At 46.3% G+C, this 72,089-nt stretch overlaps 2 protein-coding genes and 1 pseudogene across 2 annotated transcripts; 1 reads left to right on the top strand and 2 right to left on the bottom strand.

The window, feature by feature from the left end:
• Positions 1–26,000: 26,000 nt before the first annotated feature.
• On the bottom strand, positions 26,001–27,703 carry LOC120835982 (annotated as a pseudogene).
• Positions 27,704–29,530: 1,827 nt separating this feature from the next.
• Positions 29,531–30,460, bottom strand: LOC120840392 (sulfotransferase ssu-1). Its single transcript, XM_029977096.4, has one exon. The coding sequence runs from the start codon at positions 30,458–30,460 to the stop codon at positions 29,531–29,533; it is 930 nt and encodes a 309-aa protein (XP_029832956.3).
• Positions 30,461–55,551: 25,091 nt separating this feature from the next.
• Positions 55,552–58,734, top strand: LOC115317434 (monocarboxylate transporter 12-B-like). The gene is made up of 3 exons (XM_040223793.1): positions 55,552–55,588; positions 56,917–57,762; positions 58,589–58,734. Exons 1-3 carry the CDS (start codon positions 55,552–55,554, stop codon positions 58,732–58,734), a joined length of 1,029 nt encoding a protein of 342 aa, XP_040079727.1.
• Positions 58,735–72,089: the final 13,355 nt, after the last annotated feature.

The raw sequence follows: 72,089 nt of genomic DNA, 5'->3' as shown, positions 1-72,089 counted from the left end.
TAGTTCCTCAGATTTCCGACAAAACAACATTCTCCCACCGGCTCGCATTTCCCCTCGTCATGATCATTGTTACAAAGTTCATATTCCATTTGCAAGAACTAATCTGTTCAAATACTCCCCGTTCGTACAAGCGGCGACTGAATGGAACGAGTTGGCAAGCGAAATTGCGACGGTCACTGATCATGATACATTTATGTTGTTATTGCGTGAATCTTTGGGTTGAATGAATCATATAGTGCCCTGTATGTTTGTTACTCGCTCGCTGGGTCTGTTGCTTTTTTTCTAGCACGTCGACTGCCTCCAATGATGTGAGTGCGTGTGTGGCTTTTTTGTTATGTAATGTCTTCCCTTCATGGTTCTGTTTAGCGTGACACGATGTCTTCTATTTTTTCTTGTAAAATATTGTATGATTATGTAAAAGTTTATACGACACCCCCTCTATGTAATGCTCCTTTGGAGCCTTTAGAGGTATGTAAATAAATAAATAAAATAAAATATGGCGGAAACATATTAAATTTTGGGGCGGATTCGAGTGATATAACCAAGTTTCCGTAAATGAGCGGGTGCTTATTTTAAGATTGCGCTTTAGAAATCCAAAGGAACGATTAGCGGAAGCAATGGTTAGATCAATGTGGTAGTGCTAGTATAAATCAGAGCGAAATTTCGCACCCAGGTACTTATATGTAGAACTGAGTTCAGCAGTATTGTTATGCAGAAGGTAAGAGGTTGGAATCTGAGAGGATCGTTTAGTAAATGATATGTTTTGTTTTGTTATGGTTGTGGGTCATTAGCCACAAAGAACACCACGGGGTTATCTTGTTTTGATTGGAGAGCTTGGCGATCGGTGTTAGAAGATATGTTGCGGTAGATGACACAGTTGTCAGCAAAGCCCGGACATGAGATGAAACGCAAGTCTGTAGGTCATTATTATATATGAGAAAAGTAATAGACCGAGCACGCTTTCCTGAGTAAGTCCAGATGTTATTTGGACGAAAGAGGGGATTGAATTGTTAGTGGAAGTGAACTGAAATCTAATTGAGAGAAATTAAAGAACATTAGAATGAATGCTAAGCCGTGCAAGTTTTAGTGAAAGTCTGTGATGGGGAACGCAGTCAAAGCCTTTGAGAAGTCGAGGAAAATCCCATCAACTTGAATACCAGCATCAAAAGATCTATGTAAGTTGTGAACGAAACCGGCAAGTTGAGTGTCACATGCGTAACCACTACGAAAACCGTGCTTATACCTAAAGTAATGTTATGGTCCTCTAAATTACGCATTACTTGAGGGTATATGATGTGCTCCAGAAGTTTACGAATAGTGCTGGCTAGTGAGATAGGTCGATAGTTCAGTGAGGAAGAGCGATCGCCACATTTGAAGAGGAAAAATACCTTAGTTATACGACAGTCTTGATTCATTAGGACTGCAGATAAGAACTACGAGAAAATGGCGGTCAGAATCCCAAAAATTCCTTGCGCACTATTTTTAAGTATATAGTTATTTAAATCGATGTGATCTGAGGTAGATGATAATTTAATTTATTTAGTAGAGATAAAATGCCGGCCTCTTCAATGACCATTTCAGACATTGACATATCATTAAGGCTGCTTAAAAAGGTACTACACAGGTTTTATGAGCTACCTCAACTAACTATATTTTCTGACTCCCCGGCCTTTACCTTTTCCGTCATGGTATTTAGTATCACGAAATTCCTATTACTCATTGTGAAATCGGAAGGTGAAAATTAAACAAAAAATGAAAGCCGTTTCCAACTCCCTGTGACGCCGAATTGGGGCGCAGCTCTTGAGGAGGAGGAGGAGGAGGGAAGGGTACTGAGGGGGGGGTATACCCTTCCTCCCTCTTCCTCCCTCGTGATCCTGCCTGCTACTCCTCCTCCCCTCATCCTTCTCCTCCACCCCCTCTTTCTCCTTCACCTGCTCCTCATCCTTACACCTCCTCACCTCGCCTCCTCCTCATCCTCTCTCCTCTTCCTCCTTCGCCACCTCGCTCCTACGGCTGGGGGTTCACGTGACCTGAGGGGTCACGCGACCGGGGGGGGGGGGGGGTCGCGTGACCTCGGGGGTCACGTGACCTTGGGGAGGAGGGTCACGTGACCTGGGGTGTCATGTGACCTGGGGAGGTCACGTGACTTTACGGTTACAGCGACGGCGACGCCGACGCCGCTCAAGCCGAAAACGGGCGCCTAAGAGCTGCGCTCTAAAATCAACATTCAAATATACCCGCACTTTTCAGTGTCGTGACGTCAGTGGCAGGCAGGCTTGCTAGCCGAGCAAGCAATCTAAACAATAGAATATGCCAATCATTTGTCCCGTGCTAGAGCGCAGGTACTGGAGCGAACTTCCAAAGCATTCATTCGATACCATAAAACTGGTTCGAATCAGTTGGGAACAAATTCTACAGTCCAAAGAGTGAGAGCCCCTGCCTTCCTCTGACGTCACTTTTTCGTTGTTGCCAGTAGAAACTTTCAGTTTAAAAAAAACGGTGAGGACCAAAACTGTAAATTCAATAACTTCGCGAAACACAATATTTTGACCTAATATTTGAGATACTCTTTTAGCCATGTCTGGTTGTGTGTTTAGCAAAATTTCAAGAAAATCGGAGACAATGAAAACACCTGTGGAGTACTACTTTAACGTGGGAGATGAAGTACTGTCCTTACAAGTAAACATAAATAAAAATCATTCATTAAGGGGCTGAGCACACTCTGACTGTGGAACTGAAAGGCCGTTGTTATTGATGAGAGCCGCATCAGGATGACTACTTGAATTAACTACGCATCAAAATCGTCGAGGGTCATTTTGTGGCAAAAACGACAAATCATGACGAAAAAAAAAATGTCGGCAAGTGGAGTTAAAAAGGGACTGGTAATAATTGTCACACTTTTTGCATCGGATTCGAGGAACTGATAGTTTGTTCTTATCTGCTAGCCTACACAGACGCTTTTCTTTTCGTTTTTTTTTTTGTTTGTTTAGTCGTCGGGTCGAAGTTGCTGACTAAAGCAACGCGCACTGCTTTTGCACTTTATTGATATTATAAGAATAAACTTGTCAGTTAAATTAATCAAGTTAGTTTTGAACAAGACCTAGTTTTTTTCGAGTGTGCGACACATAAATTCATTCAGAAACTGTTCTGGGAAAAGGGATAATTCGTAGTTAAATCCATAAAAATTTGCGCTGTCGTAAATTCTGCTCCGCTTATTGGTGGTACTTTTGTTAGGCGAACGCACTATGCAAGCGGTAATAACTTCACGATCAGACAGCCCGTCTAGGTGGACTATATCTTAACAGATGTTGGGATTATTGGTTAGAATTAAATCAAGAACATTTGCAGAAGTGTTGAACACCGCGTGAAAAGTGTAATAAGTTCAAATAATGAGAACTCTAGACGACACTAAAGGAAAGCATGGGCCTCTGTTTCAGTGGCCGCAAACGAATAGTGCCCACTGGTTTATGTCAGGGAAATTGAAATCTACAAAATAATTAACTCACATTTAGGGAGTCTATTATAAGCTTCAAAGTCCGATGAAATTTACGCGAAACTATTCTTTCATATCTAGAGAGCGGCACAAAACACCAACAATTACGTCAGCGGGACCACACTTTCAAGAGACAAATACGCATTCGAGGAAAGAGTTGATGTGGATGTGGAAATCAAGGAACTCTTGCCTTAACACAATGAAGACTTCACCACTTTTCCGATTTTACCTACCACGACGAAAATAGTTGTAAACGGACCCATTGACCAAAATGTTATCGTGAACGGTTTCGTTGAGCCGCGTTTCAGTCAGCGCGATCAGTGATGCTGACCATGAATCGATGAGTGAAGGAAAGGCGACACGTTTGGGGGGAATGCTCTTTAATATTGGTATACAAAAAACAGACACTATAAGAGGGAACAACGCTTCTATCGCGACGACAAGGAGCACACTTGAGTCTGACGGATGGGTGGCGTGTATCATGGTGTAGTAGGCCGAGGAACAAGCACAGCGGCATTAGTATCAACGTCCCACATGTGAAGGTCATTGTTTATAAGAAGTTTGTTAAAAGTAACGCGAACGCGGTCACCATCTTTACTTTTTTCAAAACTGCAATCGTTAACGGCGTTTGTCGCGGACGGCCTCAGAAAAGTAAGGCGATATGCTAAATGGTGTATTGTTTAGCTCGAAGCATTGACCCAACACCAATTTCACATCTTTGTCATTAAAAAATTTGGCAATGGTTGGTCGCTCCCTAACGGACGAGAAACCGCCCAGACGGTGAGCTCTGCATGGCGATCGATGGAAGAAACTGTGATGCCGAGCTGGGTTTGAGCGAAACTCGGTCACAAGGTGTTCATAAGACTCCCACCTCTCAGACTCATTCATGTCTGTTAACCCGAAGAAAATAACATTGATCGGCGGGAGCGATTTTCCAAGTCATCGATCTTGTCCTGAAGTTTGGAAATATCTTTTCGGCGTTTACCTAAGCCTGAGGTGGAGGAGTCATTTTCGCCTTAGTTTCCAGCTCTTGAACTCTTTTAGTTCATAATTCTCAGCCATTCTTCAGGGTGATACGATTCGGTAGAAGCTTATTGATAGATTCAAGAACACTTTCATTGCTAATCTCGAGTCGTTGTACCACATTAGACACAAGGTCAAGCTTAGCCTACTGTTCTTTCGTCATTGGCACAGGATTTGCCTCAATATCACCACCAAGCAGAGGGAGACGCAAACGATAAAGCACAGCCACGCGAGCACGTTTCAAGAAATGGAATGGCCACGACACCGCTAGAAAACAAACGTCCTCACGCTATCCGTGGGTATCGTAGGAACTAACCTGTAGAAACATGACGGGTGAGCGAGGCATCGAAATTGCGGTGCCATGGCCCGAAGCATCGGTGAAAAGGGCTTGTTTTTGAGCGGTTGAATCAGCTGACGTAGTAGACCCTTGTTGCTGGTCGACAAATGGCGAAGTGTCCCAACGTGCCGGTGAGCTTGGAAGATGTGGCCAACACAAAGACTGAGTTCCACAGGTGCACAGTCCGGGTGGCCAGACACGTCCACGTGCCATTCAGTCACAGGGGGGTGATCAGCCGTACCGGAGGGACAGCCGATAACATGTCCATTGTAACCAGCATCGGCACGTGTAGAAACATGACGGGTGAGCGAGGCATCAAAACTGCGGTGCCGTGGCCGCAGTTTCGATGCCTCTCTCTTCTTCCTTGGAAGGCCTATCACACATTCTGTGCTTACCAGTCACTGTCAGCATGACTAAGTATGTATATTTGTCTGCTCGTTTTATCAGCGAGCAGTCCTCGCGCACAGATCACGGAGGCGATGGAGCTGAAGCTGGAGTGTGCTCCTGCGGTGCCTGTCGGGGAAGCAATCCAGGCGGTCTGCAGGGCCACAAACAACGATAAGCTGCCACACGACGTCACAATCAGCGTGAGGGCCTCTTCGGTCATGTACAACAATGCTGCGCCCGAAGAGGTCGGATGTACATCGCAGAGACTGAAGATGGCGCCTGGTACTGGTAAGTTTCAGTTACTGCCGCCCACACTCGTGGCGTACTGGCAAAGCGAGTTTGGATAAGTTCGTTGAAGCAACACCGTTTGAGGACAAAGTGAACGTAAGAACATCCTTACATAATTATCTCGATGAAGCATTACAGTAGCCCTTTTTCATGGTTTTCTTAATATTTAGAGTCATCCGGAAGTAGACAATACCACGAGCTGTTTCTGGGCTGCTTTTCGACGGGGGTACTCCGCCAGCGTTCTTCAATGAAATAGTGTCTATGAAAAGACGATACAAAAAAGAGAGAGAATTATGCAATTAAAGCACAGTGCAACTACCGAATAAATTTTCTTGTTTTCATTCAGAAAATGGAGCGACTTTTTTTACAACCATGTTCTCCGCACTAGTTTTTCTTTACCCAGTGGATGAAACCTTACAAATTGTTGTTACATCAAGCCGTTCTAATATCTAGATCTAGGGTCCAATCTGGGCTTTAAAGTTTAATACGCGCGTGGCGCTGATTCAAATAATCGGCGAAAGCATTATATCCGTAAAAAGCTTTACGTTTTTTTTTGTTTTTTTTTTGTTTAACACGCATTACGTTCCTAAAGTGGAGTCCGTCGAGCTGACGATGTTTGCCGACTCATACTTGGGCAAGCTGCGTCCCCAAGGAATGATAAGGATCGACGCCGTGGCCTCCTTCAAGGACGGATTTGCCAGCAATAGGGCGGTGGTGATCGTCGAAATGCCCCCACTCAACGTTGAGGCAAGTTTGCCGTTGGTCACTCTTTGTAGAAGGCCTGCGTATATCATAAACATGCAATGCGTGGATGACCCTTAAAAAGTGTAAACGATTTTGTTTGTTTTTTCTTTGCCAGGAAAATAAACTACGTATCTCCGAACACTCAGCCTCTGGTCAAGGGAATTAAGCCCTAGCGGTTCGGACAAAATTTCGAAGTTCATGAACGAACCGTTATCTTAGCGTACAGCAAATTTGTGTTTAACGGGCCATCATACTACACCTGCGACTGTAGTGCGGAAAAATTAAGAATCTTTCATAACGAACATCCGCGTTTCCCCACCGCTATGTCTGCGCCTGCTGCACGAGTGGTTATTTCGGTGCACGTCAGCGTTTTCCACGTGTTTTTGGCCGCTCTAAAATTGACTGATTTGGGTGTTTTTGATGGCGCTCAGCAAGTTTTTATTTGAAACCCTGTGTGTATTTCTACTAATCAAAATATTTATTTAAGAAATTTTAGTTATTTATTCGGGGTATTTCGAAAATCAGCCGCCTATACATGGGTTGCACGTGACGTCATTCATAAAGCGCACCGATGACCACCAGAAAATAGGGGAAGAGGGGGCTTCCTCTCATCATGATCCTTTATTGTATGTATGTATGTATGTATCTTTTATTTCAGACACAAAAAATGGTCTGGGGGGCTGGGGCAAAAGAAGACGAGTTGTCTTCTGACGAGGCTCCAGCCCCTTTTCTACAGCACTCGGACGAGACACAGGAAAATAAACAGAATAAATATACAAAGATACAGCAATTTTAAAATCCACAACAAACACAACAACACACACAACTGTCAACTTCGTCCTAACTGCAGATCATGAGTTATTTAGTACATATTCTACAATCCTTTGTTTAAAATAGAAAAACGAAATGCGTGCTTGGGCCATTTCTGCTATGTTTGGGTGTTTGTTTAGTAGATCTGGTACGAGATATGTAAGGTGCTGTGTACCGTAATTAGTTCGAACCCTGGGTTTCGTACACTGTGCATTTCTAAGACTGTAATTTGCCGAGGTTTGATTGAAGATATAAAGAAAGGGCGCTTCGTTTTGTCTAGTTTTATTAAAAATAAATATAGAAAATTTGAGAAGCAGGATTTGATCTATATTTAATATTTTATACTTTTGAAATGCTGGGAATGAGTGTTCGTACCTTTTAAGGTTCTCAATAAATCGAACAGCCTTCTTTTGCAAAATAAATAGTTTTTCCTTATTCGTTTGTGTAGTGGTTCCCCATACTAACATACAGTACTGTAAGTGTGAGTAGACCAGCGAATAATATAATTGCAGTTTCACCCTTTTTGGTAGTAATTCTCGGAATTTGTTTAATATTCCTATTGCTCTTGAAATATCAACCCTCATTTTTTCCATGTGTACAGTCCAACTGAGTGTTTCTTCAAACCATACACCAAGAAACTTGTGATATTTAACGCCTTCAATTTTTTCCCCGTCCAAAAAGATGTTCAATGTACGCGAAATAGGTGCCTCCCGGATTCGCACAGGCGTCGCTATTTTCTTCCAGAAGACTATAGATTGTTCTCACAAAAGCAGTTTCCCTCTCCCCCTCTTACATGGTGGTCAAAAGTATACGATGTGACGTCAGTGCAGCCCATGTATATGGTGTCCGCCTAACCGTGTAACTCACCTGCATAAGCCGCATTAATGTACCTTTTACGACTTGGTTTTACATAGGTTTGAATTGAAATTAAACACGCTGTATATGTTCCAAGGGGAATGGATTAAACAGGCGCGTTGGCGTCTTTTTGACCTTTCACAGCATAGACATAAGTAAAGCAGCCTTTGGAAATGTGAGCCAGATCACTGGAGTGGCAGCTCTGATGTTTCTGCGCGTACGTCTTATTTATTTATTTATTCATGGTACCTCAAAGGCCCAATTAAGGGCATTACATGATGTAAGGTACATTCAGGGTAAGTATCAATCAGAACAAAAGAATAGAAACAAAGTCAATAAGAAAAATAAATAAATAAATAAATAAAATAAACCACACCCACACACACGCGCGCTCCGAGGAAAAAAAAATCTTGGATTACAGCGAAAGAAAGCAAATGCAAAGCGAAAGTATGTAGATAAAAGAAAACGGATGTGAAAATGAAGTTATAATGCTAGCATGCGCAACAAGAACCCAAAAAGCAATGATTCAAGCTAAATGCTTACAAATATTAACAATGACAATACAAAAAATTCATTTGACGCAAAAATGACAGAGGAAAAAAGGCAATAGAACAACAAAACAGCAATTTTCAGGATGCAGTGGGGGATCATGGGGGAAAAAAATGATTCGAGAGGGCATTGCGAAACATTTTTTTATCAGATATGTTGACGATGGCTTCGGGAAGACCGTTCCAGTTCTTGATTGCGTTAGGAAGTGCTGAGTTATTAAATGCGGCTGTGGAGCCAAATATCCGCTTGAAGCTTTTGCTGTTATTTTGACGATGAGATACTCTATTCGGTGGTTCTAGAAGTGATGAGCCTGGTTGACCGGGATTAAAATGCAGACGATGTAGCAGACGAAGTAGTGAGATTAGGCGGCGAGTTTCGAGGGGATGAATAGAGTTGTGCTGTTTAATGAGCGAGACGCTAACAAATCGAGAATAAGATGATGATATAAACCGAGCGGCACGGTTTTGGACAGATTCTAGTTGATTAATTAGGTACTTCTGATGGGGGTTCCAAATAGGCGAGGCGTATTCGAGTTCAGGGCGAACGTAAGTATTATAAGCTAGATGACGTAAATTTTTAGGGTGCGGCCTTTAAGTTTCGTTTTAAGTAGCCAAGAGTGCGTAATGAGTCAGCGGAAATTGTGTTAATATGAGTGATCCAGGAGAGATTAGAGGTAAGATGTACACCGAGGTACTTGTAAGAAAGGACAGAGGGGGGGGGGGGGGACAATATTTAATAGATATGTAAAAGACGAGACTGGACGCTTTCTAGTGAAAGAAAGCAGATTACATTTAGAGATGTTAAGTTGCATTTGCCATGTGGTACACCAGTCAAAAATTATATTAATATCATTCTGAAGGACATCATGGTCATGTGAATTGTTAATGTTTCTGTACAACACACAGTCGTCAGAAAAAGGTCGTATGGTAGATGACACAGTGGTTGGAAGATCGTTAATATAGATAGGAAAAAGAAGGGGCCCGAGAACTGTGCCCTGTGGGACTCCAGAGGTCACATCAGTAGTACAAGATCGAAAATCGCCTGTTACGGTAAATTGTTGTCTATTGGTTAAAAAGTTACGGATCCAGGAAAGTGTTAGCGAATCTAAATTAAGAGCGGAGAGTTTAGATATTAGGCGACAGTGGGGAACGCGATCAAATGCCGTTGAAAAATCGAAGAAGATAGCGTCGGTTTGAGAGCCAGAGTCCATATTGGTGTGAATGTCATGGGTGAATTCAAGTAACTGCGTCTCACACGAGTATCTTTTGCGAAATCCATACTGATATTTATAAAAAAAAAAGTTGTTATTTTCAAGATGGGACACGGAATGGGAGAATACTATGTGCTCTTACAATTTTGACACTACACTGGTTAGGGATATGGGGCGATAGTTAGTTACGGAGGATTTTGAGCCAGATTTAAAAATAGGAACGATCTTCCCAAGTTTCCAGTCAGTGGGAATGCAACAAGATTACAATGATTGTTGAAACAGTAGGCACAGTATGCCGGATAAAATGGCACTGGTGTTTATTAAGATCTTTCATCATATGTTGTCGGCACCCGATGACGTAGAGATATCAAGTTTATATATGAGATTATTGATGCCGAGACTTGTGATTACAATGGGGGACATGTATGAATAATCAAGGTCAGTTACAGATGGAATGCTGGATTGGTCTTCCCTAGTAAATATAGATGTGAAGAGTTCGTTAAAGACTGTAGGACAGAGGGCATCACGCACTGGCTTCCCCGCTTCATATGATAAGGTTATTGATAATTGTGATTCCTGTGGTGATATTACTTTCCAAAATTTTTTGGGATTATTTGTTAGAAGAGAGGGCAAGTCGCAACCAAAGTACTTTTGCTTAGCTAGGGCAATGGAAGAATTGTTTTCGCTTTCACATTGAGCATACTTTACCCAGGCCATGGGAGCATTGTAATATTTGGCAAGGCGATAGAGTCTTTTCTTTTTACTGCCTAATGCCTTTATCGTTTTGTTAAACCATGGTTGATTACTGTTAGAGCGAATGTGAACTAGTGGAACAAAATTATCAGTGAGTTGAGATAGTTTAGTTTTCAAAAGGTTCCAATTTTCCTCGACTGTTCTAGTATTAAATCCATCAACGTAAAATTCATAAAAAAGGGAAAGAGCATCGTTTATTGAAGCAAAGTCTTGCAGCCTTTTTGGGCTGTTCCCAGACCTTCCGTTGTGCACCAGCTAGACCCATAACAATGTCCCGGGCGCCGGAATAAAATAATAATTGGGGTTGTGTACATATTTATACAGCGTGTAGTTGGTCAGCCATTTCAAAGTTGCGACGACTCACTCGCTGTCGATGAGCAATTCAGCCAGTGCAGTACGACCGCTAGCTTGGAACCGGTCGCAGGTCCTGCCGCTCAGTACACACTCTGGGCGATTCCAGATAAGACTATACTCTGTTACAGGTAAAGGAAATGAGTACGACAAGTTCGTCCCGCGACGTCCTTCACTTTAGCAAGAGAATGCTGGATACAAGGCGAGAAACTATTCGCCTCCTTTCCAGGATTCGAGAAGAAATTGTCCCGATTTTCTTAACCTACACCACGGCTGGACTGGAAGCGCGCACTCTCTTTCTCTTCTTACGGCATTTGCAATTGGGGCAATCGCCACCTCCCGCCGCAATTCGCGGGGGGCGCTGTCACCTCACCCCTGGTCTACCCTTTGCCGTTTGCACAAAGCGCGTCTGACAGTGTACCTCAACGCTGTCGCAACTTGCGGCCGAGATTTTATAGCCTTTGACACCTGCTCCTTACGTTTAGACCCTCAGCCACTATCTAATGCGCTTCTGATGAGCCCAAAACGGTGAATATTTGACGCACATCTCCGAGATATTCGGGAGTAAAAAGTAATAAGTAGAGACAGCGAATGCAATTGCGGAGAAACTATACTCGTCTTTACCTCCAGGACTTCTGTTGCAACTCAAGAACAGGAGGGCACGGACCCCTTCTACGTGGAGGAACTTTAAATGATAAATAATTCGTACCCTCTCGTCAAATGTAAGCAGGCCCAATCTATCTATTGCCGTGGTCTGCATCATCATTTCATCGACCGCGCATGAAGTCGGTCAGCTGCTCTAGAGGAGCTCCGGACTCTGAGCGAAAATAAAAGTTTTCTCTCTCTCTCTCTGCTCTAGACGAGGGTGTAGTAGTCTGTACAATTTTCGCACAGTGCATATTACAGCCTAATGTGCTTCCTCGAGGGCTTGTGAACATATCCAGCTGATGTTTTGTTTCTGTCCGTGATTGTCTTTGCATGGTTAATCAGAAGTATTCTGAGGAACCGTTGCCTAAACAACAACCTACGAAGCTCGAACACCAGCGCAAAGCAGCTCGAAGGGGCTCTCCGAGCGGGGTGAAGTGGGGTGAGGTGGTTGCGCCCCTGGCGGCAAGCAAGTGAACTGCATACGAAGAAAAAATGCCATTGACTCCCGGGCGATTGCAAAGGCCGTAAGAAGAGAAAGTGAGCACGCGTTTCCAGTCCGGCCGTGCCTGCACAAACACGGAGCAAGCGAAATGAGAAAATACGTCGTTGTGACGTGCGTGTTTACCCGATACGACGATTCCAAGTTTCCAGATTGTTTTTTATGCACACCATAAAACTTCTCATTCGCAAGTGACGATATAAGTCGCGTCACGTAGCTCATTGACCACGAACGTGAATCCAAGTGTTCGTCGACAGATTGATTGTTTGTCGAGTGCGTATATCCGAGTGACGCGGTGCTCTTGTCCAATGCGTGGGCTGGCTTCCGCTGACGCGCTTAGACACCGCGGATGCATCATGGCGAAAAGCCTGAAAGCTTTCGAAGGAAAGAAGGAACGAACAGTCCAATATATTTTCATATTTTTTGTACCGAAAAGCAGACTTTCCTTTCTACCCTCTTGTTTTATGGGCTTTTTTGCCCACTCAATGATACGCGATTATTAAAATCCCTATCTAAAATCATTTATCCCAGCCCCAAAAGTATTTCATTATCCGTTGAAGAAACGCGGGACGTGTCCTATTATGCTCATGTTTCTTGCCTCGTGATTCTTACTTCGACCTTCTTATCGGACAATGCCGCCATGAGATTGGCTGCGGAGGATTACAGATGTACTCGGGACTTGCCGCACCTCGCGTTTTTTTTAAGCTCTTAGTGGCTATATTGCATTACGGCTTCAACCTTGATTCAAGATAGAAGTCCGACAGCAGTAGCTTCGACAGAGAAAAGATGGTGTCAGATTCCTTAACAATCCGCCACTACAAAAAAAAAAAAAGTATTTTACTTTATTTGCAGGTGGATATTTGTTTATAATTATAACCATAGCCTCCTCTATACTGACAAAGCCTGGCATATTGCCACGAGGCGCGGCCGCCGAAAGTGAAAAGGTAAAGCGGCAGACAAGAGGCATGTAACGGGCCCCCCGCTGCGGCGAGACGCCGGACCACACTAGTCCCGAGCGATGGAACGTCCGCTCGTGCTTTTCGCGTTTTTCAGGCTACCGCTTCTTTTCTCGTCGGGTTTAAACATAGAGTTATTACAATAAACACTAGAGGCTCAGCTGGCGCTAGTGTCTACGGGACTTCCGGTTGCAAATTAAAGCAGGCAGCATGCAGTCCACTTTTCCAGTCTTCCTGTGTATTTCTAGGGGAAAACGCGCGTGAATTTTGTCTCGTCGCCGGAAAATAACATGAATAACTTTTGTTATTTTGGTTGTACTGGGTAGTATATACCTTTATTATTATCGTGAAAGTGTAATTGGTTTAGTTACAGTATTTTTCCTTCACCACTGAACGATGCTAACCTTCGCTATATTTCATGCCCAAACCTCTGTTTCATGGCAGGTATGTAGAAACGAGCGACGATTCTAAGCAAACTAACGATCGAAAGGAATGTAGAGTGTGTTCAAAGTTCGCCAGCATTCCGTTGGTGCTTATATATTGCTAATATGCCTGTCCTCTCACTATAAGAAAATGACCCCGTCGTGCATCTTTACGAGTGGGTAAAAAAACGTTCGGAACGTAAAGAATAAAGGACGTGGACTACGAAAAGTGTGTTTTCTAATTATTTCCTATGTTGGGAAGTTTTTATCGCGCACCTGTCCTCTGGCTTCCCCCTATTTGCACAGATTTGGAGCGTGCGGGTGATGATTTGAACACAGAACAAGAATCTTCGCACATATTCATGAGCAGAAAGAATAAAGCAGTACTTATTTAGTGCAAATCAATTTATTTTGATCGTCTGCAAGCACAAGGAGCTACTTACCCAGTGTTACTGCGTAGTTCGTGCCGTCTTTCTTGGTTTTCCACATGTCCTTCGTTCGTTTGGAAAGCGTCGACGCCGTGTTCGCGCTAACAGTGACTGACAGTGCATATATATACACGTACGAAGCGGTTTTAACACCGTTTTTAATGCCGCGAATTTCAAATAAAAATGCTGTAACTGACCAACTATTTCATCTGCGTAACTGAGAAATGTTCCAATGTGCCTAGTACGTACAAATTATTCGTGTTATTTGCTCTTATAATCGAGCGCAGAGAGAAAATGCACTCGCTTTTTCCCATAGATATGCATTACCGAAAGTCAATTTCTGACTGTATGCTGTCTGCTTCAATATGCAACAGCACACTAGCGCCAGCTGAGCCTCCAGCGTTTATTGTAATAACTCTATGGGTTTGAAAACCATATTTCGGGTCCTCGCCGCTGCAAAAGCTGTGCGCTGAATACCAGACTCCCCGAGAAATGCTCTGTGCTACCAAATCCTCGCGCTCCAAATCTGCGACCGGGCACTCTAGGCTTCGTCATCGAACTGCCAGGCTTTGTGAGTACAAAGGAGGCTAGGTTATAACGCGTCATGCCTAAAGGACACGCGGCCATCAACAGTTCCGTTCGGGTATCAAATTTCCACTGAAGAAAGTATTAAATTTAAGCAAAAAAAAGTAACTCGACTGCACCCGTACTTACTGCAAAAATCGTAGTAAAAAGGTTCACCTTTTTTTGAGCATAGCTAATTTCCCCCTTTACGTGTTGAATTAAGATATATACAAGGCGCAAAAAAAAAAAAATTAGATTTAAGTTAAATTACTGATACGTGAGTATTTTAAACGGTAAAAACCAGCATTTCCTTGTTCGACAACAGAGTCTTGTGAGAACAACATTGCACAGCGCATACGTAATGCGCAAAACTTCCTATTTTTTTATTAATGTTACAAGTATAGTATGTTTACTGCAGCCAAGCCACCATTACTAAAATAAGGACTAAATGCAGTGGAGATAAATGAAGAAGTGTTAGGGGTGGTTCTGCCCGTATACGTATGCCTGTGATTCATGTGTACTCGTGTGTAAATTTAACAACTCCTATCACTGACTCAAGCAAATGCGAAGTTATACTCCTTATTTGCAAGGTAACCTGTACGCAAGAGTTACGTCTCATGATCACGACATAATCAAACCACCAAGATATTCTGAGATCGAAAAATATCTAGCGAAAAACGGCGACGACGAAAGAAATGCTATTACAGGTACTGTCAAGAGACAAACCCCTTGGAGCACTAAAGTACAAACTAAGCCTGTTCAACCCCCTCACGGTTCCGCTCACCGATTGCAAGCTGATCGTCGAGCTCCCTGGTTCCACTCAACTTCTGACACAGACTGCTGTCGGGTAAGTACAAATATATTAAGACACACCTCATTGAAATTCGCGTGATGAGGTCGTTGTGTGGCCCTCCGGTACAAGGAAGTTTCGAGGTACAAGCTGCGCCACGTCGTGGCAATTCAGCAACCGCCCAACAGTGTCAACAAGTGTGGAAAGATGTCTGTATGGCTCGCATTTAATCAACTACATTGTGGCTTGTTGCTTTTGTAAGAATGGTGGAGCCGTAAGGCGAGGGGTTGGCTACCGCCTCAAGAGTGCAAGAAACATGACGATAGGAAGATTCTGGAGGTGGCATGACGCCACCAGAGGGAAAGCCGAGGGAGACTTCCGGTTTGGAGGGACACGCCCCTAAGGATGACCAAAAAAAGAAGACGCTGTAGGGCGGAAAGGACAGCTGAATTGGCGACAACAGCTGTTTTGGTCACCCCTGTGGGCGGTCCCACCGATCTCGACTTCCACTGCCGTTTTCACTCGGGATTTTCCCGTTCGGCTGACATAAGCCGGTATGTCGCCTCTTTTTCTTTCTACCACCATGGAGACAGATCACTCGGGCGGCTTTATTATATAGACGTTCCTTTAACAACATACTTTTCAGGTAACGAAGCCGTAGTGCTGAATTCTTGGCGCCAACCTAGTAAAGGCCAACAGGTTGAACATGATTGCTGTTTCACAAGTTTCGCAAGTCACAAAATCTAAAACCAGCATTCTTTCAACTTCTTTTAATCGCACACCAGAAGTTAGCCCACTACTTGATTTCACCTGATTTGCTTTCGATGCTATCTCTCAAGACATTACGGTACGACTTTCTTATGTAGGGGGTGTTGCCCTTTACCAATCCTATCACTGCATAAATGTAGACGACAAAACAGTCACAAAAAATATTTTTTTTCACCGTTACTTGTATTATAAGCTATGAACTTTGCACAGAATACAATTATTGAGGGAAATACAAACTAGGCTTTTAAGAAGAAAAGCCCAGTCCTCATTTCTGAGAATATTAACGTTTGTTGCTTTTTATATAGTCGAACAAAAGTGCACTTTATTATTTTTTTTTTTTCACAGAGTCTGGTTTTGTATGGTTTTGACTACCTTTCTCAAACCACCTCCAACGCCGAAAAAATGTTACGCCACAAAAAAGTGCCCTCTCGCACAGAGCACCAGGTGGTAACTCGTAACAAATAATGCACTCCCCTTTTCATGCGCATCCTATAAATAGCTGTCCACGGAACCACGAGTACCAAATGTAAATCAGTGCCCCTGGCAGATGTGGGCGCCTCATTAATGTGTTCGGTATAGGCGTGTTCGCAGCCTTAGCTTTTGCTTGCCTGGGCATACATTGAAAATTAAAAAAAAAAATGAAAGCCGTTTGCTACTCCCTGTAACGCCGAATTAGAGCGTAGCTCTTGAGGAGGAGGAGAGAAGGGTACCGAGGGTCACGTGTCCTCGGGGGGGGGGGGGGGGGGGGGTCCCGTGACCTTGGGGGGTCACGTGACCTGGGGGGTCACGTGACCTGGGGGAGGGGTCTCGGGGGGGTCACGTGACCTCGGGGGGTCACGTGACCTCGTGGGGGGGGAGTAACGTGACCCGCCCCCCCTCCCCGAGGTCACGGAAGGTACCCGAGGTACTCCCGAGGTCCTCCCGAAGGAATCCGAGGTTCTCCCGAGGTCCTCCCGAAAGAACCCGAGGTCCTCCCGAGGTCCTCCAGAAGGAACCCGAGGTCCTCCGAGGTCCTCCCGAAGGAACCCGAACTTCTCCCGAGGTCTTCCCGAAGGAACGCGAGGTCCTTCGGGAGGGCCTCGAGTACCTCGGGAAAATTTACCCATAATGCACCACGCGGTTACGCCGACGGCGACTGCGACGGCGACGCCGCTCGAGCCCGAAACGGGCGCCTAAGAGCTGCGCTCTAAAAAAACGGATTTATAGAGAGCGCGTCATAAGCCTCGATATTCTAGGCTGAAATTCAACCCAGGAAACGTTTGCGCCTGGAACTTCAGAACGTCCACCATTCTAAGGTAACTCAAAAACTTGTTTCTGCATCTTTGAAGCCTCCTCGCTTAATAATAACAACAGTGCGTGTGTTTAAGCAGAAGGAAGTTAGTCAGCCTCAACGAGCAATTGGTGTCTTCGATATAGACTAGAAATTAGGTCAGTACAGTACGACTGCTAGCCTCGGTTCTTTGCCGCGGAGATCGCATAGTAGTGAAATGCGGCCGCACGCGGGTACCACGCCTGTCTAGATCGGAACGGGCAGGAGTGGGAATAGAGCCTAGGGTGCCCGGGTTCTGCAGCGGGAGCTTTCTCTCCCAATACTGCGACCTGCGGTGCGTTCGCTCGCCCACGACTCCCTCTCGTGTAATGGCGTGAAATGTGCGAAAACGCAGGAACGTTCCTCCTGGACGAGCCTTCGAGAAGACCGGAGTCCTCTTTGTGACGTCGACGGACACGACGGCGATCGTGGCCACCTTTATGTCCAAACAACTGCCCGTTGTCACCGGCATCACGGAATTCTAGCCGACTTCTCCGAGGATCTGGAAGTCGTTTATCTGGCAAAGATGAAAACACTGGCGCTATGAGGTTTTCACCAGGGAGGCGGTGGCGGGAATAAAACTCAGCTGCATGACGCTAACCTCGTTGTTCTTGTGACGTCCACCGATAAGAAAAAATAAAATATTTAGGACTAAGAGACATAAAACGTGGTAAGCGAGCCTCGTAAGAACTGATAGCTTAAGAATTGCAGTGTGTGGCGTGTCCCGAACATCATATTATCGCTCCCCAACTGATGAGAATGCGAAATTATACTATACAATAAAATTATCGAAGAACGAATCGTGAAATAAGAAGCCTGAATGTTGTAAACCACACCCTGTCTTTCTTAACCTGTCAGTAACCGTAGTCCGGGTGGCCGCCCAAACTGCAAGCCGATTGCCGAACTCGCTACAGGGTCTATTAACATTTTTTTTTTGTTATACGATATACAGGGTGATGCAAGGAGAAACCAGGTTCTTTAAATCGACCAAAAAATTCGGTTCCTTAACCTATCGCGCTACGACTTTGTGCAACATTGCCCACAGATGGTGCTTTTTTTTTTTTTTGTTAAATTTGCAAAGTACGGAACTTGAGGAAAACGTAAAGAAAGAAAAAGGCTTAGCTCCTGTGGAAACGCAGCGACGCCACCGGTCTTCAAACAAAACGGTGCCATTTCGCACGGGAGACAAGAGATGGCGCAACGAACGCCACCAACGAACGAGCATACGGCGCAGCTGGCGTCTTTGGAAGACGATCTTTTCGACTCAAAAGCGGCGCGCGTTCCGCAGGCGGCGACAGTCACAGAAAGAAGAACAGGCGCGGTAACAGCAAGGAAATGCAGTTTCTTGTCTGCTAAAGACGCCGGCTCTCGGCGTCGTATGCTCGTTCGTTGGCGGCAGTTGGCGTCGCAACCGCTTGCGCCATCTCTTGTCTCCCGTGCGAAACGGCGCCGTGTTGTTTGAAGACCGGTGGCTTCGCCAAATTTCCATAGGAGCTAAGCCTTTTTCTTTCTTTTTCCTCAGGTAAGTTCGCTCTTTGCCAATTTTACAAAAAAAAAAAAATGCACCGTCTCTGGGCAACGCTGCACAAAGTTGTAGCGCGATAGGTTAAGAAACCGAATTTTGCTGTCTATTTAAAGAGCCTGGCCTCTTCTTGAATCACCCTGCATACTTCGTTTCACCCCAAGTCCAGACGCAGCCGACGCTACTCGCTGATTAGACGAACTAGAGGGAGTGTCCAAAGGGCACCATCACGGTCTTCGTCGTGTTTCTGTACATTTTTCAACATCGCTGAACCAATCACGAGAAGAAAAGGCTTCGTGATTTGCGCTTTAGACGCTGCCTGTTTGGTCCCATTACCTAGTAGAGTAGACAAAGTATAGATAAGAAATATCAAGACTCCTCCGAAGAATAAATTTAAAAAAAATGTAGGTAAACGTAGCTTGTCCACACCTCTGCGGGTGAGAGTCCTCGTGAAAGGCTGTAAGTCTCCTATAGTACTGACAGCTTTAGAACCGCAAGGCGTGTTTTTTTTTTTTTTACTTGGTTCTATGATTTGTTCTTCGCCATTCTTATCGATAAATGCCGCACGCTCATTGGGTACGTAAAGGTAATAAGTTGCTTACAGCTCGCCACGCCCCTGCGTTTATTAAGCTCAGGGAACGCAGAAACCCGCGAAAGCACAATGTTGGCGCTAAGTGTACGTTTCCGGGTAGCCCTGTGTAAACCTCTAGGACACTCTTGGAAAAGGAGCAGGGGGATTTTAATATTTCGAATTCGACGTTCGAAGATCAAACGAAAATACTTAAAAAATTTGAAAGTGTTTCTTAAAATATTTTTCGACCTAAATGCGGCGCTAAATTTTATAAATGTATAATATTCAAATTTTTTCTAATCTGCAGATTTGAGCTTTTTTGTGTGTGTACTTGTGAAATGTAAAAAAAAAATGAAAAAATGGGTGGACGACAGAAGGGTGAAAAGTTGGTCTAGTCGGTAGTTGTTTATCCTAATTTGAAAATGCACAAAAGACAAGGAGCGTAAAGAAACTTCCATCGTATGTGTTTTCTTATTCTGTCCTTGTCTTTCGTGCGTTTTGAAATCAGGATAAATGATGGACAAGCTCTAGAAAAGTTGAAGTGGTTTTCGAATTCAGAACATCTGTGACAGCTTGTGCGTTGGCACCTTAAAGGGGCCCTGCAATCATAATTAAGCGTCTGCATTTTTTTGTTTCTTTTTGCGGTTTCCACATCTCTCTTGAGGTTCGGGCAAGCCAGCGGGCATGGAGAGAATAACTAAATATCAGTGCGTCATATTTTAACCGGACGACACGAAATGCTCCTCCACCTACGGGGGCAACCCGTGGTGCCGAAAGCGCGCGATATGTGAAGTCTTTTGTCCGGGGCTTACTACTGGGCAGAGCTGCTAATAGCTTCTTTTTAGTCGAAATACAAAATATAAGTGGCTTGTACCGTTTCAATTATCTATGAAAGTAGTTTTTGTTCGGTATTTTAGATCAGAAAAGAAACAACTGCAGCTTATAAAGTAAGGAAACAAGAAATGACCCGTCGGCATATCTGGCACCAAGCGGTGGAAAAGGCGGCGCATACTGGAAAGGGGGGGGGGGGGGGGGATCAGGCACCGTCAAGCGGCGAGCGTAGAAAGGTCGCGGATGTACGCGGCGGCGCTGCGGTCGTATACGGGCTCAAGGATCAGACCGGTTTCCAGCGTTGCGAAGGCCGTCGACGAGCAGGCTGGGCTTGCGGCTTGGCCGTTTGGCGGTAGGGCAGCGGAATGTGGCCTCCGTTCTGAGTGGCGCTGCGATCAAAGTGATTTGGTTCCACCTGATGGCTTTCCACATTTTCAGCTGAAACTGAAAGCATGAGCGGAGCCTGTAGCTCGTCCCACTCGTACCTTCCAGTACACTCTAACCCACCGTGACTCTAACTGAGCTAGATTTGAGACGCCATGTTCTCCCAGAAGCGGCGTGCGGCACGTGTCTCGTGCATTTCCACAACAATGGATAGCACAACTTTTCCTAGGATAGAGGGGCTTTATTCCGGGGCTGCCTCCGACGCCACCTATCAATACGCTCGCCAAACGCGGTCCGCATCTCGACTAAGTCGTCTGCGTCGCTGCCCACCGTTTACCCTGGCAAGTTTTCTTGCCCTATTTCTAATTTTAGAAGAAAAAACGGACCTGTGAAATACACCTTTGACGTGAAGATGGCATTGTTACGTGCAGGCGTCTATTTTTACGGTCCCTTTTAGATCGAGCCTGGTGACTTCAGACACCCTATATACCGTGCATTGTCATTGACAGTTTCAAAACTCAGGATGTGACTTGTCATGTCGTAGCTTTTTCCCATTGGAAGGGGAGCGACGATAAGATGCCCGGGATTCCCCACGCCGCTTTGTTTCTTCACCTGTCAGTGACCATACTCCGTCTCGCTCTAATGCCCGTGTCCCACCAGAGTGAAAAACAGAGACAAAAGACAGCGACAAGCCTCAAACCCATGCGGCATGCTCGCGATGGTACCTTTGGCAGGCGTTTAGTCGTTCGGTGCTCGTGAAGTAAGCACGAGCGATTGCTAGCCTGCCAAAGCCACCCTCGCATGCATGATGATCGTGTTTGAGCATAGCCTCCTTTATTCTACAAAGCCTCTCAAATCGCGAAAGACTCTGGTTTGAGGCTTGTCGTTGTCTTTTTTTTTTTTGTATGTCGCTCTAGTGGGACGCGGGCATAAGAGCAACCGCAGCCGACTCAGCAATCTGATGGCGCCAATCAATCAGCGCCAAAAGTACCACGTCACGGCGGTCGTCGCCATTGTGACTTTTCTATCACCGACTAACTAATCACACACTGTAAAATCTGCGTTTTCTTTTGTGTGTGATTGGTTTAGCTGGTGATAGGAAAGGCACATAGACGACGACCGCCGTGACTATGCACTTTTAGCGCTAATTGCTTGGCGCCATCAGATCGTAGTCGGATGCGGTTGGTCTTAAAGTGAAACAAATTGTATAGCTCGCTTAATTGTTGCGAGAAGCATCCGGAAGCCAAGGTATGGGGAACAAACAGCGCACAAAGGACGAGGACAAAACAAAGGAACTCACAATGTACGCAAGCACTGACTTGCAAATGAAAGATAATATGCAAAGAAAGAAGATAAAAGCATCCAAAAGTCTCGAACTACGAGAGCGCAACACAGACACAGCTTGAAAGGCAGAGTACCACTGCATAAAAGGTAAACTATACCCTAGCCACTTTTATACTGACAAAGCCTGGAAGATCGCCACGAGGCGCGGCAGCCGAAAGTGAAAAGGTAGTGCGGAAGACAACGGATGGGAGGAGAGGCATGTAACGGGGCGCCACTACGGTGAGACGCCGAAAGACGCTTCTCCCGAGCGGTGGAATGTCCGCTCGTGAGCCTCGCGTTCTTCGCGTTACCGCTTCTTTTCCCGTCGGGTTTGAAAACCCTGTTTCGGGTCCTGGCCGCTGCAGAAGCTCTACACTGAATCCCTCGCGCTCCCAATCTGCTACCAGGCACTCTATGGCTCCGTTATTGAACTGCCAGGCTCTGTGAGTATAGAGGAGGCTATGGTGAAACAAAAATAATTTCGAATTACAGACAGACAGACAAAGAACTTTATTGAGGTCCTGAGAAGCGCCGCCCTTGGGGCAGCACCGCGGGCCGCTCCCACGTGGGGACGGGGAGGCCAAACCTCACCACCGCATCGTGGGCTCTCTGGACAGCCCGGAGTTGTGGGAGAAGCTCGGAACTCGTGATGGCAGAGCTCCACTCCTCCTCGGTGACTTGATTGGGCCCCCGTAACGAGGGGCACCGCCAGAGCATGTGATCGAAGCTGCTAACCGACCCGCAGTCCGGGCAGGAAGACTTGAAGGTATCCGGAGCAATAATGCTGAAGAAAGCTAAACTGGGATATGATCTAGTCGGCAACATTCTTAGTGTGATTGCCTGAGACCTGGAGAGTTTACCGTGCGGGGGCGGAAAAGTCCGCCTGCCCATTCGATAGTGCGTGGTGACTTCGTTAAAGGTGAATACGATGTCTTTAAATTCCAGGTAGCCACCCTGCAGATCGGCGTCCTTCCCGGCGCGGAGGGTTAGAGCGCGCGCCCGAGAGTTAGCAGTATCGTTGAGGTTGGTAAGGGAATCTTGCTGAGAATCGAGATGTGCCGGAAACCAAGTAATGGTGTGCGGGGAGATAATTTTACTCCCAAGAATTTTAGAGGCTTCGTCGGAAATAGAGTTAGAAGCAAAAGCCCGAACCGCCGATCTAAAGTCTGTGTAGATGTGCGATCTACCATTGTCCAGGAGGGCGAGAGCTATGGCCGCCTGTTCGGCCCTCGAAGGAGTAGAATCTTTGAAGGATGCGGAATTGAGGATCGAACCCTGGTGATCGATGGCAACGGCAGCGAAACTGGCCGAGCAGCCATACTGTGCGGCATCCACGAAGCAGGCCGAGCGAGGTTCGTCCCTAACGTGTCTGAGAAGCGCGACGGCCCTGGCCCTGCGTCGGCCGACATTGTGCTGTGGATGAACGTTACGAGGAAAAGGAGAGGTCCGAATGCTGGCCCTTTGGGCGTCAGAGAGCTGATGTCACCGCTCCGCAACGAACGTGGGGTTGAGGCCGAGTACGGCCAAAATCTTCCTTCTAACCGGCGAAGACGACAGCCGAGCTACCTGGGCAGTTTCCTGTGCTTCGATTATCTCTTCCAGGGTGTTGTGAGCCCCTAGCTGCATGAGTCGCTCGGTGCTGGCCTGCATGGGAATGCCCAGCACCCTCTTTATTCTTTTTCGAATTAGCGTGTCCAACTTCTTCTCGTGACCGTGCCAGCAGTGCATGGCCGCCACGTACGTGATGTGGCTTATGAGGAAGGCGTGAAAGAGCCTCAGGAGGTTGTCTTATCTGAGACCTCCCCGCCTGTTGGAGACTCCGTTGAATAACCTGATCATGCTCTCCGTCTTCGTGGTGATTTTGTTAATCGTTCGACTGTTACAGCCATTCGACTCTATCAGCATGCCAAGCACTCTAGGGACGTCCACCCTGAGAATGGGATTACCGGTACTCGTGCGGATCGTTATGTCTACTTCGGACAGTGGCATCCAGCCCTTCGGTTTGGGCCCCCTCCTCACAGGCCTGTATAGGAGGAGCTCCGATTTGCTCGAGGAGCACTTAAGGCCCGTGTTGGTGAGAAAGTGTTCTGTTTAGTCAAGGGTTTCCTGAAGGGCAGTTTCGACCTCGCCCTCGCTACCGCCGACACACCAGATGGTGATGTCGTCGGCGTAGAGAGTGTGATTGATGCCTTCAACTGTGGAGAGTTGTTTAGATAGCTTGCATATGGCAATGTAGAATAAGGGCGGGGAGATTACCGCACCCTGCGGCGTACCTTTCGGGCCCAGCTCCGCGGGGTCGGACCTAAGATCGCCAATCTTGAGCGTGGCTTTCCTGGATCGTAGAAACGAACAAACTTGTGAAACATGTCGCCCAGTCCGAGCTCCGAAATGGAGTCCAGGATGTGCGCGTGGGTGATGCTGTCGAAGGCTTTTTCTAAATCGAGGCCTAGGATAGCCCTGACATCCCTCGTCTTCCTGTTAAAGATTTGGTGTTTGAGTAGCTTCATTGCGTCCTGCGTAGACAAGGACGGGCGGAAACCAATCATGCACGGGAAGAGATTCTTTCCCTCGATGTGCCTTGAGATGCGGTTGTGTATAACGCACTCTGCCACCTTTCCCACACCGGACGTAAGGGAAATGGGTCTGAGGTTAGCCAGTCCCGGAGGCCGACCTGGCTTGGGGATCAGGACGACCGTCGCCGTCTTCCAGGACTCTGGGACGCATCCCTGCTCCCAAATGCGGTTGATTTCATCAGTGAGAAATTCAATGGAGCCGTCTTCCAAGTTTCGGAGCGCCCTGTTGGAGATGCCATCGGAGCCTGGGGCCGATCTACCGTTGAGGTTCTGGAGAACTTCCCTGACCTCGTTGACGGTGAAAGGCTCGTTGAGCTCCAGGCAGGGGGGGGGGGGGGGGTCTTATAGGACGGGTAATCCGCCGGGCTCGAGGTACCGATAGGTGGGTATTTGTTTGTCAGCACGTCCAAGATGGCGTCTTCCGTCTCGGACTGCCTGGCCTCGTGGAGGACTCTGCTAATAACCCGACTATGATTGGACTCGTTCACCAGGTGCTGAGTTGGACTCGTTCAGCAGGTGCTTGAGTAGATTCCACTTACCGCCGACTCGCATTTGACCATCGACCGAGTTGTACACCTCGTCCCTTTGCTGTCTGGTGAGGGATTGGCAGTGGTCTTCGATGGTTCGGTTGAGCTCCGCAATCTTCTTGCGGAGCCTGCAGTTGAGTCGTTGCCCCTTCCACCGGTCAAAAAACGCCTTTTTTGCCTCCAGAAGGTGTGCGAGGCGGTTGTCCATTATATCGATCTCTAGGTCCGTCTGGACCGTCTTTGTTGCCTATTTGACGTCTCCTTTGAGCTGCGTCGCCCAGCGCTCCAGGTCGATAGACGAGTCCTGAATCAGTGCCCGCTCCTCCCTGCTCTTGCGAAACTGATCCCAGTCCGTGATGGTAAATTCTTTAAGCGGTTTGCTCTTCACGTTTATGCAAGTGGCAAGTATGTTGTGATCCCTGCCTAAAGCTTCGTTTAGATTGTGCCAAGACACAGCCCTGACGTTCTTTACAAAGATCAAATCCGGCGTGGTGTCCCTCAAACATGAGTTGCCGATCCTGGTAGGGAACGCGGGGTCGGTGACGAGCGTGAGGTCGTGATTTGCCGCCACCTGCCAGAGGTCGTCTCCCTTGCGCGTTGCTCGCGAGTAACCCCACGCTCGGTGCGGGGCGTTAAGTCGCCGGCAACGATGAGAGGGGAACCACCGGCTTTACCAGCTGCCCTGTTAAAGAGCGGTGCGAACCTCTGCTTTAGATCCTTAGGTGAGATGTAGATGTGGAGTATAAAGATGCTACATTTAAGCCGACCACTCGGAATTATTTCAACAAAGGAGTGCTCAACCTTGCTGGAGTCTAAAAAAAGATCATGCGTAATAAAAGTGCATCGTTTGAAGACGAGCGTACAGATGCCCCTCTTTACTTCACTGTAAACGACGTGCGATCTGTAACCCGGTAACGTGACCGCGTCGGAAAGTGTTTCCTGAAGTAAAATGACGTGTGGCTTTTCCGAATGAGATCTAATGAACTGCTGGAGGACAGCCCTCTTGCACTGAAAACCCCAGCAATTCCATTGCCAGATTTCAACTGCTTTAAGATGAGCCTCCATGACTGGATATGCCAGTTAGCCTATCCTGTACAAGGTGTAGCCGCTTGGAGGTGTTGGGCACCAAAAGATGCCGAGTTTCCGGTGGGAGAAGGCTCATTGTTCGCAAGAGCACAAAACTCCATCGTCCCTCTCCTCGCCTCCAAAGTGCCCACCCTGGCCTCCAGCGCGTTGAACTTGCCGTCAAGCACATCTACTTTAGCGTTAAGCATCGCAACCGCTTGGCTGAGTGATTTGAGCATAGCCCTCATTTCAGTCTGAAATTCCTCTAGTCCCTCATCACGAACGGGCTTCGTTAGGGCCCTTTTTTGGCCGTACGCGCCTCGGAGGGCGCCTCGACGGGAACCTTTATGGGTGTTTCCAACCTCGCGGGTTTCGGAGCCTGCGGAGACGACGAAGCCTCGCACTCGCGAGCCGACCTTAATTCTGCCATCTCTGACCTGAGTTGTTCAATAGCGCCCCTCAGCGCCGCGTTTTCTTTTTCCAACTGTACGAGTCTGGTGTTGTGTTGCCCAGGCGGCGTAGCCCCCATTACTTTTGTCGGGGATCCTTTGACGCGATCGGCCCATCCGGTCTCCTGGGCAGCAGGCTTCCGGATCCGAACGGCCGAGCCCCCGGAGCGTGAGCGGCCACCGGAGCGAGAGCGCCCACCGGAGGCAGCCTGCGGCAGTCGGACCCTGAATCGCCCTCTCGAGAGCACCCTGGTTATGCCCGGCCCCCGGGATCCCCTCCCGGCCCGGGGTGGAAGGGCCGGTCCAGACAGCGTGCCCATCGGCGGAAAATTCTGGTTGTAGTCACGTCGTTCTTTTCTTCTCTGTCTTACGATGTAAGGCACTTGATATCTCTGCTTACAGGACTTGTCGGCCGTGGGGTGAGGCCCCCCGCAGAGGGCGCACTTCGGTGAACAAACATGTTGGTCGCTTGGGATATTTACTCCGCAGCCCCTGCAGACCACGTTTTCAGGAGTCGGGCATACGTCGGCTCGGTGACCGAGCCTGCCACATGTGTAGCAGACCTTCATTTGTCTTCGGTAGAGCGTGCATCTGAGCATACTGAGGCCGCACATGACGTGGTTCGGCACTTTGATTCCGTCAAAGAGAATGACGACTGTGGTGGAATTCTTGATTCTACTAGCTTCGAGAGCCTTGGGGTTCCTCGGCTGTATGATGAGACTTCAAAGTTGCTCGTGATCTAATTCCAGGTCAATGCTTCTCATGATCCCCTTGCACGTGTTGTCGGGCGCAGCGAGGTAGGAGCTGACCTGGTAGATTGCTGAGCTAATGAAGATGGCTTCAATCCCCGCATAGGTCTTGGCATTGTGTTCTGAAGGTGTGCTGACCACCAAAATGTTTTGCGTGGCGTTGGGGCAGATGATGTCTTGCGCGGCATTCGTGAAAGAGAGACCCGCCGCATTCACGAGAGCCTGGGCGACCTTGACTTGACTAACATTTTTAACGTTTAGGCCACCCCGAGGTCGGACGATGACTCCAAAGTGGTCCTTCGGCAGGCCAGGCATTCTCGAGGCAGCTACAATGCGTTTCTTCACGCTGGCGGGAGTGCGGGAGCCGCCATTGCTACTGCCACTTGGTGTGTTGGCGGGCTGCTCGCTCTCGGCGGGCAGGCACTTCCGGGAAGATTTGCGCATGGTAAACGCCGACTGCCAGCCGGCGCACTGAAATTCTTATGTAGAAATGTCTTCCCCCTCCACTGCAACTTGCATGGCCATCTTAATCAAAGCAAACGAGGTCGCACGGGAGTGAGCCCGGCGAGCCTCCACCGGGAAGGTAGGCCTATGGTGTGAGGCTTAATGCGTCCGTGGTGCGGTCGAGCAAAAAGTATTTTTAAAAACTGGCAAAAAATCCACCCACCGTGGAAACTTTCGTATCGGCGTGGTCTGGACGACTTTAGGCGCCGAAGGAGACAAAAATCACGAAGAAAATATGAGACTTTTCGACTAAAAACAGTTCTAGGTTGATCGAAGAAGCAGAGCGCCGCTGCTACTGGGGGGCTATGTTGCGCTTTTAGCACTCCCAGGAGACTACGGAGAGGGAAGTGACGTCAACGACACAGCAAACGCAGATTGGGTGTTGATTTCGTTTTCTTCTGTCAACATCCAATCTGCGTTTGCTCTAGTCGTTGACGTCACTTCCCTCTTCCAAGTCTCCTGGGAGTGCAAAAAGCGCAACATAGCCCCCAGGCTTCATCCTCTTCTTTTTTCTCGAATTACAAATTAATTATATTACGCAACGGCCTATCCAAATATAAGGTTCCCTCACCTGACGGCCCCACGTAAGGCTCGCTAACGCAGCGTCCTCCCAAAACTATTGAAAATATATGCTTCAAGAATTTCGCGAATGCCTCTTTTTTGTATCTTACAATTATTGCCCCGCCCTGAAAAGTTGGTGAACACGAACAAAAGCTGCAGTGTAAAGGGAGGTGACCCCCCACCATTGATTTCAGGGATCTGTCATGTTCGGTTTGGCTGTCATTTACGTACCGACCAGTCTGACCAGCAGAACTTCTACCACATGTCAGTGGGATGTTGTACCTGCACAAACTGATTTAGTGCATCTTTTACGATCGTTTTGTAATATATCTGTTCAAATTGAAATGGAACACCCGGTGCTTTGAATGACATTTACTCTCCTGTCTATTTTTCGTCTTCTTGCTTAAGTTTTTTTTTCTTTCTTGCATATATATGTATAGTATATGAATGTAAGGACCTTACACACACACACTCACACACACACACACACACACACATATATATATATGTGTGTGTCTGTGTGTGTGTGAGTGTGTGTGTGTGTCTCCCCAGCTAAGCGAATTCAAAACAAACGGTACACAGAGAGCTGGTCAAAACTTCAGTCGCCAAAACCAGTGGCCGAGATAGTCTAATTGGTTAAGGCGTCGCTTTGGAGAGGCAGAGGACGCGGGTTCGATGCCCGCTTCTGGCACAATTTTTCACCAGCTCTCTTTCACTTTCCCTAGCTTCCCCTACCTTTGATGTAATATGTTTAATATTCACTATCTGCAATCTTCGTTTACAATATTACTACGGCTGCACTTTTCAACCTTCCCTCATTCCCAATATAATATATATATCTATTGAGAATTGGGAATGAGGGAAGATTGACAAATGCTGCCGTTACTGGTTGCGTTCCTGGGACCAGAGCTTTCGGCGGCGCGGACGGTGGCACATATGCGTTGAGAGCCGACGGCAGCGGAATCCCCTCCCACCGTTCCTCCCCCGGCTGGCGGGCGCTCTCCTTTAACCTCCCCCTTTCCACTTTTCCGCTAGGTCCACTCCTCCTCCCCTTCTCCGCGGGCTCGCCCCCCTTTCCGCCCCTGTCCGCCCCCGCTCCTTTCCCGGCTTCCCCTCTTCTCTTCACCCCCAGGAATTCCAGAGCTCGGTGCCTGTCGGGATAAAAACACTGTACGAAAAACACTGTACGTTGCAAGTCGAAAGATGTGTTGTATTGTCCGTCTTCCATGTTTTACTCTTTCTAGTAAATAACTTTATCACCAACGCGCTCAACAAAAGCACACTCTTTTATTTCTCATTCCATAACTGCATGAGATCTCTGCCTAAAGGCATCTCGTCAATCCTGGCTTGCATACGTTGGATCTGCGCCGGTGTAAATAACTCCTTCGAGTAATTCATCTTTCCTTTCCGAAATAGCTTAAAGTCATTCTCTTCATCCCTCTCTTTTCCGGCATTGTTGCCCTTGACCATAGGTGCGGACAGACCACCGAATTGTCTTGAGAACACCTGCGCTCCCGGTTCCAGGACGCGGCTCATGAAGTCAAAGCTGCTTTTGTTCAAGACCTCCCGCAACATCTCTTGGTCACACTCGAGCATCTTTCCGCGCTCTTCGCTCAGAAAATAGGCGAGTTTCAGGATCATTCCAGGGGTATCCGCTTTCAATTGCTCGTACGTGAAGAAAAAAACGTTCGGGTCGTCCTTGCGGGCGTACCCGTGGAGCACGTGATCGAAGTAGTCCCCGTAGCATAGGTCTCCCGTCACGAAAGCCTCGAAGAAGTCGTCGAACGTGCCGCCTTCGAACTGGAACTGGGCTATGCCCCGCATGAAATGGTAGAGCGACACACACGTGTCCCACGGATTCCGAGCGACGTATACGTACTTGGCCTTGTTGTTGAAGTTCTGCAGGAGCAGTTTCTGGTGGGTCCCCATCACCCTCGGCAAAGGTGTGCCCTCTAGGGCTTCCGAACCGTGGTTTTCCAGGTGGGGAGATTGTCTGATTAAGTCTGGAAAGCTGGTCACTCCCTGTCCGCGACCTAGGATGAGTTGGATGATGTGCAGCGTCCAGTGGGTCCCGCTCTTTGGGTAGGTCACGACGACAATGTCTCCGTCGCTCGGTCTGTGGACGAGAGCCTTGCGGGCCATAGCGGGAGGGACGAGAGGAGAGTGTCTGACGCCATCGACGAATTGAGAGAGAGGAACTCGGCGCTGACGATCCATGACAGTCGAAAGTCGCTGTGATCGGACCTGCGGAGTAGACCTGATTCTTGTTAGGCTGCTCGTGGTAAGGGTCAGTTGGCCTTTATCTCTGCCCTATATATACCCTTTGAACTACCATATACGTGTACCTATATGATGGTTTTAAAGATTTATATAGTGCAGAGATTACCACCGTATACGTGTACGTATATAATGCTTCTAAGGATATACACAGTGCAAACATTACCACCATATACGTGTACGTATATGGTGGTTCAAAAGATATATATAGTGCAGAGATACTGGCCCACTGACCCGAACTACTATCTTGACAAAGGAACACATCCATTAAAGGGAGTATTCACAAGGGGCAGAAATCCCTCCCTTTGCTTCCCGGGATGCAAGCCACATGGGAAGTTTCACGCAACGTTTAGAAAGAAAGCAGCTTCAAGTTTATTGGAAGCGTCAAAGGGGCAACCGCGCGACGTGTCCGATCGAAAACTTCCGGTGGACACGTTCCCTGACAAATGTGACCTTAACCCGTGACAAGGAGCAGTTATAATATTAATACAAAGTACGGACAATCACGCACAAAGTCACACCGTATTTACTTCAAGTCGGTCCAGATCCAGTGTCAAAAGTGCGTTTTAACGGTGCTCCTTGTCCTTGTGTACGTTTGCTATCACCGACAACACCAGTTACTCACTGTGACGCGCCGTCATGTAAGGCGTTAATCCTTAGGGAAAACCGGTTTGCCACTGATCAAGCGCTACGCATTCGAGCATAACCTCGCAGAGACGGCAACTGACCTCGGAATATACGTGGGATGCCGAAGGAAGCACGAAGCTGATCGACGCTCGTATTCGGAGAACTCGAAGCCAGGTAGCCCCAGGGTGGCAACTTTCGCTCCTCTGGACGCCCGAATGTCGTTCAGTACAGGATTATATAGGGTACGCACCGAGAGTGGGAACAAATGGGAGAAAATTTGAGTGCAGCTGGGCAAGATCGGAGGACTACGTACGGTGCGCCAATCAGCCGAAACGCGTACTGCGCGCATGAGAGGGGAAGACTCTCAGGCTCATTATGCGTGCGACGCAACTCCGTTTCGCGCATATGTTGGTTCCCGAAAGTAGGTGCACTGTGCATTCCTACAGCTGGAACTTATAGTCGGTCCGAATGGGCGCCTGGTGTCCCCGCTCTAGAGGATAATATATACACAGGGTGTTCCAGAGAACGCAGGCCAAATTTGATAGTGCGAAAAACACGCACCAGAAAAAGGCTTGTGTTGTTTTGGTACTAAGCCAGGGGCATATTTAGGAACATTCGGGGCAATTAAGTTAATTATTTTCGCGTAATTATTTTGTGATTATTGAGTATAAGGGCACTGATTCATTTGGAAACTTGCTGAGCGTCATCGAAAAACTCTAAATAAAAAGTTGGAGTGCGATAGAAGGCACGCGTGTGAACCTGCCGCCGATTTTTATATGACGATGGTTTAGTGTATACTTGACGCCTATTTTTTCATATACAGCTTGGTTGTTAAACGTCCTCTCAATTTTCCCCCAGCCATTTTTTTAAGTCTCAGGAGTTTTCTAAAGTTTGATGCCCCGCTCTTCACGGGGACGAAGCCCTTCGTCAAGTGACTCGCCTAATAGCCTTTTTTTTCATAAAAATCATCTCAGAGCGCTTTTATTCATAAGTCATTATTGTGCATATTTTTTAATCTCGCAGCCTTTCTCGAACGCGATCTATGCGAATCAATAGCTTGTTAAAAAAAGCAGAGCAAAATCAGGAACTGCTAACTCAGCATCCGGCTATACAACAGACTTCCGTCACTCCTTACCCTCGTTGGTGTCATTTTCTGTAGAAATTCAAGTACATCCTGAAGGTACGCGCTGCCGGGTTTCACTGTTTTCGCCCTTGCACTCCTCCTTTTCCCAGGCCCCGACCTCACAACAATAGGTACGGCGTCATTTAGTTTGACCACCACTGCGTCAAGTGAAAAAAGGGGAGACATACATACATAGCTAAGTTTATTGCATAATGAACTAGTACATGAATTATCAAGGCCCGTAAAAGCACGTATGTGCTTGTGGGAGGGACACCCTTGCAGTGAATGGGATGTTAATTATTACTCTTACACAACACGAAACAAAATGCAAGTATGTTTTTGGCTAAAAAAAAGTGTAATATGGTACAAAACCAAATAAGTTACAAAATCTGTAAATTTTAAACTTTCAAAATCACAACATGCGAGTACACTCAACAACGCACCAAATTAAATCAAAACAACTAGAGGTTGCAAATTTGGTTAACCAGCAAAGTTATTGCACCATTCTCTTAGATAGCTCTTAACAATCCTAAGTGACTGCAATTCCAAATGTCGACCTGGCAACATGTTAGAATAATGTGGAACATACAAAAGCCGTACACTTTTACCGTAGGTTGTGAAATCCTTTAGCAGAATGGAGCGTTCTATTTTCCTCAGCACCCTTTGCTTTTTAGTGGCTGCTTAAACGTGTATTTGTAGTAATTGTGCATTAATATGGTATAGATATACAATTTGTTAACTGGCAAGATCCGTAGAAACCGCATCTTTAGGTCAGTTCCCAGTTCAGCAAATTTAGTTCCATACGCAGTGTTTCTTGCCAAGTTTCGCAGAATAATATCTCATTTTCTGTTTTATAATACGAGCACGAATCATAAACCGTTATTTCGTATCAGAGTAGAGACTCCCCCTGTGCCTGATGTGTCTTCTGTCAACTACGCCCACGCGCTCCCCATGACAGATGTTCATTGCAAAGAACGCTCTGATACCGATTAGATTAAACGTATTGTAGTATTGCGCACCTGCAGTTGTTGCAAGTGAATGGGTGAAAGACGAAGGGGAACAAAATTTTATTGTTTGCGCGGGTTGTGAAAGCACATTAGCTTCGTTTTGTCGACGTTTCCAAAAATGAGGTTGCTAGTAAACCACGCCGTTGGGTGCAATACATTATTTTGAAACGATGATGTAGCTTCGAATTCGTCATGTTTAGCTAAAGCCAAAGTGGTATCGTCGGGGTACTGAAATACCCGCGAGGAAAAGTGAAGCTTCCCAATTTCATTAACGTGAATGTTGAAAAGGAGCGGTCCTAAAATGGATATCTCGGGAACACGTACCTTAGTGTTACCGACTTACTCTCAGCGTCACCAATATTTACTAGCTGTTGACGCCCTGATAGGTAGTCATTCGGGAAGTCATTAATTGGGCCTCTGAAACCCAAAGGCTCTGATTTATGTTCAGGCAACCTGTGAGCAACTGCATCAAATGCCTTTTTGAGGTATAGAAAAGAAGGTAGCACAAACTTGTTAAGATCAATATTTGCGTCGATGTGATCGGCCACGTCTTCTAGTGATGATTGTGTGCCTGTGGTTTAGCGAAAGCCGTTCTGGGAACCACAGTAAAAATATTTCTCACGGAAAGCCGTCATTGTTTTAAAGACAAAAATTTTCCTGACTAGAGATACCACTAATAACATTGAAAAAAGGCCCGTAATTCAGCAGGTTCTTTTTACTTCCTTTCTTAAGGATAGACCTTACAACTGCAACTTTTAGGACGCTGGGGATTCTACCCGTTGGAAGAGATGAGTTGATTATTTTCAGCAGCACGTATTTAAGTATGCTAAAGTTAGCCAACATGTCTTTCAAGCGAATACTGCCATCCTCAGGGGCCTTGGCCGTGGTAATATTGTTTATAACCAGACTTAAATCCACTTCTGTCATCTGCGGAAGATAAGCTGAGTTGGCTCAACCCTCCGCAGGATCGGTGGAATGATTTCTGTAACCAAACCCCGACACTTGGAGGGTTTCGACACCTCGACCAAATAATTTATTAAACCTGTCGCATAAAGATTGTACATCCGTCTCTCCAAAAGCTTTTTTGATTAAGTGATAATTATTTGTTTTAGCTCTCTTCACAACGAGCTCATGTATAATATCCCATGCTTTTCTGTGGTTCTCACATTGATGCTCCAAACTTGCTTTAATGGTCTCGAGAAACATAACCATATTTGTTTTTCCGTTGCAGCGTGGTTGCCCACCAAGTACAGGGAATAAATTTCACAGTTTATGAACATTTACTTTTTTTACATATATTATTTGTTGGCACCACTTCTCTTCCCAATCATCGCATCAGCATTGTCGTAGCACTGGGACACACAAGAGTGTAAATTCATTTTGTTTTTAGCTTTCACATGATTACATCTACGAAGCTTTTTTCATTTTTTGTCCTTGCGGTGGATAAAGGACGACTCTTCAGCACTGACAGGCTGTGGTCAAGATAACCTCCACGTATTGTCACGAATGACAAGTGATGAGGCGACGAAAACTGAAGTAAACTAAACGTTTAATGGGGCGAACTTGTGCTCAATTTAATGAAAGAAAAAGGGAACAGAGGAAAGCAGGAGACCGTCGCGGGCATCGATGTAGGCGAAATCGCAGGATCGAGGGCTGGGGCGATACTGACTGCAAAGCGCCCCGCGGAGCCCCTCACGTACTTGCGTTGGCTTCTGGAACAATCGGCCTAGAACGTTCGGCGACGAGAACATTCGGAACTCGATCAGTCGAGAATGTTCACAAACTCACGAGAACGCAATGTTGAATGAATAAATAAATGAACACTCCAGCGACTGTAATTGAACATAGACTTTCCGCATGACAGTCAAGCGCGGCAACCACACGGCCACGCACGCGGTCGCTTGCCGACACGAGTGGCATTTGTTCACGATGTGCTTTATCAGGAGTGTTCAGCTTTTGACATTCGTTCACGATGTGCCTTATCAGGAGTGTTGTGTCAGACTTACCACCGAATTCAGAAACCTCACTCAAACTACACTCAAACTGAAGGGCCCCTCCACTTCCTCGAGGAAGGCGTGACGGCCGGCGCTGGCCAATCGCGAGGACGGATCCGCCGTCGCGATTGGCCAGCGCCGGACCTCGCGCCTTCCTCGAGGAAGTGGAGGGGCCCTTCAGTTTGAGTGTAGTTTGAGTGAGGTTTCTGAATTCGGCGGTTAATGTCATAATATTTTGCCTTACGAATCCGTTTCGGACATGGGGTGAAAAATACATGCCGTGGACCCAGGATGACTCCCCACGTAAATTACATGTGCCTGTTAATGGAAAAATATTTGACTCCAACCAAAAATTAAACTCGGACGCAACGTTTCAAAACCAGTTCGGTTTCTTCTTCAGGGGCGATTGATCTCGTGTGTGGGAGCAGCCTCGTCTTCTTTGATGGTACGAATATTTTCTAGTCGCGCTTCCGCCTTGCCATCCAGTCTTTTTCTAATCACGTGTCGTAGTTCGCTCACATAAACAGATGGTAAGGTACCCATAGATCTGTTAATATTTCCTGGGCCCGTTTGCTCGAAGCGTTAACCGCGGCTAAAGTTAGCCGCAGTACCCAGGAGAGAGATTTTGAGATCACGTGACTGGGCTCGGTAGGGATGCGGGGAAACATGGCGGTGCCCCAGTGAGTGAGCGCCGCTCGCTTTGGAACTAATATGTCGTTGTAGCTGCAATATCGGGCGCGTTAGTCAGCAACGAATAATGCAGGAGGCTTTCGCCTTGCCTTACCTCACTTAAACCGCAAAGCACAGGCAATGACATTGCCGCATTTTTTAGATACTGTTTCGATTCTGGGCATTCCTAAGCCTAAATGAACGCGATAATTGTCGGCATGGCACCGTTTTCGGAAAGCGTATTGTTGATAGCACACAAAAGCAGACAGCGTCCCGACAGACTTTTTTCTAAATTATCCCAGCATCGCGAGGAGAACGCTGGAAGTGTAATTATACGGTTCACGCGCGCTGGCCTTCCTCTTATAAAAGATTTGAAGTAAAAAATCATAATAAGGCTTTAACGAACACGCGTGCAAGGCAAAATTTGTTTTATACTTTTTGCTTTAGAACGGTTACTACTGCAGACACCAGCACGTGCGACGCGTGCAACTACAGTCGTAGCATGTACCTCGGTGCTTGGATAATTTAGAAAAAAGGTCTGTTGGGATACTGTTTGCTTTTGTGTGCTAAAAACAATCCGCTTTCCAAAGACGTTGCCATGCCGACAATTATTACGCTCATTTAGGCTTAGGAATGTCCAGAGTCGAAACACTATCTAAAAAATGCGGCGATGTCATTGCCCATGCTTTGCGGTTTAAGTGAGGTAAGGCAAAGCAAAAGCCTCCTGCACCATTCGTTGCTGACTAACGCGCCCGATATTGCAACCACAACGACATATTAGTTCCAAAGCGAGCGGCGCTCACTCACTGGGGCACCGCCATGTTTCCCCGCATCCCTACCGAGCCCAGTCACGTGATCTCAAAATCCCTCTCTTAGGTACTGCCCCTTACAAAAATGAACAATGAGGTTCAATTGAGCTTCTAATGTGTTTTTATAGAGTCAAATGAAACTCATAAGAAACTCATCGTTAAATGAGTTTTATCATTACCCACTCCATATCTATTCTTTTGAATTTACTCATTACACATTCAAGTGAGGTTTATCGTTACCCAATCAATATCAATTCTTTTGAGTTTACTCATTACAAATTCAAGTGAGGTTTATCGTTACCCAATCAATAGCGATTCTTTTGTGTTTACTCATTACACATTGAAATGAGTGTTATAAAAAAAAAATCAATAAATCTACTCCCTACTGCATTGCACCCGAAGCAAATAGCGCGTCGGTGCTAGTTCTGATATACAGATTTATTTCCTGTGCTTAAAATAATAACTGTATTCACCCTCTTTCACTTTTAAAGGCTTATTCAAACGATGTATGTCTTCAACGCGCCACAGTTTAGCGAAACCAAGATTTCGCGAAATCGGCCTGTTCACACGTGGAGTTTGACGCGCGAAACCTGTGACGTATTGACCCACGAGAATTTCGCCAAACCTTGTCTGCACCGGGAATATTAAGCGTTTCGCATCAAAATGATATGAAGTACGCACAGTGTGAAGAGACAGCCTGTTTTATTAACGCAACTCAATGAATTTCGTCAGATTCAGCTCAATGGGTTTACTAGTCCTGCCAAACCTGGGAAAAACCGCGAGATGATCTCGAAGCATTTCGGACATTTTTGCACCGCTAATAAAGAACGTTATCCCCAGTCATCATGTTTATATACAGTGCTTGCACCCGCCGCGACTGTTGACGAATCTGCACCGCGCCCCCAATCCGTACTGTAGGCGCCGTTCACGCACCTGCAACAGAGTAGGACCAAGACTCGTCGCCCGTACGCACCGCTTCTTCGCTTGTCGCATAGGCGCTTGTCGCTCGACATGTTTGTTTTGTTTTCTTTCGGCTTCGGCTCGGATTCGGAATCGGCCAAAAATCAGACTCCTCCAAAAGCTCGCTCCTCCTCGAAGGTCAGACGTCATAGCGAAGCGTCCGCGTTTCTCCTTCGGGAGATTGACGGGCGTCGGTGAGGTTTCAGCAAAAAATTGCTCCAGAAGCGAGAAACACGCGCCACTTTTTTCGAAGGCGCGCCACTTTTTCGGTTGCGTTCAGACGGGGAATCTGTTTCCCGAAACCTAGTTTCGCGACAAAAGATTCGCCAACAAGATGCATCATGTGAACAGACCTATTTACAGCGCCCCTCTATCGCGATTTGGTCAGTTTCGGTTTCAGTATTGTAACTTTTACTGGTTTCGGTTTCATATTTTAAGGATCGCGTCTTCGACGCCCCATCAGTAGCGACACCAGTTCTTTGTTGTTGTTTTTTTTCTCTTTCCGGCATCGTTTCGCCAACTGTGGTTTCGCCAGTTTTGCGACCGTTGGGTGCAAAACTGGTGTTTAGACATGGAAATATGCTAATTTAATCAAGTTTATCTATCTGTGAAGTTTCCTCCTGTGATGATTATGTTCAAGAAGAGCGCGGAAGACCGATGACGCGACAAAACGAGCAACTCAACGCAGTTGGTAAGCATACTTCTTTGTTTGCATTGTACGCGTTGAACGAAAAGTGAACATTATGGAGTTTTAGAATAATCTCGTGGCTGCTGTGCATGCGCAGACCCAAAACAAGCCTCGGACTCGAGCTTTGGGGCCCGTTATTTCTCGATAATAGCGTGGGTACCGCAAAAGGCGGCGCCCACGACATCTCTGTTGATCGCGTCTTCGACGCCGTCGCCTGCTCGGGAACTGCGTGAGTCGCACTCGGCGACCGCGGTCGGCATGGTCGAAGCGTATTGAAAACGCCACGGATCGCTGGATTCACAGCTCAAAGCTATCGAGGCGCAAAGCTATCGAGGCCCGTGTACTTACGATCGCGGCAGACATGTAAGCATGCCTGGGTAGTGGATCGTCTGGGCTTCGTAAGTACAACAGAGCAGCTTGGCAGCGACATAAACAAAACATGCGGCATTCAGTGTAAAAAAAACTATAAAAATGATACTCTTGACAAAAAGCTTGTTTAATTTTCAAGATAAAACGTTCTAACTTTCAAATAAAAGCTGTCCCGACATCTTGGTGGCGTTTTAAGCGCGAGATGCTTGCGTTTGGGAGGGTCCCCTTCAGAGAAACTCTATTCTAAAACTCTTCGCCGCAATCCTCGCTATTTTTCCGTCCGTAACGCGCGGTAAAGTAGCGCCCGATATTCTTAAACTCCCTATTTTCTTTTTTCTTTTTTTTAACTAGTTGGGTTTGCTTTATCTGTCCTAATGTTTGGATCTCTGTGTAGCGTAATGAAAAGTTGCCACTCATTCTGTGTATGGTCCGAGAAAGTGTAGCTCATGTCAACAGAGCACGTATTGAATTCCTAATGCTACTTTCAGTCCGTTGCTTTAGGAAATGCCTTATTGGTCTAGCGGTGTACTGATGTCTTTCAACTATAAATTGATTACATTGATAATACTTCATTACATTTCCGAAGTTAGACTTCCTTGGAATTCGGTTCATGCAGAGACAATATTCCTTTTCAGTCAAAATGGTTGAAGAGGATATCCATCTTTTGTTTTGAAGTTATGGAAGTGGACTAAATTGTACTGTTAGGACAAACTTCGATCCCCTGGCTTTCTAGAATTGAACTGGGTTTACATTTGTCGGTTAGAACTTTTGATAAAGCAGTTGTTCCTTTTCACCCGTTTTTCTTTTTCTCTTTCATTTTGCAATTGTGATGTGATCAAGCCGAGGGCCGCAGTTATTCCCACATGAAGCAGCAGCAGTGTGTTCCCACTTGCATCACTTCGATTCATTTCAAGGCATGCCACGAAATGAATGCCCCTGTTCATACACCGTTGGAATCGGGACTGACTTCAAAATGCAGTTCGACACAGTGTTTAAGCGGTATAGACCAACACGCGGCTCTGACGTCACGCCTCTGCGGTGGCGCTGTTGTCGCCACGGCGCATGCGCAGTAGCTTCCCCTCACACGAATTTGGTTTCTGCGCACGCGCAGCGCCCACACCTGGTGTGGGCAAACGCGGGCTTGTTTGTAAACAGCGTGTCGGTCTATAAGACATGTGTTGAATGACCTATGCGGTTGTCACAGGTTCGTGGTTGGTCAACCTGAAACGCTTCCTCTTCCCATTGGTTTGAAGCTCGGCCGGCATTATACTCTGTTTCATACTTAGCGTGCAACGCTGTGAAAGCTACTGGCGCGAGTGCGTGGCTTCATCTACGGTTTTGCTTGCGCGAGAAGGCGTGCAAATGATCAACAAGATCAAGCCCCACGCTCGCGCCAGTAGCTTTGACAGCGTTGCACCTTAAGTATGAAAAGGAGTATAGTCTCATCCAAGCTCAAGCCTTTGACGCCCAGGTAAACATGTGCGAGGATTGTAATTGACCCTCCCCCCAACCACCCTTAAACAGACCAAAATGACAAAAAAGACAAAATTTGTGACAGTGGTGTTTGAGAGAAACTGCAGACGTTTAATTACCCTGCCTGAAACTTTGCAAACATTTCAGTGTGGTTGCAGCTGTGTGGGCGAGGTAAATCCAATATGAAAACTGAACTCTGAAGCGACGCCTTCAGGATGCCGAAAATAATTATGGTAAGTTAGAAATTAACCCACTAGTATACTTCCTAAATATTTGGGCCGAGTGTCGATTAAAAAATTTTAACCCAATTAATTTGTCACAAATTTTCAGGCATAATATCTTGAAAAGAATGGAACTGCAGATGTTCCAAAGATGTTCCAAATCAGCCTTGCGGTGCACCAAGGTTTACACTGAACATACTTTTGTGTATTGTCCACGAGGTGTAGCTCTTGCATTGAAGTTTTATGTTGTAGTTCCTTCAATGTTTGAACTTTCAGCGTGCCAGCTGGGTAGTGTGTAAATGTTTTTTTTTTTTTTTTATAGCGCAAGCAATATCTTAATTCTGGTGGCAGAAAGTTTCGGCTAGCAGTTGACATGGTTGGACAACGGCGTGCATGCTTGCTTTCTCTGAAGCGGCCAATGAAGCGAAATAACAGCATGTGCGGATTGTCCATGCATTTAATTTTTTGTTTGTTGTTCGTTTCAGAATACATGTGCTCCCAGTACAAGGGGGTGGCCCTCCAGGCACTGACGACCAGCATGTCATCTCTGCTGTGCTGTCGAGGGAAATTTAAAGGGTAAATATTGCAGCTGCAGTTTTTTCTATTCTGTCCCTGCTACACTTCCTGCGAATTTCTGTGCATACGTGGTCTTTTTGTTTTCATAGTACTGTAAACTTTTGTTATAGTCCGTTGCAACTTTAGAGTAGCACTAGCCCCTTCCACAATTCCCTTTGCTCGCCATGATTGGCGGTGTCCTCTCGGCTCTCCTCCTCTCTAGTGTTTGCTTATTAAAAAGAGTGAAGGGCTTTGTGGGAGGGCCTTCTGCTATTCTAGAGTGGCAACAAAGTATAATGACCTCAATTAATTTAACCATTTCGAAGAGTCCTAGCGGGCACCCATGCATTTTTATGGGAAGGACTCTGCATCATATTTTGAACCGAGAAAATGACCCCACAAACAGGAAAGCACGGGCTTTCTGCTACAAAATTAATTGAACCAAACTTGTTTTTCAAGATCAGACCGGAAAAAGTCGACTCCTGCCTTAAACGGCGAGTAACAGAAATCCTGTGCTAGTCTCGCCACGTTGGGAAGCTAATGCTATGACCCCCATCTTGATTTCTTTAATGCTTGTTATGGCTGTTTTCACATCTGGTATTTTCACTGTTCTTTGGCCAAAAGTGAGTGGCAGGTCACCATAGGTTTCCAGAAGAAAGTGGTCGCATATGCAGAAATTTCTAGCAAGTTCGTAGCGCAGTGGCACTTCGTCGCAACCGAGGAAAAACTACGGTATTGTTGGTGCAAAACATTAAGCCTCACGGCTAGCAGCAACTTAATCATGGATATACTGCACCGTATGGCATTTATTTGAGCTCTACTCCACACAAAATATTACAGGGGCACTTAGGTATCCCTTTGTGGATTGAATGCGAAAGCATTGCCATTCCTAACGACACTTCCCTTTTTTTTTTTTCCTCTATTGTTAGGAATGGCAATGCTTTCGCATTCAATCCACGTAGGTATAACTAAGTGCCCCTCTAATATTTCTATTACGTTACATCATACGGCGTCACACATCATGGTACGTCATGTCGTCACGTGAAATGTGATGTCATCGAACCGAGGACATATTTTTATGACCATCTTTCGGGCACATCAACGCCGATGCCGTCAAACATGATGAAAAAACAGCCTCAGATAAAAAACAGGGACAAAGAACGGGTAAAGAGATGCCATCTATTGCTGTAATGGGACAAGCTTCTTTTTGAGGGGAGAGTAATGTCGCATTCCGAAGCGGCTGAGATAGCACAGCAGCTAGCATGCCTGGCTCCCACGCAGCAGCACCGGGTTCAAATCTCAGCCGTGGAAGCACATTTTATTCTTTCTTTTATTCCTCTGTTAACGTTTGGTACAACTCGGATTTTCCGCTCCATGGACATATAATGCTTTGGCATTAAAAAGGCACATCCTGTCAGGAATGTGCCTTTTCGTGTGGTAGGGTCGCACAGCTGCTCACCACTTTGAAAATCACTACTGAAGTACGAGGGGGCGCTAGTGATCACCAAATCAGGTTCACGCCATTCATAGGTGAAGGATCCTTTTGGGTGCACTGAAGATTTGTGTGGCATTTGCTTTCGTTGATTCATTGGCGCATCTCGCCGTTGATCGCAGTCCTGCACCTCCTTAGCTTTAACGGGCAGGATGGACATCTCGGCAGACTCGTCGGCTGAATCCTCCGTGTGTAGTTTAGCGTTGCCCTTATACTGCTTCAAGTAGGGATGCGTGTGAACAGTGCGCAAAACACATGCCTCTTTCCCACGCTTCTATATTAATTGCTGGTTGCGGCGAAATAGCCAAGTGATGTGCGGCCATGTTTGCCCTAAAAAGTTTGTGAGACACTTTCGATAATGTCGTAATATTTCGTTGTAAGTCACACAAAAGTTGCGACAAATTTTGTTTTGCTAATACGGATTTCTTCTCTGGTTTTGTCATACTCAATTTTTTATTGCAAGTTTGCTTTTTGAACTCGGCCTCTGATGTCTCGATCCTCCTAATAATTGAAACTTAGTGTGGCGGATCCAGACCTTTGTTTTGGGGTGGGCGGAACATTTTTAAGGATACTATTCTCCCATTCTTTCTTGTGCAAGGGGGGTCCACTCATGTCCAATTGCCCTCCGAGAAGGGGGGGAGGGAGGGGGCCCCCCCCTCCCCTGGATCTGCCACTGTTGTGAAACCTGCAGTTGACACTCACCCATTCGGAGCATGGCTTTATGATCCGCATAGAACCCTATTACCGTTTCCTTCCTGTCCGTTGTGATTAAAAATACTTGTTCAAGATAGTAAACAAACAAAAAAAGTAAATAAAAATACACAGGGACAACAAGTGGACATAAAACACTGGCGCCAGTGTTTACCACCACTTATTGTCCACGTGTTTTTTGCGGCGCTTGTCTACGATCATGGATCAGTTGGCCCAAATTGCCATGTTAATTCTGCGAAATGCTTATAAGTCTTAGCTTCTCTATGTTCAAATTTGGTAAACTTCATAAGCGATAACATCTGCTCGCTTATCTTTGGTAGACCTTTTCAAAAGCCGAAATAAAAGAGTGCAATGCGGCGGCAAAAACAGTGAGCAATTGATTCTCGCAGACTCGGGGGCAAAATATACTTTTGCATTATGGTGCCCCTGACAATGTAATTAGTGCCACTCATTAAACTATCAAGGTAGTTTGTAAATTAAGTGCCTGGGTGAGCAAAAATGTAGGAATTTTGAATGTGACTTTCCGCATTTAGGGCTGGTTCACACATACAGTGCAGCGCTAGCTCAGTCCTGTAAAGGCAACGAGTCACTGCTACTTCCATAGCTTGTATCGTGTGTTCTGAGAGTCCTCCTTTCCTAAAGGACTGATGTCCCGGTTTGTAATACTGATTCAGCGCTGAGGTAGTGCTGCGCTGTGAACAGGATGCCTTGCGCAGACATTGAAGTTTAGATAAGCAGATCAACGTGTAACTGTGCATCTTTTTTCTTTATAGGTTACCAGTACAAGGTCTCCCATGGACATGAAGGCAGTACAAGGTCTCCCATGGACACGAAGGCAGTACAACGTCCCCCATGGACACGAAGGCAGTGTACCGTATACTCGAATTTTGCATTTTTGATAAACCAGTTATTACTCCTTCCCACGGTTTTATGCAGGCATTTCCCGAACACTGCATGCGTATATAGGCATACATAAAAGTGACGCTTGCACTCACTTTCCCCTTCCCTCAAAACAACGGTTAGATCCGGACCACATGTCATGCAACCTATTGCCGTCTTCCCTCTCAGAGCCGTCTATCTAGAAACCCAGGCTAGGAGTATAATTTCTAATACATTTAATTTTAAAGTCTAGATACACTGCTTTGAGTCTCTGTTGAAAATCAAATGTTATTTTCTACTACGTTGCAATTCAGGTTTTGATGGGCCATCTCATTAGGTATATTCCGACTCGTCGGAATATACCTAATGAGATGGCACGTCAAAACCTCAAGTACAACGTGGTAGAAAAAAACATTTGATTTCCAACAGAGACTCAAAGCAGTGTATCTAGACTTTCAAATGAAATCTATTCGAAATTCTTATGAGGTGGTACGGCTGAACCTCAATTGAAACGCGGTGGCCAATAGTTTTCGTAAACTCCTTAGGGACTCGTTACAAAACATCAATTGTTTTTCAACACGGACTCGAAACGGTGTCAATAGACTTTCAAATTATATTCATATGAAATACATTAGAAACTTAATGCGGTAGCTTTGTCGAAACATCAATTGGAACGCGGTGGCCAATAGTTTTCGTAAACTCCTTACGGATTCGTTACAAAACTCATTTGCATTTCTATTGAGACTCGAAAAGGCGCAATGAGTAGACTCCTTAAACTTTCAAAAGAAATTCATTAAAAATTTTTGTAAGGGGCGGCCAACTTTAGCCGCGGTTAGTGCTTCGAGCAAACGGGCCCTGGTGTATTTTGGATGTGCCATGATTAGCGGTGATGTCTTTTTCGGAGATTGGTTTCAACATCAAAAACGGACGCGTTCGCGAAGTCTATCGGATGGTCAAAGGTGTCACAGTGCTCCGCAAGAGCACTGCGTTCTCGGTCGAATATGGATCAGTCGTTGCAACGCTCATGTCCAGGGAGGCTGTTATCTGTTCTTCAGAAACTGACAGAAAAAGCGAGGGGCAGAGTGTGATCCCTGATCTGAGAAAGAACAGCTACCCTACAAGATTCATCCGACAAGTCACCAAACGTACGGTTCACGCTCGCCAAAACCCACAACCAAAGGGAGCTGCGCCGCATCGCCCCATCACGCGCATCAGCGTTCCCTACGTTCAAGGTACTAGCGAAGCACAATCACGGGTGCTTGCAAAACAGGGAATTCACGTGGCTCACAAACCGGTATCCACTCTTGGACGGTTCATGCCAAGACCAAAAGAGCGCCCCCCGAAGGAAAAAGCTCCGGGAATTGCTTACCGGATCCCCTGCTTAAAATGTCCTGCATCTTATATCGGCGAAACAAAGAACTTTATGGAGAGGTTACGCCAGCACAAGAACGATGTACGCAAATTCGACCGAGAACGCAGTGCTCTTGCGGAGCACTATGACACCTTTGACCAACCGATAGACTTCGCGAACGCGTCCGCTTTTTGATGTTGAAACCAATCTCCGAAAAAGACATCACCTTGAATCATGGTACATCCAAAATACACTAGGAAATATCAACAGATCTAGGGGTACCTTACCATCTGTTTATTTGAGCGGACTACGACACGTGATTAGAGAAAGACTGGATGGCAAGGCGGAAGCGCGATTAGAAAATATTCGTACCACCAAAGAAGACGAGGCTGCTACCACGCACGAGGTCAATCGCCCGCGAAGAAGAAACCGAACTGGTTCTGAAACGTTGGGTCCAAGTTTAATTTTTGGTTGGAGTCAAATATTTTTCCATTATCACTTCCCAACCAGACAGACGTCTGTCGATGATGTTTACCTTCAAATTAGATGTGCCTTCATGACGGGTCGAAAATAACCCAAGGAACTTTTATGGGTTATGACTCTCACTTTAATCAAGCGACTTGCTGTGCCCTCGCAAAGCCAAGTTATGCGTAGCAAGGTATTTTATGCGGTATTCGGACATAAATGTCTTGGTCAAAACGGACACGGACAAAATAGTCCCACGAGCAAACACGGACAAAATGGACCCAGGTATATTTTGTGGCAAAACTTGATTGCTCTTCGGAAGTTAGTCGCGTGTTTGCAATTCATGCATAATGGACATAGAGAAAAGAAAAGGGTTTACTAAATAGTTATTTTATGAGAAGTTAACTATTCTAGAAATCATATATCCAAGTTAAAAAAAAACAAAAAAAACATTGCATGCCAGCATCTGAGCCAATGGAAAGGGAAAAATATACTGTAGAAAGTTTAGACGAATACATGTGGCAAAAAAATATATTTATGATGTATGATGTATGACGTCTTCAGCAAGAAAAAAAAGAGCAGAGAGAAAAAAAAGACTGCATTGCGCCGCGCACGCGTATTTCGCTGTGAAATTGCGAACGACCGCGACCTTGGTTTGAAAACATCTGGTGATTTTATGACTTTTCAGCTGAGTTAAATGCAGTTCTTCATTGCGAACCAGCGCACACGTAGACAGTTATTCAGAATCCAAACACACAAAAAATACACTCACACAGCGCTGATACGTGTGCGCTGGTTCGTAATGATGTCTTACCAACTCGCCCAATCTGCAGTATAAACGCAATGCCTTTTTCTTTCTTTTTTTTTTTCTTTTCTTTGCCAGCTGCCGAGGCAAAGCGCCAGTCTATAGATCCCCACGTGGTGGGTTCGAATCATGGCCGAGGTTCCCGCAATCTGACGGAGGACCATTGCAGAGAAGACGCCGTGTAACCGAACTTTCGGTTGCGCGTCGATAATGCATCAGTTGTCGAAATTAATCCTCAGTCTTCCGCTGGGGAGTACCAGATGCCCTCCGTTGGTTTGCCACGTAAATCCCCAAATTTGACTTTTATTTAGTTTTGTTGTCGAGATTTTGCAGGGCTTTTTTCTTTTTTTTTTTTTTTTCACCGGTACTGATGACGCTGCACCTTGGCCTCATTAAAAATATTCTGTAGGCATTGCAGTGCAGCAGAACGCTGTCGAGTCTTTTTTGTGGTAGCACTTTCTTAATTGTGTTTTTTGTGTGTTTGCACCACTACTGCTACAGCCTCAGCGGGGCTATCAGTATCAGTAGATAAATAAAGAAATGGATAATCTAAAACACATTACTGACATCCGTGCGGGGCGTAACCATGCACATAGCAATGAAGGCGTTCCTTCCAACAAGGCGAAGCCAAGCAAAGAAAATAAAACTTGATATTATTGTGAAAGATCATACAACGAGAAATTAATATTCCCTTGAGATTGGCGATAGTGGTTCCCGACAAGAAACGTATTTCCGACAAGAAACGTTTAAAACGCGCATCCTTCTGGTATATTAATTTAGTCATCCAAGATTTCCGCGCCTTTTTAATGTGCAATAATTAGTGACAAAATGCTGTATATAGACTCATTGAAGCAAAGCCAGCAGTGTATCGTAGGTATCATCAGGTTTACATTTACCGTCTACTTCCCGCGTGTGGGCATGAGAATGGTGTCATCACAGGCATTTGACTCCAGCAATCTTATAAATTCGCATCTTAACAAGTTTAGATTCGTCGTAAAACTATGGCTATTATTCAATCAATCAATCAACCAATAATTTTTTTATTTGCGTCTGTACACTAATACAGGCTTGGTGCCAGGAACAAAAAGCCGACAGATGTCGGCTTGACGAGGTTCGCGCCCCCTTTTTTTAGCAGACGGCAAGCAATCGAAAGAAAAAGAAAAATAGGGTCAGATACTTAAAAAAAAATAACTGTAGCAGTAGTCAAAACACGCGTTTAAAATTGTACTATAGATTACGATGTCAGGGGAAAAATAACTCTATATGCTAAAATAGAATTGTAGGACATAAATATTCATGGAAACATCACTTTTAAAGAATGAGATGTTAAATGTTCGATGATAAATGTTATTTTCGATTAAATGGTTTAGTAAAAAAGGAAGGCGATGTTTTAGCATTTGAGTTCCATGGGTGGTTCGACTGAATGCTATCCTCCATATTTCTTCGTGACGCACGTTATGAAGTATAATATTTATTGTTAATTCCGCTATGTTACTAATGTCAAGCGCCTATTGTTTAATACTTGCTATATATCGAAAAAGTAAAGTGTACTCGTACAGTTTGTTAAGGATGGGACGTTTAATGATCTAAGCAATGGTTTCGTGTGGGTTGATTGTTGTACATGGATTATAGCATTGCCTTCTTTTGAAAGATCGTTAATTTGTCCAAGTTAGTTGTAGTTGATGTGCCCCAGACCAAGTGACAACAATTCAAATGTGACATGAATAAAGAATTGTAAATGAGAAGCTTAACCAATAAACCTAAACTTTTTGCTGAATTGTGCTATTTTCAAGTTCATCAATGAACTGTACTTGTACATGTTTTGCTACCTGGCTTGTATTTGGATAATGAACAGCTGCCTTTTAGCGCAGGCTGCTATTGGACGACCTCACAGTTTCCCCCTGAGCTAGGGGAAGGAATCTACGTGGCAAATTAATTAAATAAGTAATTAATTATTAATTGAAAATTAATTAATGTGATAATCTTGAAGTGCAAGGCTAATAAAATAACCAATTAATTCAATTCCTTATCGGTGGCTCTGAAGCACGGCGATGTCTAGATTTTCCTCGTTGGTCATCTATAGTTCCGGCCGAGGTGCCCAGCGATTGACGGAGGCATACCCTGGAAAAGCCCATGTGAAATTCAGATCCTGGTGGAACGTCAGAAGATGCTGGTGTAAATTAATCATGAATCCCTGGCCATTACGTGCCAGATGTCTTGCAGCACACTCTGAAAACAATACTGACCAGCGGAGCGCGTGGTCTTGCGTACTATTGGTGCCAACTGCCAGGAGATGCCGTGCTATCTGGTGTCGCGTATGCGCACAGCTGAGCCAGCCACCCAGCACCTGTTCGTACAAGGTGCCCAACCCATGATAGCCGGTCAACGCTTGCCATAAACGTGCTGCACGAGCACGTTTGCTCAGAGCGCAGCTCTTAGACGCCCGTTACCACATATGCCAGCGTCGGCGTCGATGTCGCCGTCAGCTTAATCGCTATATTTGGGAACGGGCGCCTAAGAATCCCATAATGCAACACTGCGCCCGTTACAATACGAGACGTTGCAAATTTATACATCAATTTAACTTCCCCGCTAAATTTAGCGGAGAAACTGAATTGCTGTGTTGGTCTGTGACGTCCCATAATGCAGCACGCCGCGCGTTACATTATGAGGCACCCACCGTACCCTCACAACACCACCTAGATGGAAGGCCTCCGCACGCGTCATCACAGTCAGATCGATCGAGGCGTAAGATTGGGCACGAGTGCTGTGTCAGTGTTCGGCTGTGGGTCGTGTCCAATCAGCGCGTCGAAGGTCGGGCTCGGGCCCAATAGCCGAGATGGCGCGATCTGACTCTGATGACGTTTCATAGAGGGAGACGAGACCGTGCGGAGGCCTATCTAGGTGATGTTGACCCTCCTCGTTCTCTTTGGCCTGGCCCCAAGCAAACAAAGAATCAAGATATCAATATGTATATATATATATATATCTCAAATTATTTACCACGGTATATCACACAATCAACATATCTCAAGAACCGCGCCCTGATTCCGCATTAGAGTAAGTGTAAATGTATTGTTTTTTCCAGTCGCGTGGCGGTTTGGCTTTTGTATATCATTCTATCATTCTATCACTTGACCTCTTTCCTATGCTGCCGACAGTAACATCCTAACAGTATGGTGGAAGTGCGGAGGCATCTTCATCCCCTGTATCAAACATCGCCGCCGTCATCAGCCTGCCATCCCGCCTCGTGGCAGTCATCCGCAGAACAAGAACAATCACCAGCCCATGGCTCCTTCGCTCAGCCCCATCCCAGATGCTGTGACGAGCCGAAAGAGACGAAGCCGACCGACGATCCGCCGCCTCTTTCCCCGACCCCCAACGTTCTGACGCTTCTATAGACGCGAGTTCCCCATCCAAGACCGTACCGTCGTGCAGCTCTGGCTGGTGCTGAGGTCTGCGAGGCTGCTGATAGAGGCCGAACTCCAAAGACCTTCCGATCTTCATTGCCAACCCCGCTGACGGCATCTGTTTTTTGTTCTTCTATGTCCGTGTTCTTGTAAGTGTGATCTGTGTCTTCGTATTCACCGGCCGGGTCGGCCGTTTTCATCGAAGGGAGTGCTGCTAGGGTGGTGAAGATGATGACGCAGGAGTTACGCGGGCACGACCATCTCGCGCCAGGCTCCACGTGATGGCTCGGTATCTGCAAACCATTTTATCTTCTGTCATCACTTGTTCTGTCCTCTATGTGGCGACAGCATCATCCAACAGTACATAGACATATGTTTCCGGAAACGCGGACAAAATCGTCCCCCAAAAACTACGCATCGCGCGAAAAAAAAAAAAAAGAAAGGTTGATTAGACAGTGGTTTGTGTCGAAGAGCCCATTAAGTAAAATTATTGGCTTTGAATATATTGGGTAATAAATTAATTTTGAGTGATTCAATTTTTTAATTATTGATTGTAAAGAGATGGACTCAATTACACTCTTGCTCCGCGTCATCGAAACCTTCTAAATACACCCAAGGTACAATGATATAAAGCAGTCGCAGCATTTTACGTCGTCCCGAAAAAATGCGCCGCTGAGTAACGCGTGTAGAGGTGCACCTGTGCATTGGCAGTGAGGTCAACAAGGCAAACCAGTTTCGGATAACGCGACTAACGGCAGCTGTGCTGTTATTGCCGAGTTCCTCCATAACAAAAACTGCGCGACAACAAGCGAGGCAACAGATCAAACAAAACTCCCTGTTCTTCAACCGAAGTAATCGCTCTTTGTGTTGTTCCCTTCAGACATGTCAATTAGTCAGCCAACTTCGAATATTTTGGTTTAGAATATTAAAAGTGACCTGCATTTAAAAATATGCCGCCTCGATGTTCTCACTGGCTTTAAGTTGTGTGAGGTGAACTCGGAAATTTTGTTTACAAACTTTTGCCTATTAAAGGAATGTCCTAACTATTTTGGTTTGCGTTATTGCGGCCATCAAGAATAAACATAAAGAAAAAACAGACGACATGCACATTGTTCCTGCGCAAGTTGAGATTTCGAGTCATGACGTCTTTTGTGCTTCGGCATTCAATGCTCTCCGTAGATTATACAGTCACCTGCCCATCGTGTGTTCTACGCAAATGTAGACGTGTGGATGTGTCGAAGGGATAACCAAACATGTAACTCATGAGCACATAAGAAATGTCTCGGTGGTTCAGAATGGGTTCCCTCCTTTAAAACTAAACAGCAATCAGCTTCGGGCTTACATGGACTCGTCACGCTACATGAATTTTTCAAGCTGATGCTCAAAGCGGATACTAGCCGCCGCCGGTGTCAGCTGATTTATACTTCATAGTAAATGAAGCTTGGCCTATAAATCTCCCTGAGTGCTAACAAGGGCATGAAGGCAGACGCATTTTGAGAGGTGCAGCGGAACGAGAGTTACTCCACTACTGAAGCCAATACAAGAAAATACATCGTATATAGTGAAACTAACTTGACCAAAACAACTTTATTTGCTTTTTCTGTATTTTACCGCTTGCAAGTTTCGGAGATATCTTTCAACCGTTCGTTTATTTTTAGCCAGTGGCATGCGCACCAGGAAGCAAACCTATAAAGCTAATTTTTTTATTTCGAGCATAATAAACCTGGCATTATTCGCAATATTTTACAATAAATTATGTCGAAATCTTGAAGTCCTACTCCTACTAATGAACGTTGAGGGTATGTCTCGTTACTAAATTCGTTAATATTTTTACTTTTCTATTTAAGAGCCAGAGTAATTATCGGTTGTAGAAAGTAGAATGCGTAACCGAAAGTCCAGTCATCTCGAGCTCCTGCGTGGAAGTGGTGATATTCTCTCGTGCTGGTGTACTTCGTCTTCTTTGCTCGCTTTTGCGTGCCGCTACAGGTACTCCTCCCCCTCTAGTTAAGAGGTCCAGGAGACGAGCGTTCAGGAGCTCCTTTGGATTGCACGCATCGTACTATGGTTGAAGTTGTTTGTGCTCGGGGTTGCTTGAGATTTGCCAGCTGCTATTAGCCTGTCATGTGAAATGGCATCTTCATGCCCCTTAACGAGTACGGTTAAGTACATGTCACCTTGTTTCACTACTTTAAATAGTCCATCCAATCGGTCTTGCAGCGGTCGCTTCACGGCGTCTTTGCGTATGAACACGTGGGTGCAACGTGCCAGTTTGGGGCTGAGGAACACCTTGCGAGAGTTGCGCTGTGCTGTGGGCGTAGGTCGTAGTTTTTCGAATGAGGAACGTAGGCGGCTTGCGTTGACCTCTGTTGTAGTAGTTGCAGTGCTTGGGATTGTGTTAGAAACTCACCAGGAATGCGCAGAGGCCATTTTTGGTGAGCACACCATTTCTGCTGTACTGAATCCCATGTCACTTTTCAGTGAGGTGTGTATTAAGTTTCTGTTCAATGTGCGGCTCTAGGTTTCGTCTTCAAACAGGTTTTTAGCTGTCTGTGAAACCGTTCCACCATTTCGCTGGAGATGGGGTGATAGAAAGTTATGTGGACATGCTTTGCACCTAGCACCCGTGAGGGGTTCTGGAAGTGAGTACACTAAAATTATCTTCCTCGGTCTGTGAGTTAGAAGACAGCAGCTACACTACCTTGTCCTCTATGGCTGTAGATGTTCGCGCGACATGTAGTGCTGTGTCATTCGCTTGCACAGCGGAGATGGTTAGGAAGCCTGATTTCATGATTTCTTAGGCCATCCGAGCCAATGTGGCAGTGGAGTCGATGGTCGATTTGCACGGTATCATGTGGACTGGCTGTGGTAGCCTCTGGAGAAAAAAGTTATCGGAGAATTATTATCTCCACGTTCGGTGCTTTCTCTCATAGAAGCTGCTGCATGCGTCGTTTCTGTTCTGTCGGCTTCCCGTCACCTAGTTTCTCACTTTCTCTAGTTTTGACTCTGTTGTTCGCCAGATGAATTCATCTTCAAGTGCTCGTAGGGTTATTCCTCTCTGGATTCTTCAGCAACATCCACTTCGCCGTAGTGGGAACACTCCCACCAGCCGACGATTGAAGGTATACATACTGACCTGCATCGATCGCTTCACGAGGTGGCCGGAAGCAACACCCATTACGTCCGGGTCACCAGTTTGTAGCAAGGAGGGTTTAAACATTTGACTAAAACCCCGAGACTGGGACGAGAAGGACCGGACAAACACAAAGTCTCAAACGCAGCTGAAATTTTTTGGACAAATAAAGGGCTTACATAGGCATCAAATACTGTTCAAAGCACTAGAGACGAGAGTTCTCAAGCGCTGTCAAGCGCATGTTTGACCGTTTTAAAGCCGGTGGGTACCCTTATGATTATGTTTTCATTCAGTTGTTGTTTCTCGACGCTGTCAAGAAAAAGCGCGGAAGTGTTCTTAAACCCAGAAAGTGTGTGATTCTTCGGTTTTTTCGCCAGATTTCGCATAATCTTAGATCCATTCGGAACAGGTATGGTGTTAGCACTGTGTTTAGCAACGATTACAGACTGAATCAAACTACTTCGTTTGATTCCGCCAGAGCTGGTTGCAACTAAGGAACCTAGGGAAAAAGAGGTCAGTTGCGTGTATAGGATCCCGTTTGATTGCGGATTACGCTACACAGGACAGACCAGCCGCTGTATGAACGGTCGAGTCACCGAACACAAACGTGTCAAAAACAAAGATCCATATTCGGAGGTGTCAAAACATGTAGTTGAATGCGATAATTGTTTAGCTAACTGGGACTCAGCCACAATAGTCATAACAAAAAAAATATGACCGGAAACGTTTGATAAAATAATCTATAACAATCATGAACCATGGGAATGCGGTAAATAAGCCATTCCTCACTTTGGATACAAAACAGAGAAGGTTCCTACAAGTTTGATGCTTTGGCGCGTTAAGTCAAGCGGTTCGTTGCGGCCTACGAAGTTTTGGTTGCTTTTGTCCGATTTCAAGTTTTATCAAGATCAGTTCGCTTTTGGTTGGGTCCCTGGTCGTTTGCTTCGTTGCGTCCGTTCTTTTCTAGACTTCCGGCTTTCGCCAGAAAAGTGTACGTTTTGAGTGATCCTTGAAACGTCTTTCCTTTTGGGGTGTTTTGGGGGCACTGCCGGTATGAACTGTGTTAAAAAGTTTGTGTCTTTTTTATCATTTGTGTTGCATAATGGAAATCAGTGCTTCTTAGTTCTACTGTAAAAGTTGCTTTGTTGTACTGCTTGTCGCACAGGTTTCCCCACTTCTCTCTTTCTCTCTTTTTCTCGTCTCGAGTGTTTTGTCTAGGGTTTGATGCCTATATAAGCCCTTTCGTTGTGGAATAAATTTATGCTGCATGCGTTTGAGACTTTGTGTTGTTCCGTCTCTTCTCGTCCCAGTCACGGGGTTTTAGTCAAATGTTTAACCTCCACCAGCTCGTTTGCTCCCTAACCTTTTGTTCAAAGAGGTTTTCTCGTTTGCTAACAAATTTGGATTACAGCGAAGTTGTATATGACTCGCAGGTGGGATTTTTTCGTATCTGTCAACAAAAAAACTCACACGCGCGCCTCATCACTGTTCGCGCACGCCTTATCTTTTACCATGTGGTTTTGACACTTGTTTCAGTAAGAAAACCACAAGCGTCAAAACCAGGTGATAGGTGATAAGCACGTAGCACTTCACGGGTGCCTTTCTCGGTGAAGATTGCGGCTGCATAAGGTTTCGCGGCAACGGCATGCAGAGTACCAAGTGTGTAGTCAGTCCACTAGCGTTTTTGGCGGTTCTTTTTCATTATTGTTCTCTGCTTCTTAAATGATGTTGTGTTCTGTCCTCCGTCTTATGTGTTTATGTTTTTGTGTGTCTATGAACCTTACCAACACGCTAGGTGTTCTAATATGTTTTTGTTTATGTTTTAAGTTATTGATGCGATAGCTTTTCGTTCTTGATGTGAAATAGATAAACATTTTTTTTTAAATCCAACCTGCCATATCAGGAGGTATGTGTGACTACCAATTATATCCGAGCAGGCCATGCGCGTCTTTGCCATTGGCAAGGGTACATGTACTTAATTACCCGGAAAATTAGTAGGGCCGGGAGTCAATTAAATAATATCAGTTGCCCAGCCCTAGTAATCAGTGCATTTTCAAACATTTTGCTTCCGTGATTTGTTTTCAAACTCACGCACCTCCCTCTGCAACACTAACTGGAAATTCTAGTATAAATTGGAAGCACACTTATATATAAGCAGATAATGTGATCTGCATTTTGTTTTGTAGCTATTTTTGTGGCAGTGTTTCAACGGAGAGTATCACTTTTCACGATATTTCTACTGGGAGCGCTGTTGATCTGGTCAGGAATTGTAACATCCGCATTTGTTCCCACCATGGCATGGATGACGGTGACCTTCGGCGGCATTCAAGGTAAAGATAGGCCCGTCTTCATAATAGAATTCTCGTGATATTTTGCCTCGTTTTTGAACGGTGTCTAACACCCATGAATGAGGGAACAAGGCGAGATGAAGTTAGGGCTTTATACTGTGACAAGCAGTTTAAACCTGTACCTTCATTTATAAATTCTGAATAGGACTGTTCTTTTTATAATATTGCTCGTCTTTGCTCGTCCAAAAATATTTGTGCCTTATAACTGAGGGGCTGCGTACAATGATAATACAAGTTCGAAAGCACTTTTAAATGAGCATTAAGCACGTGGGTGCAACACTTGTTTAATTTTATATAAAACGTTGAAGGGAAGCTTATATAAAATTATAAAAAAATATATTTTGTCGTTTCGAATTCTAAATCATGTAAACGGCTGATGTGATCGAGATTGCGCAGTAGTTCTCTTGTTTCTCACTTATTTACACAAATTGCCCTATTCCTCAAGCCTGCCTGCTACCCGCGATATAAATACGCAGTGGTAGCACCACGTTCACTGGCAAGGAACATACACCACTTGGTGGCCTCGCGATTACTGTGAGGACTCTTAGCGGATTGAAGTTCCTAGAAATTTATTTTACGAAAATAGTAGCCTGACTGCAGAACTTTAAATTCTTTGTTCTTCATCACCATTCAAATATTTTATTTAGCACCGCAGCAAAAGAAGACAAAGTACTGTCACCTAAAAGTGGTTGCATATAAACTCGTAAAAAAATTAAAAAGAGTTTCTCGTCTTGTTGCTAAATTGAGGTTACATCTCCTTGCAAAAATTATCCCCCAAAAAGTTAGTCAGTTCATGAGAAAAAAAAATATAGAAAATGCATAATGAAATGGCTTTGTATGTCGCTCAGGCACAAGTTATTTGGTTACAAGGTGTAGTCGTCGTGTTTTTAAAAGGATCTTCGGTTGAAACTAGGTCATATTAAGGAACTATAGCGATTTTGGGCAAGGTTGTCGCAATTTATAATATTAGTTAACTTTAGGGGAACAATTATAGTCTATACTGACTACATACAGAGGAAGTGAACATACAAAAACACATCAGGAAGTTTTGTGCTTGACTTGTGTCTTAAAAGTGGCACTCAATTATGTTGCGACTTCCCACGATCCTATCCTGCCTGCGCAACGGTCGTATAATTTGGCCTCGCGTAAGAGCAGCTCTCATGCCTTTGATTTCTTTACCACTAGCTAGAACACTTCAGGTTGAACATACAGCTAAGCAAAGCACACGCTGAACGCACGGTTTTGGAGAGACTCCTGTGAAACTGTAACTTATGCAATCCTTTCACGTTTTCTTTTCTGCTCTATTCCAGGTCTGGGAATTGGTGTTATTACATCGACGTATAGTATACTCCTTGCTCTGTATTTTGACAAGTACAGAGGCTTAACGTCGGGAATGAAGTTTGCTGGAGGATCATTGGGCGGTCTGGTTTTCCCCCAGTTTCTTCTCTACTTAAAAAATGAGTACGCCTTTCGTGGTACGCTTCTAATCTTCGGAGGCATCACTATGCACCTTTCGGCCATCGGTATTTTGGTCAAGGAACCACCGTGGACGTCCTTGAAGAAAAACGATGAGGGTGCGCGGAATGCAACTGAGGAAGGTTCGCCGAAAATACAGAAAATCTCGGCTGATTCCGAACAACTACAGCAAGCTTCAACGACCCCTGCCGAAAAGCAAGTCAAGAAACATCGTCCGGCACTGAGACTGTTACTGAATCCCATGCTTTGCGTTGTTATTACACTGGTAGTGTTGACAGATTTTACAGGAACTGCGTTTGTCACCACTCTGGTAGACTACGCACTAGACAAAGGTTTGTCGATTGAAGATGCAGAATCCCTCATCATGTACGGGTCTTGCAGCCAACTTATTGGGCGGTTGTTCCTTCCCCTTATGGCGGACAGGAGGTGCTTTCGACGTAGCACCTTAGTTATGGCGAGCTTTTTTATATGGGGATGTTCAGTGATTGCGATGTCGTATGACACGCTTCGTGTGCACATAATTCTTCTGTGCTTGAGCGTGTACCTCGTCTACGGATGTCTGCAACCTATGAGGAGCGTCCTCATGGCGGACTACATCGGTGTCCAATGGATCTCAACATGCTACGGGTTCTCAGCGTTTTTCTTGCTGCCTCTCACTTTTTGCAGTCCATCAATAACAGGTAAGTAGACTGTGTGTTTTGTTTTAGTACAAAATTCACCACTGCGGTCATAGTGGATGGATCCAGGCATATATATATATCTATGACTATCGTAGGGCTTTGTTGAATACACAGTATCTGCAGTGTCTTGATGTTTTGAATGGTGGCATGAAGTCAAAGAGCGTTTCTAACTTTTATTTTATTTATTGATCATTAGGGTCCTCTTTCAAAAACATTACGTAAAAAGAAGAAAACAATAATACTATATAATATTGAAATATAACAAACAACTTAACCATTCGAGACTATTTTACAACTTGGCATATCTATTTCTGTTTTCTTATTGTAAATTTGACTGCATATATAAATTATGTAGCTGTTGATGCACGAGAAGCTTCTTATTGCAGTTGATTCCTGCTCAAATCTCAGGTACATCTAGACTCGGTGGTGTCTTTATAGAGTTCCGAACGGTTACGATCAGTTTGACAAAATAAAACGCTACGTTCTTTCACGTGTACTTGACTTATACTAATTCCTGGTAATAGCAGCAGTTTCTTAGATAACACTGTGTATTGATAGTTGCGTGTTTTAACTGAAGGTGCAATTTCCCGGCATTTGCCGCAGTCGCGAGCTGCGGTTTTTTGTTGAGAGCTGTATAACGTAAGGAAACAACAGAAGGCTTCTGCAACTGGATAATTTATGGCCTTCCCTAATGTGTTATGTAACAATTAATATAGAAACAAATGTAGTAAATTTTTATTCAAATACCAAGTGACGCGATAACACTAGCGTGATGCCCGTCGATCACGAGACTGCTCACAATTTATTGGTTTTATTTATTTTCAAGGTTTTTTTAGGGACTTTCACGGAAGTTACGACGGCCTGTACATGCTTCATGGCGGAATACAGCTGGCAGCTTCGGCCCTTTTCCTCGCTGTTGTCTGTGTTGAAAGAAGGAACACAAAAGCATGGACGCTAAGCGACACAATCTGAATAAAGCTGTGCCAAAATATCAAGACCGAAAGTATTTGAACGACCAGATCTTGCTTTAAACTTAGAAATTTTGATTGTTTTCTGATTGTTTCGTCGCTTAACAAAATTTAGAAGAGTTTGGCGTAGCTCACGCAACCAAGTACCCGACATAACGGTAACACTGCGCGCTTTGTGTGATATTTAGGAATAAAGCAGTGTATTAAAAATTACTCCTAAACTGACTCATTATCTGTGTTTGTATAATAGAAAAAATACCTCCTCGCTCCACCGTTGAGGTTCTATACTTCAGAGTCTCTTGTTGGTCCGCACATCTTCTTCCACTTATTCAAAGGTTACTAGGAATTAGAACAAAGCTCGTTATATAAAACTGTTTCATTTAAAATTTTGTGGTAACGGGAAACAACAATTGCCGAATCATCCGAACGCACCCAAATATTTTGCGTACTTTTATTCCAATAGTATTCGCAATGCCTTAACAGGCTAAAAGCCAAATTAACTAATCAAAGTACCGCACCTAACGCCGATGGATGTGTTTTAAACTAAACCACTTTCACTGGACCTGTTACAATCAAAAGAACAATCATTTAACAGGCGTGACTGGTTTGACTGCTGGCTCACCTAATATATAAAAAAAAAAACTTGCATTGTTACTCCCTGCACCGAAATAGCTGCCATAAACTGTCGGGATACCTGCCACGGCAGAAAACTACTTGCACATATCCTCAAGGCTAAACTTTCTCCGCGAGTTGACAAAACTAATTTCCTATTTTCTTTACCAATATAACCGTATCAAACAAATATTAATTAGAAGACAAAACGGTGAGGGTCAAAGCAACCACGCTATGTTTTCCGAACCTTTTACCCATCCAGCTGCTTATTCGGAATAATATTGCTGTAGCATGTAAATCTCGACAATTATGCGTAATTAACCTAGAGTGCAGGACTGCAAGCAATGCAACATTCTAAACAAAGGTGCTTACTCGTCAATCAAGGTATTTTATATTATTTGTGTGCCATCCAGGCCTAACACATCTTATTACTATAACATTTTACGATTGGCGGGGTAACCCGAGAGCGGGGGAAAATCGGGACGAATAAACACAAAGCTCCAAACACAGCTGACATTTTTATTAAGCTGAATCATCATTAAACAGGCCCATAATCAGAGAAGTATACATACATATAAAAAAGGAAAAGGTTGAAAGGTTGAGCACCTATAACTACGACACTAAGCAACAAAGTCACCCGAGGACACAAACAAAAAGAAACCAAAGCACACATTACCCCCACAGATTCCTCACATAAAAAACTGGAAAAGTCACTTGGCCATGCCTGCCTGACATAAAGGGAAATGAAAAAACATCCAACTTCAATCAACCACCTCCCTCCCCCCCCCCCCCCCGGCATCCAAACATACACTAACAAATTATTTGAGAATTTAAAAGCATTTTAAAAAATTTAATAAAAAAAAGTATTGAATATATTTTAATGTATGTGCGCGGGGAGGTAATTTAAGTTGGGTAGCTTTTCCCTTTTCCTTTTTTCCCGCTGGCGTGTTCGGGTGTATTTTTAGTAGGGTGCGTTGTTGGGTTAGTTGGTTTATATTAGTAAAACATTAAAATAGCGCAAAAGAGACTTCTTGTCCTTATCTTTTTTGCGCTATTTTATATGTTTTACTAGGATGTACTTTTCTTTCTTTTATGTTTGGGGAACGTGTGGCCAGTGATGTGTGCTTTGGGTTTTTCCTGATGGTGTCATATTAGTGACTTTGTTCCTTAGTGCGGTAGTTAGAAGTGCTAAATCTTTTTTCTTTTTGTGTTTGTGTTTCTTTACTCGTGAGCCTACTTAAGGATGATTCGGCCTAATAGAAGTTTCTGCTGTGTTCGGAGCGTTGTGTTTGTTTTGTTCGTCTTGTCTTCCACGCTTACGGCCTGAATATCTATCGAGACGGAAGATCCAACAAGACCTGAATGTCCTCCGTGACTGAATATCCAACGAGATGGAAGATCCAACCCTGTCTGTTTGTCCACTGAAATTGAATATCCAATGCGGGAACCGTGGAGACGTGGAATATTGCTGTATACGCTGTTCAATGTTACCAGTTAGAACCTAAAATAACAGTATTCTAAAAATAAGCTTGCAGTTCGCACTTGAGAAGGTGCGTTTCTGATAAGACTTTGCTCTCTGTGACTAAACGGGCGGTGATAAAAAGCATCACTGAATAAAGTTTACCTTAGCAATTTTTGAAATATTGAGACGGGTTTAAAGTAAACATCCCTGATGCTTTGGCCTCTAGAAAAAAACAGTTGGTTTCATGCTCAGCTTCGGCAAATATGTACAGGGTCTCTGTTTGGAACGAGTCAAGCTTAAAAAAAAAAAGATAGACCGGTCTACTCGTTGAAACCGACTGTTCTTCGTTTGTTAGCGTGTTGCGAAACCGCAAGTATCTAATTTATGGAACCCAATCAATCAATTGGCTTTTTTTTTACTTTCTGCGTGTCGCATTCATTTGCTAGTAATTCTGGTTTTTTTATACTGGTCACTGAAGCTTTTAATAAACGAGAAACCAAGCACAATGCTGACAAATTTCTAATGAAAATACGAGAAGGAACTTGAATTCCTTGAGGTTGCGCACCATGAAGGTACATAATCGAGTGCAGGTTCTTCTGCTGGATCCGCTCGCTTTGGCAAGACCAACATCAAGCTCCGTACGTCTCGGCAAGAAGCGAGAGACTCCTCGCAGAAATGGATGCGTTTGCCTGATTCACCAGTGTCCATACTGCCACCTACCAGGACTTCTACAATTACGGGGGCAGAATCACGATCATTTTTGGGCTCCCAAGTTCTGCTTAGCAGTTTTTTTTTTTTGGTAGTCGTTTAGTGAATAAATTCATCATGTTTTTTGCTATCCCATTGTCTTCTTTTGAAGATATGGAGAAAGGTGTCGCATGCCGAAAGCGGGAACATATCAATTAACGAAGCGTCGTTTCCGTACCTTTTTGTGTAAACAGTTGGACCGATGTGCACCAATCACTCATTGTTGTATGTGTTTGCATTTTATTATTGATACCTAAATACTATCCTAGCCTCTTTCGATTTGCCACATAATTTATTATTAAAACAATAACCTGCATAAAACATGTTTGTAAGACAAATAGTGGGTTTTGTGCAGATGTGGCTCCGCGAAGTTCTACATCTTGTTTTCTTAAAACTTTTCAGCAGTCATAGATGTTTCCCAAGAATAGCCGTTTAACCAACTGGTCGAAATCCGCCTGAGTGACCAACGCTATTTTTAACAAATATGAAGATCTATCAGCTTGGAATATGTAAACATTTTTAAACACATTTCTCAAACCAGGTAGCCAGAGTAATGAGACTGGATGCCACTCCATGTACGATATCCACTTGATCACATGGCAGTAAAGACGAAATATCGACCTAGAAAGAACATCCATCTGAAACGGAATGGCCAACGAGTCTGAATATCCAACAGTACTGAAGATCCAACCTGGCCAGAATGTTTACCGTGACCGTGGGCGTACCAACCAGGGGCCAAGGGGGGCGCTTGACCCCCCCCCCCCCTTCTCAAAGGGGGGAGGGGCAAGACATGTGTTTTGCCCCCCCCCCCCCCTGAAACAGCCGCCACTAGGCTGGCCGGCGGCGCGCCAGGGATACCAAGGGCACCGCCCTCCGGTCTGGGGGGGGGTCTGATTTGCCCCCCCCCCCCTCCCACTCAAAAACAAGCTGGTAGGCCACTGACCGTGACTGAACATCCATCCAGATGGAGTGTCCAATGGAGAAGGAATGTCAAGCGCGTCTGAATATGGAAGAAGCCTGAATATCCACTCCCGTATGGAAATCTTATATCTGCACCATATCTGGCTATATCAAACATTATATGATTATATACGGCCTATATACAACCTTATCTGGCGTATATACAGTCTTATCTGGCGTATATATAGCCTGATATGGCGTATGTACAGACTTATCTGGCGTATATACAGACTTATCTGGCGTATATACAGACTTATCTGGCATATAGACCTTTTCACCCTCCGCCGCATGGGCGCTGCCATCTTGGAATCACGTGATGCGGCCGCCATTAGGTTGCTTCAACTTGTTGCTCCGCTCTCCCGTCCGCGCCTTGGCGGATGCGTTGAATTCGTGTTTTTCGTCGCGTTTCACCGCGTCTCTTGCCTTGCTCCGTAAAGTGTCGTCCGATACTTATACTTACCATGCAATTGCATTACATCATTATGCGCACAACTTCTGTAGTTGATTTTGTAACACGTTTTGAGTATTTTTTACCGTCGGCGTGCGAGATACGTGTGAAAAGGTTTTATAGGAACAGGAATCAGCGTTAGCACTTGCGCACATTGAATACATATGTGACTTGAAGAGAGCCTCGAGGGTTCAAATACCAATAACTTATGAGAACTGAGGTTTGGCTACTAATAAGGGCGGACCATTTGCAATAGGAAGCCCAATGTTATTATATATATATATATGAGTGCGCATTGGTGTCAAGGAAGAAAACAAAAACACTCAGCGTAATTAGCCACGTGTTTTTCCTGAAAACATGGTGTTTTGTAGTTCCAACAGATCGAAAACAGTTTCTTTTGATTACACTAAGGAACTAGTGGACAAGGCGCGGGAACAAACATTTAGTTTGAATTATTTTTAATGCTAGAAATAATGGTACCTTAACATTGGGCAACTTGTTTGTTCGCAATATCACACCTATATCTGTTTTACGTTCTTAATCGCGTGTGTGATATAAGCATTCGCTTTATTGGTTTACTTATGAATTCTACGGAATTGTATATATTGCTTGGTCCCATGTCCGTAGTCTTTCAGTTGCTTAAGTCATTTTTTGATATAACCATGCAGTTTCAATTAATTTATTTCAACACAAATATTTGAACTCCCCGCGTAAGAAACTGCCACAGACAACTTGATAGTGCCTATGAGTCATAAAATGTGACGCCGAAAAGAATTCTTCTGCATGAAAATCACCCGAGTGTAGCCGGTTGTCGGCTTCGAATAGGGAGTTACTTTCAGTAGATGGCGACGTCAAAATGTGCAAAGCGCATCGTTTCAAATCAGTGAACAGCTTTCTACAAAGGTCCATTGGGTGGCGCCTGGCGTTCGACTTCAGCCAAACTTATCGGAGATAATTTCTTTTGCGATCTTCAATTTTATTCGGCAAATTTTACGGAAGATGACTATCAGACTTTATTTGAAGCCTGGAATTCACTTATCTTACCATTCTCATACCTTGAGAACGTCGTAAGCAAATGTCCATATAACAAAAAAGTTATTTCATAAGGCCAATATTTTTAAATGCTGTAAATGAGTACTTTATAGTTAAAGAAATTTTCTAATCAGCCTAGGCTGGTCTATCAAAATATTTCTCGAGCGTTAATTTCTTTAAATAAAACAGACCGAGACAATATCACTTTTTTATATTATCTACGTGATTATATCAAACTTTTCTAGTCATTATAAAAGACGTTTCCAGTCTCGAAGTTAGAAAAGGTTGGTGTACGGAAACCAAACATCGAACAGTAAACTCGTCAGTTCATCTGTTCTTGGTGATTCAGCAGATTGTTAATCATGTTGTCGACCTGATTTTTCACTAAGCACTCATGCAATATAGTTTGTTGCAATATAAGATGATCAGTTCAATATCTGACTTGAGCGCGAGCTATCTACTTCCGTACCGCTCGGTGCACGCACAGCCAAAGCACGGTGGCAGGCAACGAGCGCACGCTGCAGGAGGAGCTTGTCCTGCTCTTTATTTCTTTTTCCTTTTTGAAATTAGTGTCCGCAGGTACGGCCGTGGACAATGGTACTTTTCCCTGTGCATCAGCGCAGTTGTTTCACCGCCGAACCTGGCCGAAATTAATGATGGACGGAATCAGACGCATATAGTGTTAGTAAAAAAAGGTCGCAATTTAGGCTCGAAACCACTTCGCGGTTTGCCAAGTGGCTCAATACTATTGTTTCATTCGCTGTGTGCTACTAAAAAGAAATTCATATCGCAAAATTAATCGAAAGTGGCATGAAACAGCATCACAATCGCGTGTACGTTGAAACCGAAACCGACCAAATTGAAGCAACCTAATGGCGCCGAGTGCGCCAGCGCCCTCTACCCGCCGCTCAGGCAACTACTGAAATGAAAAGGTCTATATACAGCCTGATATGGCGTATATACAGACTTGTCTGGTGGCCAGTTTTCGATATATTAAAAAGTTGAAAAAAAGTAAAAAAATTTCTTTGTTAGCAAACTGTGAATGACTCATTGCTCGCGAGCTAAATATTAGCGCAAATAATCCCAAACTTCAGCTTTGAAAGCTTAAGTTTGAGATTATTTGTGCTAGTTTTCACGAGGATTTCAATGAAGCTTAATTATTTCAAAGTGTTGACATTACGCCCGAATAGACAATTTGCTAAATCCCCCAAGTGCTTCGGTCCGTACTCGAGGAATCATGGGGACGGTGTTTCTTCAGCTGCCTAGTGATCGAATATTTCGGGCAATTCTATGGTTACACAGATTTGAGTGTAATTCGGAGTCACCCTGAACACGTGCCGTACAGAACCCAAGTACCTGTCATACAACTTTTAAAATGTCCCGCCAATGTCAGTACTGTGCATTCCGTCCAACCTTCAACCTGGATGAGCTGCAGACATATCTCTTACATTATTATCATTCTCGTACACCTTCAACGACGCTGATATTAAGTTAGAAACGCTAAAAATGCCATAAACAGCTCCGCTGAATCCGAGCTAAATTCCGGTTTTGGTTGTTGTAATTTCTCGGCTTTTAAGTAATTCCTGCTATAACAACAATCACGAGAATGATAATACGGTAAGAGATTTCGGCGGCTCAGCGTGGTTGAAGGTTGGACAGAATGCACAGTATCATAAACGCTGCCACTGACGAGAAAATTTAAAAGTGATATGACAGGTACTTGAGCCCTATGGGACGCTTGTTCAGGGTGACTACGAATTACATTCCAAACTATGTAACCATGGAATTGGTCAAAACTAGCGATCACTAGGGAGCTGAAACATCTCGTCGCTGTTCCTGAGTTCCTGGTTTCCTGGCTGCATCTCGTCCGGGGCCTGCGTTCTGCGGTCCCTGGCTACGTGTCGTCGAGCGCCCCGGCGAGGGTGCGAACCGCCATGGCGGCCGCGTCGACGGAATCTTCTCCCCCGCCGAAAGCGCACGCTTTCGACGTTGTCGTGCCAGTAGGCACATCGGCGGACGATCTCATTGATGGGATATCCGCCATTGTGGGGCTGCCCGAAATTTTCTCGGCCCAGCACCTAGGAGGTACAAACTTCCAAGTCGTCGTCAACACCCGTGCAGCCGCCCTCAAGCTTCGTGAGGCCGGCAGCGTCTCCATCGCCAACCAGTCAGTCCCCATCGTGCCGACGGGTCCGCAGGTGACGAATATGACTTGCCTCTTCCTGCCGACGTTTGTGCGCAACGACCAGCTCGTCCAAGCCCTGGCCCCATACGGCAAAGTCATCGACGTCTCCGACCAACCTACCACCGAACGGCGACTGTGAAAACAGGAACCCGCTTCATTCGCATGGAGATGAAGGAGGCTAACCCCCTGCCCAACTTCCTGCGCGTCGCCGGACATCGTGCAACTTTTGACTACCGCGGCCTGAAGCGCGTATGCCGACGCTGCAGGCAGGAGGGCCACGTCCGGGCACAGTGTACGACGGGCTACTGCGACCGCTGCGGTGTCTTCGGGCACCCAACCGAGGGCTGCACTGCCAACTGTGGACGCTGCGGTGGGACCCACGCGACTGTGGACTGCACCGCCAAGAGAAGCTACTCCTCCATGGTCACCGGAAACTACGCCACCGATTTCCCGGCCCTGGACCCAGGAAACGCGACCCGTCCCATCGCCCCCGAAGCTCCGGCCGTACCAACCGTCTCCGCCGTCGCCCCTCCGTCACCACCTGACGCCGCAGCCGCGGCCGCACCACCGCCTCTTCCGTCGCCGCCCCCCACCCGCCCCACCTGAGCCAAGCCCGACCGCCTCGGGGGTGACTTCAGCCGAAGCGACGGACTCTGCCCGAACCGCCGCGGTTATTGTCGGCGACACCGCCTATGCAGCGTGGAGCCAAGCGTCGGGTGATGGCGAGGTGTCCAGCGACAGCGATCACCTCGTCATCGACGAGAACCCCGCTCCAGGTGGCCCCGCAGAGACACCGACCGACAGTATGGATACGACCACAACTGAAACACCGGAGTCCGACTCGAACCGACTAACGCACGAGGACTCCAAGCGTCCCCTCAGGAGCAGCGGTTCCCGCTCAACTGACAGTGGGGGCCCACGAGCCACGTGCCCCAAGAAACCGCGAAAGTCCTCCCCCCCGCGTCGGGACCCCTCTCCAGCATCGTCCGACAGCTCCACGTTTTAAGCAACACGCCGGCGTCCCTATCCCCCTTTTTACTTTATACTGGCCACACTTCGCATATTATCCCTGAATGTGCGGGGCTTTCGAAACCCAGCGAAGCAAACTGAAGTGATGCATTTCGCGAGGATGCAGAACTGCGATCTTCTCTGCTTGCAAGACACCAACTTTGCCCGCTTCCGTGACGTTGCGGATTTCGAAGCCCGGTTTTCTGTGACTGCTTTTTTTTTCTTACGCGCCGCGCCGCGCGACGGGCGTGGGCGTGGTTGTCTGCAATCGCAGTCTGCTGCGCAATGCCACTTATCTTTTTGATACGGAGGGAAGGACTCTTCGTTTGGACTTTTTCTTCGGTGAACGAAAATTTCGCCTCGTCACTGTCTACGCACCAACTGTATCGACCTTCCAGCACGAGTACTTCCGCAGCCTGGACGTACAGTCGGCCGCAAAATTTTGCGGGACATGGGAGCGCCAGCCAAACTGCCTTGCCGCGCCGTCTCGTGGCCTGCTGCCTGGTGTCAAGACCAGCGCATTGCGCATGCGTGGCCTTTCATACTAGGAGGATTGTCCTGTTCACTGGCTTCCGTCCGACGCGCTCCCGATTACTGCGACCGGCGCAAGATGCCGCTTCGCAACCGCTGTGCAGCGAGTCTGCTTCAGCCGGCGCGACGGGCAGCCAAGCTCGCTTGAACCCTCTTCGCGTCGCGGTGCACTTTCTAAGGGCCCTAAACTCGTCAAACACAAAGTATGAGCCCAAAGTTCGCGGAGCGCGTCTATTGGACGTCGGCGCAAAAAGCGCCAAGTCATCGTCGTGATGAGCCCATCGGTGCGCTCCGTCAACTTCGGCCCCAACTTTGTGCATGACGAGTCTAGAAGCCCAGATAACATTTCGCTGGAATGCTACCGTAGGTAGCATATACAGGAACTCTATGCATAGCGGTTACGAAGCGGCACCTTGCGCCGGTCGCAGTAATCGGGAGCGCGTCGGACGGAAGCCAGGGAACAGGACAAGCCTCCTAGTATGAAAGACCGCGCATGCGCAATGCGCGGGTCTTGACACCAGGCAGCGGGCCACGAGACGGCGCGGCAATGCAGTTTGGCTGGCGCTCCCATGTCCCGCAAAATTTTGCGGCCGACTGTACATCTACTCGATGCGGGCCCGTGCTTTTTGGTCGGCGACTTCAATTGCGTTCTGGACTCTAACGCCGACGTTCGGGGTCCTGGTCAGGGTCGCTCAACCTGGTCCGCCCGTGACCTTCGGCGGCTTGTGAGGCACTTCGACCTTGTAGACGGATGGTCCTTACTGCATGGATCCACCCACCAGTCGACGTGGAACAGAGGGGCTTCCGGAAGTCGCATAGACCGGCTGTACTTGCCTCGCACGCTATCTGCCGCGCTACAGACCTGTACTGCGGTGGACTTCCCGTCGTGCCCAGAAGAGATTTCCGATCACCGTCCGCTACTTATCAAGTTCTGCTTCGACTCTGCCGTCGCACGCTCCCCACGTCCGTGGCGTCTGGATTCCAGGATCCTCCACGACGAGACCACGCACCGCACGCTAGGCAACCTGGTCAAGGAGTCGCTAGTGGGCGTGCGCCCAGAGCCGGCGTCTTGGGACCGCCTAAAAGGTCAATGGCAAAGCTTTAGCACTCTGATGGGACGGCACCTCCGCGAACGGCATCGAGGGCTTCTACAAGACACTATCCTCCGAATCCGTATCGTCCGCCGAGGGGGCGCCTTGACCCCCTTCATGAGGGCGTACCTCGACCAGCTGCAGAGACGCTACGAACGATACCTTCGGTGGGACTCCACCGCGGCTACTGTCTTGCAGGCTCAGGGGAGCCCGTCGGTCCACCCGGAGGTACTGCGCTACACCCATCGCACAAGCCTACAAGCCTTTGAAAGACAGCAGACGCCCTCCGCATCGGGGTCGCCCGGCCACCTTGACAATGGTCGCTTCGCAGCCCACTTCCGATCGCTGGCCCAGTCGGACGCGCCGGTTGATCGCTATTCGGTGTCCTCGCACCCTCTCCTCAGCGGCCTCCCCAAGATCTCCGCCGAGGATGACGCGGGCCTGCGGCGGCCCCCGTCCGCGACCGAGCTGTGGAACGTTTTGAAGCGGATGAAGAACGGCTCCGCACCAGGACCGGACGGTCTCCCAGCGGAGTTCTATCGCACGTTCTGGCACATTCTCGGTAACTTCTTTACCGCTGTCGTGCGGGTCTACTTTGAAGACCTCCTCCTACCGTCATCCTTTCGGCTGGGACGGATCGTACTCATCCCCAAGGAGGGTGGTGACCATGCCGACCCCGGGTCATGGCGCCCGATAACGTTGTTAAACAGTGACTACAAGCTCCTCGCGGCGACCCTAGCCTCGCGTCTGCAAACTTTCCTACCGGAGCTGGTAAACCCCCGACAGACGTGCTCGGTGTCGGGCCGCAGCATACATACTTTGACGACTCTCACTCGCGACATCCTGGAGTTCACACGCTCCCGACGGGCGAACGGGCTTCTCGTGTCGTTGGACCAAGCCAAGGCGTTCGACCGCGTCGAGCACCAATACCTGCTCGGTGTTCTCGACGGGTTTGGCTTCTCCTCCGAGAGTGCTCAGCTGTTCGCAGCCTTGTACAGTGACTTGCGGAGTGACTTGTTCCTGAATGGCTCCTTAGTGACACGCTTTCCGGTAACGCGAGGAGTTCGGCAGGGGTGCCCGCTGTCCCCGGTACTTTTCGTCCTCAGCTTAGAGCCCTTCCTGGTTGGAGTCGACAGGCACCCCAGCATAAGCGGACTTGCTCTACCTGGGTCCGGTGAGCTTCGCGTCTCGGCGTATGCGGACGACGTGACCCTCTACCTGCGCGACGAAGACAGCCTGGTGAAGGCCCTCCGACTCTTCGACGAGTACGCGTGCCTCTCCGGCGCACGGTTGAACCCTGGAAAAAGCAAATCTCTCTGTATCGGGGCTCCCCCCACGTGTCCGCCATCTCTGCCGCGAGCCCAGTCCGTTACCATTCTTGGAATCTCGTACGACGCCTCCGGCGTGGCTCCGGAGACCTGGGCCAACCTGCGTCAAGAGATCATAGAGAAGGCCGCTGAGGCTGGCCCTTGCGACTTCCCCATGGCTGTGCGGCGGTACCTTGTTCAGACGGTTTTCTGCGGAAGGTTGTGGCATGTGGCCCGCGTAGCCCTCCCGCCGCGCCCCTCCAAGTGCGCTCGGCGTTGTTTACCTTCTTCTGGAACAACCGCACAGAACTCGTGAGGCGCTCCCGCTTATGCCTCCCCCGCTGTGAAGGAGGGTGGAGCTTTCCGTGCATCGAGCTGGCAGCGCCCATACTGGCCCTGAAGACAACCCTGGCAATCCTTGACGACCACGACAACCCAGCACGGCCACTCACGCTCTACTTCCTCGGCGCCAATAACCGTCTTTTGGGAGACTCTCTTCCGAGCCCTCTTCGGCCCCGAGCGGAGACGACCCCTGCATTTTACAGGTCTACCGCGGATCTCTTCGACAAGCTCAGCGTCCACGTGTCACGAGAGGAGATACTCGAGGCCCCGGCGTCTAGGCTTGTTGAACGCCTAGTGGTGGCAGACCAACCCCCGCCGCCGCCGGGCACGGTGCAGCCGTACCCGTGGCTGGCACTGACGTAGTCCACGCTGCCGGACCACGTGCGAGACTTTGAATGGTTAAAGGGTTGGGGTGTCCTCCCAACAAAAGACAGGCTTTTCCGCTGGGGAGTGGTACGGGACGCACAGTGCGTCAATTGTGGTGCAATAGAAACAAACGCGCACGTCGTGAGAGAGTGTGTACCGGCGAGGGACCTATGGCGCATAATACAGCGCTCGTTTCGAGGTCTCGGGGTGGACGTATACGTCACACAAGGCCGTTGCCCGCGGGGCGCCTTTGCGCTGCTACTAGTGGCAATATGTGAGTGGGTGCTGTGGCGAAACCGTTGTGTCGCGACGGCCCAGCGACAACGACGCCGCGCGTTGTGGCCGCTGTTGTGGGACATCCAAAAAGAACTCACCGCCTACCTGGACGACCAGCGGTTCTCCCTTGGCGAACAAGAGTTCCTCCGCCGGTGGTCGTGCCGCTACCTTTGTGTGGTGAGGGGTCGCGTCATGATCAACTTTTTACTGTTTAATGGGCCTTAAACTCTAGTTGATACTACAGACCAGTCCCCCGCGAGACCGTTGAATATGTTTGTTGCGTGCAGCGAGCGTGCATTTTTGTGGAATAAAATTTTCTGAACAGCTGAAGGATCACCGTTTCCATAACTCCGCGAGTGCGGGCCGGGGCACTTGGGAGAATTGTAGACAATAAAAAGATATAAAGTGCTGATTTCAGGCTTGTGTCCTCTTGAAATGCCTGGCCAGATCTGAAATTTTCTTACTTAGCCAGATCTGGGATTTCCATGCCTGTCCGGGGTATCAGGTTATATCTGGCATTATGAGGCTATATCTGGCAGATATACCATATCAGGTTATATGTGGCCAATTTTTGATATGGCCATATCTGAAATCTTCAGATCTGGCCAGATATAAATTTTTTGTAAGGGCTAATAGATCTTTTAGCTTGTTGGATCTTTCGACTTGTTGGATATTCAGGTTTTGAATATGTTTCCCCGCTCCATGAGTTACCATGGCAGTATGAAACCCGATCGCCTAAACACTCACTCCATTTAGTTTGACGACGTCTGTTTCTAATTAATTTGTTTTTTGTATTAAGGAATACATTCTGCAACTTCTATAAGTAGTCTAACATAAATATCTAAGGCTGCTGCAAATATAACTGACGTTTCGCTCACACAATTTGCTACTTCGAACCTGTGCATATCTAGGTTTCCTGTTTTATTTTAAGAAAACTTGCGTTGACATCCTCATACTTTTAAGGGGATGATCACGCGATAAGTACAATTACC

This window comes from Ixodes scapularis, unplaced genomic scaffold, assembly GCF_016920785.2.
Source record: "Ixodes scapularis isolate PalLabHiFi unplaced genomic scaffold, ASM1692078v2 PGA_scaffold1__304_contigs__length_218370807, whole genome shotgun sequence".
Classification (NCBI taxonomy): Eukaryota; Metazoa; Arthropoda; class Arachnida; order Ixodida; family Ixodidae; genus Ixodes; species Ixodes scapularis.
The sequence above is the reverse complement of the archived record's forward strand: the minus strand, read 5'-3'. Positions and strand labels throughout refer to the sequence as shown.

Bases quoted from the DNA above. Each gene is read 5' to 3' on its own strand.
- LOC120840392 (XM_029977096.4), bottom strand. From the start codon at position 30,460: ATGGATCGTCAGCGCCGAGTTCCTCTCTCTCAATTCGTCGATGGCGTC.
- LOC115317434 (XM_040223793.1), top strand. From the start codon at position 55,552: ATGGCATGGATGACGGTGACCTTCGGCGGCATTCAAG. The intron at 55,589-56,916 runs GTAAAGATAGGC...GCTCTATTCCAG, and splicing joins GACCTTCGGCGGCATTCAAG to GTCTGGGAATTGGTGTTATT. The intron at 57,763-58,588 runs GTAAGTAGACTG...TTTATTTTCAAG, and splicing joins TTGCAGTCCATCAATAACAG to GTTTTTTTAGGGACTTTCAC.